This window comes from Dryobates pubescens, chromosome 17, assembly GCF_014839835.1.
Source record: "Dryobates pubescens isolate bDryPub1 chromosome 17, bDryPub1.pri, whole genome shotgun sequence".
In the NCBI taxonomy this organism is placed as follows: Eukaryota; Metazoa; Chordata; class Aves; order Piciformes; family Picidae; genus Dryobates; species Dryobates pubescens.
The window spans coordinates 3,548,759-3,619,627 of NC_071628.1; the positions used below are offsets into that span (position 1 = coordinate 3,548,759).

At 49.8% G+C, this 70,869-nt stretch overlaps 1 protein-coding gene across 1 annotated transcript; it reads right to left on the bottom strand.

Annotated features, from left to right (window-relative positions):
• Positions 1 to 11,248: 11,248 nt before the first annotated feature.
• On the bottom strand, positions 11,249 to 45,551 carry ST8SIA2 (ST8 alpha-N-acetyl-neuraminide alpha-2,8-sialyltransferase 2). Its single transcript, XM_054169177.1, has 6 exons — positions 45,396 to 45,551; positions 30,732 to 30,794; positions 28,094 to 28,222; positions 27,089 to 27,346; positions 23,551 to 23,844; positions 11,249 to 12,764 (listed from the first exon to the last, which is right to left on the bottom strand). Exons 1-6 carry the CDS (start codon positions 45,491 to 45,493, stop codon positions 12,479 to 12,481), a joined length of 1,128 nt encoding a protein of 375 aa, XP_054025152.1. The 5' UTR covers positions 45,494 to 45,551; the 3' UTR covers positions 11,249 to 12,478.
• Positions 45,552 to 70,869: the final 25,318 nt, after the last annotated feature.

Consider the following 70,869-nt stretch of genomic DNA (forward strand, 5'->3'; position numbering starts at 1 on the left):
AGAATTAACCAGGTTGGGAAAGACCTTTGAGATCATCCAGTCCAACCTATCACCCAGCACCATCTAATCAACTCAACCATGGCACCAAGTGCCTCATCCAGGCTCTTCCTAAACACCTCCAGTGATGGTGACTCCACCACCTCCCTGGGCAGCACATTCCAATGGCCAATCTCTCTGTCTGGGAAGAACTTCTTCCTAACATCCAGCCTAAACCTCCCCTGGCACAGCTTGAGACTGTGTCCTCTTGTTCTGGTGCTGCTTGCCTGGGGGAAGAGACCAACCTCCTCTTCTCCAGGATTACCCCAAGGAGATTTTCCTACCTGATTTCTAATGGTGAAGGTCCTGACCCAGGAACTGCAACCATGGAGGAGATGAAAGTGAGTTATGGCTGAGAGTGTGGTGTGAGTTCCAGGTGCAAGCTGAGCTTTGCAGGAATGCTGCATGGTGGTTTTGAAGTCACAGCTCTTGAACTTGAAATGATTTGAGGTGCCCAGCTCTCATCAATACAACAAAAGCTGCAGGTTTCTAGCCCCCATGGTTACAAGGACAAAGGCCCTGAGAACCAGCGAGACATCACCAAATTAACAATAGATGGCATCCAGAAAGATCCCCACAGGCATTACAAACACAGGAAAGCAAAATGAAGTGATCTGGGAGGAACTGAACTCTTGTGCTTCCTTTCCAGGAGAGAAAAGCATCCTGAAATGCCAGGAGTCTTTTGTGGATGTTTACCTCGTCCTCCCATCTCAGCCCAGCTCAGCCTTGGGCTGCCGTGACCCAGCCAGCGTGGAGGTGAGTGTCCCCAAGTCTGCTGCACACTCAGGTCTGGCAGAGGCTGGGCTGTGCCTGTCACATGCCTCTGTCCAGCAGCTGCTACCCAGAAAGGATCTTTTGATATGATAAAAGGAGCAGGCTAGAGGCCCAGGGGCCAGAGGATCCGGGGGCTTGTCCCTGCCCCTGCCACTAACTTGCTGCCTGATCTTCAGTGGGGCGCTGAGACCCAGCCTGTGATGCCCAAAACACCGTGTGTCAGCACTTGGCTCCATGGTTTGTGGAGACACAGGGCACTGCCTTCACTGAGCACCAAGCTGTGTTTCACAGTGCCTGCCTGTGGCTCTGGGGATGGTGGTAGCCCCCTCCATGCCTCTTTTTGCCTTATCTGTGGAGTGAGGCTAACAGCATCGGCTCATCATCACAAATCGCATTGAGGCCCTTGTCTGAGGCAGGGGTGGAGGTTTCTGCAAGATCCTCAGGCATTCAGCAGTGTGAGTCCCAGTGCAAATCAGTTTGAAATTAGTCTTAGATGGGTTTTGAAATTATTTTCTCCCTGTTATGTCCCCACTGGAGCAGGAGGGCTCATTTCTTGCACACAGCTACAGCTCTCACTCCAGAGCAGGAGCATTTGCTCGCAACGGGTTTCCCCAGCTCCCACCCAGCTGCTAAACAACTCTTTTTTCCCCAAGTCCTGGAGACCTGGGGCTGGACCCACATCTCATGGCTTCTCACGCCCTCATGGGAGCAACTTCTGGGCACTGCCAAGCGGCTTGTGGACGCTGCTGACTTCCCAGCCAGGAGCATCCCAAATCGCTGCTGCTCTCTGATTTCTCTCCCTTCATGGACCTGGATGAGCTCTTCGGGTGGCTTTTAAATGCCACCTCCTCTGGGACTTGTTAAAGTGCTTCATCAGTGCCCATCTTCCTCTGCAGGGATGACCTTTAACTCATCTCTGCTGTTGCTACCTGACTCGGATCACCTCCGAAGAAAGGTTGCCATGGCGATTTCATATTCAGCTCAGCCAAAAAAATCCAGCTGCTGTATCTTGTTAAATGCTCTCTTCCAAGGACCCTGGGCATGGAAAGCCAAGGCCAGGGGTTGTCTGCATTCGCTGCAGCCAGGAGTTTGGGCACTGGGAGTTTCTCTGCCAGCCAGCATGGCTGTTCCTTACCCTGTTGCCAAGCCCCAGGGGTGGTTTTGTCCTCCATGTTAGGGTAGAAGCTGGGGGGGTTAAAGCCATGAGCATGGCTGTGGGAACACTCCTCTGCAAAATGCCAGTCTGCCTTTTCAAGGGGATATTTCACCACTCTAATCTAAACTGTGCTGTCAAATGTCAGGAGAGGATGCTTAATGAGGATCAGTTGGAAGCCCTAATTGGATGGATATTCAATGGGCTACCTTTTTTTTTTCCCCAGCTGTTGTTTTATCCTGGGGACTCTGTTTTCACAGGCAGCCTTGTTAAATCTTAGAAGCTAACCTCTGTTTAAACTACCACCTCGAGGAACCCAGGTCCTCAGGGGCTGCTTGGAGCCAGGGCTGTTGTGGGCTTTCCTTGCATTCACCTGGAAGTAGAGAGAAAACTCATCCAGGAGGCTTCTGCAGGAGCTGCAAGGACCATTTGGGGGCTTAGGCAGTCCTTTTCTTGCCAGAAGGTAAGTGTGCAAAGGCTGAGGCACCAAGGTTGTGGGATGATGGAGAAAGAGCCAGGGAGTGCTGGGGTGGTTGGCCCAGGGTTCCCCTCTCTGCTGAGAGATGTGACCAGGCACAAGGAAGGTGCCCAGCTCACTGCATTTATCTCCAGACATACTGGGCACCCCCCAGCAGTAGGCAGCAAACCCCTCACCCCTTCCAAGGCCATGAACCACCCCAAACTCATCTAACCCTTTTAAACTCGGCAGAGATGATGCCTGCACACCCTGCAGCCATCTCTTCGGGCCTCATTAGCTCCCTTCCGCCACCCGCCAGCATTTCCCTGCTGTGGCCTCTGTCGGAGGCAACAAGTGCCACACGAAATGATTGTAGTGCCTCTGCCACCAAGCTCCAAATGCATCACACTGTGTCATCTCAGAGATCCCAGCTGAAACCCCTCTGAGCCATCCAAACATCGGCTCAGCCCGAATCCCAACACCCTCGCCATCTGACCTCCTGGCGCGCGGTCCTGCTCCTCAGCCTCTGGCAGGCAGTGTGCTTCTGGAAGCCAGCTGCATCCAAGGGGAAGCAGGCAGGCAGCAGATCCTCGTGATGGCACTGCACTTTATTGTCTTGTGCAGCACGTGCTTCCTAACAGGAAAACCTTCCCCAGAGGGCTTATTTCTCTGTGGGAACTCGCTGTCCCGAACGCTTTTATACCAAGAGTTGTCCTTTGATTTCCTTTCCCTCCCCTCCAAAACTATTTAGAGCAGATGATTTTAACAGCATTCTGCTTTCCTGTAGTCAGGATTTGATTGTGTTCCTAATTGAAACCTTGGGAAGAGCATAGAAGGCACATCACAGATGCAAGTGATTCCATGCCCGCTCCCAGAGGACCAGGCACCCCTAACAGCAGCTCCCCTCTGCCCCCTTTGCCCTGCGGCACACTCAGGCATCCTCCTTTTGAACAGGTCCTTTGGCTGGGAGCTGGCTCCCTTTCCAGCACACATGTAACACCTTCCCTCCATCCTTAATTGCCTTTCATTTAACACATGCAATTACCAAAAAGGCTCCTTCCAAAAATAAACCAGGGGATGTTCAGAGCTGCCTGGCTTCTCGGATGGTTTTCAGCCAAGAAATCTGTGCCCTCCTGGTCTCTCCTGGAAAGCCCAGGAGCAGGCTGGCTCATTTGTAAGCTTGCCTCCTCCATAAAACCCCAACAACAACCACAACACAAACCCAACCTGCTGTGAAGCCTGTGCTGGAGGCAGGTGAGACACACAGGTTACAAATCACACCAATCATGCCTCCCGCCCAGTCATTTCTAGGCATTTGTTATGGTGTCTTAAGTCAGCAACCTCAACAACTCCCCTGGTCTCCAGCCAGGAATAAAAGCGCTGAAGGAAATCAGGCCACAGTAATTTCCCCAAACCACAGAGCTAACATGCATGGTAATTAATTCTTTTAGTGAAGAGAGGGTTTGGTGTGGGGTTTTTTTCCTCTGCTCTGAGCTCTCCCAAGGGCTGCCGCTGTAGCTCATCTCCTTGGCGGTCATCCCGTGCCTTTAATCATGTGTCCCCCACACCATCCTGCAGGAGAAGCCAGTAGAATGTATTTATTTAGTTAGTTATTCATTCATTTTCAGCGTGGTGCCTTAAACACTGAGCTGCCAAAGTCCAGCCTTTGAAACAGAGATGTGACCCACCCGGAGCAGTGGATGAAACTGTGGTGCCACAGGACTCGGTGGAAGCTGCCTGCCTCTTGACTTCAGCAAGGTCAGGATGTGTCCCATCACGTGCTGGTTTCTTAATGTGAGGAACAACATTGCCTGTAAAGCCTTGGAGTCTTTTGGGGCTCATTATTTGCTTTCAAGAAAGGAAAACACTCAAGTTCAGGGCTTGTGATTAATATAGAGCTTGTGGGAGCAGTCTAGTTGAGGGTGCCCCTGTTTACTGCAGAAGGGGTTGGACTAGAGATGGTCTTGGGAGGTCCCTTCCAACCCAGACCATACTAGGACTCCAGGAGTCCATGTGTCTAGGACTCCAGGAGTCCATGTGTCTAGGAGGGAGTCTAGGATTCCATGTATCCAGGAGTCCATGTTTCTAGGGTTCTAGGATTCCACATTTCTCTGAGTCCAGGATTCCAGGATGCCATGTTCCTAGGAGTCTAGGAGTGAGCCTAGGAGCCCAGGATTCCAGGATGCCATGTTTCTAGGAGTCTAGGAGTGAGCCTAGGAGCCCAGGATTCCAGGATGCCATGTTTCTAGGAGTCTAGTTCAGTTTTCCTAGAGCTGTCTTCCTTGTGGAATAAGGAATTCCTTTCTCCATCTTCCTTGAATTTGTCACTGAAGGGTTCCTGAATTATGCTTGCAAGCCTCTGAATCTGATCACAGATGGAGCATAAATGTCATGTTATTGAAGCTGAAGGACACAGCTTACTTTCTGGGCAATAATACATTGCAGGCAGCTGATAGAGAATAGCTGGGAAGAGTTCTGTTTTGTTTCCCTTTCACCATGTTTCCTTCAAAGCTTCCACCCATAACACAACATCCACCCACCCCCATAACTAATTCATTATTTTCCAGCAAGTAAAATCAAACAGGAGACAAATGACTGTTGTTTAGTGCCATTAGTTTCAATGGCTTTACACAATATTTGAGTCATTGGCTCTCTTCTTGCTTTGGAGGAATCCCAAATCTGGATGAATCTATGCGCATTATAAACCATCCGTGGGGCCAGGCCAGGCCTGCCTAACAGATGGAGGTCCATATGCTTTGGCTCTGCACCCATATGGAACACTAATATGCAGTCCAGGAATAGAGCATGCCTCTTCTCCTCTCTCTCTCTCTCTCTTTTTTCCTTTTCTTTTTTCCTGAGCAATCTCAACTCCAAAGTCATTTTCAGACACAAGCTGAGTAAAGTGAGCTCATCTGGAACCTGTGCAGCAAGACGCTACGAGGCTGATGGTCCAAGCATAATATTTGCCTTGCTCTGTGGTTCCTGCTGAAGCCTAAATTGCAACATTTTCTAGAAAGCAGCGTGTCAGGCTTTCCAGAGTGCTAGTTAAGGAAAGCCATTACAGCCCTGTAATGTGCTTTAACCTTTGCTGCCTGGGTTGTGCAAGAACACGGAGTGCTCCCACGGCCCTCGCCGGAGGAATTTCTCCAGGCAACCAAACTGGCCAAGAGCTGAGGATATTTCACAACGCCTGGGAGGTTCTGTTTGCTGGAGGCACAGGATTAGTATCAGATGGCCTGCCACCATCTCAGCAGTGAGGGATTTAACTTTTATTGCTGGCCACACTCCGACAGCACAGGCAGGTTTGGTCTAGCCAGCAGCGTTGAGGGGGGGAACGACCTCCCCGGCTGCTTTTCAGCATTCAAGGACAGTGCTTGTTCTGCTGCTTAATCCTTACTCAAACTCTGTTTTTCTCATCAATACAACAGATACAGAATGCTTCAGTCCTGTTTTGAGCCTGAGAGCAATAAATTCAGTGCCTGCACCATGCTATCTCAAAGGAGGCTGGCATGGTCTTTAAGGTGGCATCTCCCCAGCCGTCCCTGTGCTGTGGTGGAGGCCCTCCTCCTACCTCATCCCATTTTCGGGGGGTTGGAGATAGCTGCTGGTAGCTGGGTGCTGAGAATCCCTGTGCTAACCAAGAGGGAGATACTTCCACCCATGCTGCTACTTCATGTTTATTCTCAGCTCATGCACAAGGTCGTGAGAGCATCGTGGTGGGAAGGGTTGGTGAGGGCTGCTTGTGATTCTTGTAGAAGCAGAAGTAGATTTGCTTGGAGATGATGATAGCATCCACAGGGAGGAGATGACCCAAGATGGAGCTTGGCCATGTGACAGTACTGGAGTTGCAGGGAAGACTTGCCAGCTCGTGGGTGCTCAGTTGTCTTCACAGGGCAGAATAAGATTAAGTAGAGCTCAAAAGAAGGAAAGCTAGAAAGCATTTGGATGTGGTCAAAAAGGGGACCCAAAGTGAAATTCAGCTCTCTGATGCCAAGGGCACAGAATAATGTTTAGGGATGTTAATAAACCATTCATAAATGTGAGAAAGCTGCTAAGGACAGCAACCAAAACACTGAAAGAGCTGAAAAATGTGTGGGTTTACAAAGCATTACACTGGAGAGCAAGGTTTTACTTCCTGGCATTGAGGGGCACTTCGGAGCAGGCCATTTCCCTGCTGTCCTCTGCGGCTTTCTCAGAGCTTTAAGCTTTAATTTCCATAGTTTCAAGCCAGTGTAGCATGAAATTGCATCCTTCCCATTTCTGAAAGGCGTGGTGGTCAGAACCCAACATCTTTATACCCAGAGCTGGAGAGGCTACAACATTTCTTTTGGGGAAGGGGGACACTGTCGTGCACAAAATGAAAACTGACTTCGTCTTGGAGTCAGCTGAAACCACTGCTGCCATTGGAGTCCCCAGTGCTCAGTGTTATTCCCAGGCACAAAACAACAAGGTAAACATGCAAACAATATTCATCACACCTTCAAAACAAAATGTTGTGTCTGTCTGCTTTGCAAGACTGGTGTCTCAAAAGGGAAACAAACAAACAAAAGAGAGAGAGAGATGATTCAGTTGATTCCTAGCACTAAAGCGAAACCCCAAACCCTCAGGCACCTTGAAAAAGAACACTGAAAAAAAAAGGTAATTTGATTCACAAAGACTGCTTGCACTTTGTTCACTAATTACCTGGGTTGTGACTGAAGGAGAGGATTGGTTATTGACCCTGCACCAAACCCTGGCTGGCGAAGCATTCAGGGGAAGGGGGTTGGCCCTCCTGCAGCCCTCTCCAGCAGCTGGGAGGGAAGCAGCGCCTCTGCCAGCCCTGCCCAGGCTGGGGACTGCGGGAGGCAGCTGAGATCATGCACCGAGATTCAGAGGAGCTACTGCAGCTCCCCCAGGTCAGCTGCAAAGAAGGCAGTGCAGGCATGAATTATAGAGGGCTTGGCAGCACAGAGCCTGCAGACTCTGAGGCTTGACCAGAGGAGCTGTGTTCTGTGCCAATGCAAGATCTGAGCAATACCTCCCCCAGGAGAGCTGCAGCCACATCACTATATGTGTATGTGGTGACAGGACACAGGGCAATGGCTTGGCACTAGAGAGGGTAGATTTAGATTAGACAACAGGAAGAAGTTCTTTACTATCAGGGTGGTAAGACACTAGACTGGCTTGCCCAGAGATGTTGTGAACACCTCATCCCTGGAAGTGTTTAAGACCAGGCTGGATGAGGCTTGGAGCAACCTGGTCTAGTGGGAGGTGTCCCTGCCCATGGCAGGGAAATTTGAACTAGATGATCTTTAAGGTCCCTTCCAACTGAAGCCTTTCTGAGATACAGACTTCTATAGGATGAGCAAAAGTGCTGTGCTGTTGCAGTCCTCCCGTGCATGGCTCTGCAGCTCACACTCAGAGCAACACGCATGGCGAGAGCTGAATTCAGCTTCTTGTCTGAAGGATCCTCTGTTCAGCCTGGTCAGGTCACTAATGACAGGTTTTGCTCACCATGAACCAAAAATCACTGGAGTCAGCAAGGGATGAGGGACCCAGGAGGGAGCACGTGCTTGCTGTGATGCCTAATGCATTGGAGGGTGCAGTGAGGTTTGGTGGCTGGGCTGGCAGTTAGCCTGGAGACACAAAGAACCATGTGGCAGATCAGAAGGCTGGGATGTAACCAAGTGAACCACAGTTAAAAAGAAAAGCAATGCAGGCAGCTGTGCTTCTGGCCACAGTGTGGCTGAGCAGGCAAAACGAGACCCTTGTCCCCAAGCTGTTGTAAGGGGACAATGCACCAGAGGCACATGGTGAGGAGAAGGATGCTGGGTTTGCCCAGTGACACCCTTTAAACTATTGCCCCCAAAACCCCACCCTGGGAAACAGCTCCAGACTCTGTGCTTAGCTGGGTGGAGATGAAAGCTTACCTCTATTTTACAAATTTGGGTCTCTTGCTACCATCTGAAGACCTTTTTGGCACAAATGTGCCTAATGCATGGGAGGGAGCCACCAGCAATGCCAGTTTGGGTTGGTCTCACTGTGGGAGAGAGCAGCAGGATGGAACAAAGAGCAAAGGGAGATGCTGCTGTCATTTAGGGCAGTTAAGTATATTAACAGTGCAACACATGCACCTGCATCCCTGCCTGAATAGCAGCAGTACTCTTTTGTTTCACTCTTGATGACAGCAGAGCCTTAATTGGGCATGAAAAAATTCATCAAGCAGCAGCCTGGTGCGGCCGCTGGGTCCCCATAGCATCTGGCAGCTGCTGTGCTGCAGCCCCCTGGCTGCTCAATGGCTGCTGGCTGCCCAGCATAGCCCAAATATCATCCACCCCCAAGGAAGAACCAGTGGGCCCTGTGGGGAGCAGAAGGTGAACCTGAAACTCTGCTTCCACTGTTGATGGGCTTCAAGGCTTGCTCAGATGCAGGGGCTGGGCGAAGCCAGATCCTAGCTCTTTGCTGGAAATGGAGAGGACAGTCTGCTCCCAACCCGCTCAGAGAAGCAGACCAGAGGGCTTGTCCCAGCCCACTAAAGCAAGAGGAAATTTCTAGATGCTTCTGTGCATATAAACTCAGGAGGGATCAACCTGCTTGGCAGCAAGGTGAAAGGGGAGCTCGGCCCCTGATTTCAATAGCCACAGGGTCTTGCTCTTTGTTTAATGTACTTTTACCACAGGGCTGAGCAGGACCCGTTCTGGGAATGGAAACATCACCAGCAATTTCATCCCCCTGAATAATTTGTCTGTAACTTGCCTGTGCTTTGATGCAGAAGCTGCTTCAAGGGCACCAGAAATCCCTTCTCCTACTTGCTTTTCACCCCCAACAGCACATCCCTGTTGTGCCGCTGTTAGGTCCAGCTCAATAATCTCTGTAGGCACAGTGAGGACATCCTGGTGGCTTTGAACATCCCCCTGCCAGAGCACTGACATCCATCCAGATGGGTGAATAAGCCCAGCCTTCTCCTCTCCTTCACTGGCCAAGGTTCCAGGGTGTCCCCATTCAATGGCATGGTGTTTATGGTCCTGCTCTGCTTCTCACCCTCCTAGTCCATGGAAACAAATGCAAAATGCAAAGAATAATAAATTAAAACAACCACCCTTGCACATTTACTTAATTTCTTGGATTTTTATTTAAAAAGAAGGTTTGCTAACAGCAGTCAGGGCCGTGGTGCAGGCCCCTCAATACAGCAGTTGGCTTTAGCAGCCCCTGTGGCTTCAGCCCTGCTCTGTCCCTCCGCCAGGCCAGGCCAAACCCAGGAATGACCCAGCTTCAACAGCTGCTCAGCCTGAACCACAGGAAGCTCCTTGGGATTGCAGACTACTTCCATCCTGCAGTTTCACCCTCTGTCTCCTCCAGTCTCAGCTTAAGCTGAGCTTCACAGCCAGGTTTACCTTTATTGTGCAACTAAACTCAAGGTGAAAGAGAATAACTGGGGGAAAAAGTAAGGAAAAAAAGCTAGGTTTGAAAAAAAGAAAAGCATAAAAGAAATCATTTTCTGGAGCTGGAAAGAAACATCCCCTCGGTGGCAGATTAGCCCACATTTATCCACTAGAATGTTGCTTATACCTTAATCTTAGGCATCTTCATCTGACACTAATTAGCAGGCTGGAGACTCCTATGGGTACAGTAGCTTCTGCGTCTCAGAACTTGAAAGTGAGCTCTTCCTTTTACTGCGTGAAGCACTCAGCTTTTAAAGACACAATGTCAAGTGCTTCAGCCCCAAACTGCGCATCTTTTAACTCAAAAAGCCACAGCAGCAGGAGGAGGAGGCACAAAGGTGATGATACCCAGCCAGGAAGGCACTGCAGTGCGTGTCCAAGGCTGGCCTGCTCGTTCCCCCACAAATGAAACCCAAACTGCACTCACTGAGCCCCAGACTCACCTGAATTCTAGCACTGAGGGACGATTTGGAGACCAACAAGGAAGGCCACGAGAGCAGAAAGTTAGACAGGCTAAGCAGATCAGTCCAGTTGCTTTCCTCAAAACCCCCAAGTTTTAGAGAAAAGCAAAGGGGGTTGTAAAAAGTTCTTTGCATTTTGGGTTCTCCCTGGGGGAAAAAAGAAAAAAAAAAGAAAAAAAAAAGAAAAACAAAGAAAAGAAAGAAAAAAGGAAAAAAAGAAAAGGGAAAAATGGAGTAAAGAAGATAAAGACAAAAAGAGGAAGATGAGAAGAGAAGAGAGAAGAGCAAAGAGAAGAATAGAGGAGAGAGAGGAGAAGAGAGAGAGGAGTGGAGAGAGGGGCGAGGAGGGAGAGGAGAGGGGGGAGAGGAGAAGGGGGAGAAAATAAAAGAAGAGAGAAGAGAAGAGAAGAGAAAGAAGAGAAAAGAGAAGAGAGAAGAGAAAAGAGAAAGAAGAGAAGAGAAGAGAGAAGAGCAAAGAAGAACAGAGGAGAGAGAGGAGCGGAGAGAGGGGAGAGGAGAGGGAGGAGAGGGGGGAGAGGAGAGGGGGGAGAAAAGAGAGAAGAGAAGAGAAGAGAAGAGAAGAGAAGAGAAGAGAAGAGAAGAGAAGAGAAGAGAAGAGAAGAGAAGAGAAGAGAAGAGAAGAGAAGAGAAGAGAAGAGAAGAGAAGAGAAGAGAAGAGAAGAGAAGAGAAGAGAAGAGAAGAGAAGAGAAGAGAAGAGAAGAGAAGAGAAGAGAAGAGAAGAGAAGAGAAGAGAAGAGAGAAGAGAAGAGAAGAGAAGAGAAGAGAAGAGAAGAGAAGAGAAGAGAAGAAGGAAAAACGAATAAAGACCAAAAGGGAAAAAGAAAAAGGAGAAAAAGGGAAAAAAAGAAAAAAAGGAAAATAAGGGGAAAAAATGAAAAGAAAAAAATTTAAAAAGAGGGGAGAAAGGGGGGAGAGAGAATTTCTTTGATGTTGATCACCAGGCAAGCCTCCCATCAAGATCCATGTGACATCCTATTTAACTGTTCAGAGTAAGCGCTCATCGGAGCTTGAAAGGAGGACAGAGCAGGAGTTCAGGACCTCAGGACTGTGTGCTGGCTCTTTGCTGGGGAAGTGAAAATAAATTATTTAGACTTGACAAAGTCCCTTGAAGTCCTGTGCTCTTTCTGCTTGGCTGGGTCTCGGGCCTATCACCAATATTTCAGCAGTTATCTTTGGAGGGGCAGAGGAGTCAGGCTGCTTAGCAGGTAGCATTTGGGAATTAAGGGCTAAATGTACTTATGGTTTTCAGGAGCCCTGACAGATGTTGAGTGCCTTCGACTGTGGCACAGTAAGACACTTAATCCTAATGGTGCCACTTTGCAGCAGCAATCCTCTTTCCTGCCACGTTCCAGCATCTTTGCTTCTTTCTGCATTGCTCCTTGGGAAAGGAAGAGAAAAACAGATGCTCAGCATCCTCCTCCCTGCCCGCCTGGCTCAACACCGGTGTGCCTGTCCTCTGGAGGCCCTCACATCCCCTCTCCCAGCACACGGCACCGGGATCAGCTTAGCACAGCTCCCCTCCACCACATCCTGGAGGTCAAGCTGCAGCCCAGAAGACTCCTCTGAAGGCTGGGCTCAGCCTGGCAGTCCGTGTTTTGGACGGCTCTGTGGGCTGGTTCCTGCTGGGCAGGAGACAGGTCCCGCTCGGCGCCACGGGCAGTCCCTCGGCCCCGAGAGCCACCAACAAACCTTCCCTGCCCACCCCGCTCCCTGCCCCTTCCCCTCCCCGCCACGAGCACAGGGCCAAGAACGTGCCTCGCTGCAGCATCCTTGGCCAAACTAACTACCAACCTTGGACCAGTCACGACACACGGCTTAACGTTTACCCATCACCTAACATACCCTCAAAAACCAAGGCCACCTTCACACCCTTCCCACGTAGGTCGAAAGCCTTTCCGAGCCCAGCAAGCCCACACCTGGGGGTCTTGCCCGGGCCAGTCACATCGGGATGCTCCTGCATCGCCTCCTGCCCCTTCCTTGGCGAACACCAAACAGTTATAATACTCAGGTCAATATATATAGGTACCACGTGTATATATTTGTGTCGCTGCTCTGCGCGTTAAGAAAGACAGCCAACCCCACCAGGCACCACTCGTCCGTTCCACCCCCTCCCCTTCCTCCCATAGCTGTGCAGGAACGTGGCCAGGGACCAGCCTACGTGGCCCCATCGCACTCCCCCACTGTCAGCTTCAAGGCTCCCTGCTGGTGCAGCGTCTTTAAGGCTTTGAACTCCAAGGGCATGGTGTGTGGGCTGGCCTGCGAGGTGTAGCCGTACTTCAGGCTGTCGTAGTAGTGGTACTTGACTGGGTTCTGGTTCTGGTCCAGGGGAAAGGGCCAGAAGCCATACAGATAGATCTGGTTGCAGAATCGAGTGGCCAAGGTGTACATGAGGAGGCCGGTGGTGGGTCGCTTGATGTGCACCTTGTTGGTTAGCCAGTACCTGCAAAGGGAGAGCAGAGGAAAGGGTTATTGCCCTCCACACTTGTGTCTTGCACGTTCTCCCTCTCCAGCCTGGTGTTACTGCCCTCCACACTTGTGTCTTGCACGTTCTCCCTCTCCAGCCTGGTGTTACTGCCCTCCACACTTGTGTCTTGCACGTTCTCCCTCTCCAGCCTGGTGTTACTGCCCTCCACACTTGTGTCTTGCACATTCTCCCTCTCCAGCCTGGTGTTACTACCCTCCACACTTGTGTCTTGCCCATTCTCCCTCTCCAGCCTGGTCTTACTGCCCTCCACACTTGTGTCTTGCCCATTCTCCCTCTCCAGCCTGGTCTTACTGCCCTCCACACTTGTGTCTTGCCCATTCTCCCTCTCCAGCCTCTGACTGAGATATGTTGGTAATTCAAAATGAGAGGTTTCTGACTAGCAGAAGAGTTCTCCATGCCAAGAAAAAGCCTCTCTACAGGTTGCTTCATGAATAAGCATCCCCCTGCTCTCTGTCTGGCAGTTGCTATGGCACTGAAGCATCTCATGCCTCGGCAATCCTTTATGAAAACCAAATTGCTTGCAATGGTGGCCTCCAGTACTTCAGCCTACAATTACCTTCCAATCAGCCTAGGAGATCAATACCACAGATCCAACCATCCATGTGTCAAGTAGAGTCCAACGACCCCTTGAACAAGGCACTCTCACACAACACAAGCTGATGAGTTTCATTGAGGACTGAAGATTTTTACTGTGACAATAACCACACCAGGGCTGTACAAATGTTTGCCTTAGAAGAAAGGGTCCCCAGGCTGGGAGAGGTATAACACACTGTGTCCTCATCACACCCAGTGAGTGCTGCTGTGACCTGCACCACATACATCACCATGCTCTGCAGTGTCATCAGATACACAGCCATGGAATGGTTTTGGTTGGGAAAGACCTCTGAGATCATAGAATCATAGAAAGGCTCAGGTTGGAAGTGACCTCAGAGGTCCTCTACTCCAACCTCCCCTCCATGGGCAGGAATGCTTCAGCTAGACTCAGCTGCTCGAGGCCTCATCCAGCCTGGCCTTGAACACACCCAGGGAGGAGGCAGCCACAGCCTCCCTGGGCAGTCTATTCCAGAGTCTCACCACCCTCATACTGAAGAACTTCTTCCTCAGATCCACTCTAACCCTACTCTCCCTCAGCTTCAAACCATTCCCCCTTGTCCTGCTCTGCAGCCTTCCTTCAGCATCGCTTCAGCTACTGGAAGGCAGCTCTGAGGTGCCCCTGGAGTCTTCTCATCTCCAGGTTGAACACCCCCAGCTCCCTCAGCCTATGCTCATAGCAGAGATTCTCCAGCCCTTGTATCATCTTTGTGGCCTCCTCTGGACTCACTCCAACAGCTCTGTGTCCTTCTTATGCTGGGGACACCAGAACTGGAGGCAGTCTTTGAGGTGGGGTCTCAGCAGAGCAGAGGCAAGGAGTCCTCTTGCCCTGCTGGCCACACTCCATCGACCAGGTCCAGCCATCAACCTGACAGCCCCATGCATGCTGCAATACATCTGTGTGAGGTGGAGGCCAGCTGCTGAAAAGTCTGTTTGTTTTTATGAGGAATGGCAAAAAGAGCAGGGCAAGGAGCTCCCCTGTAGTGATGCATGAGCAGAAGCAGGATCAGCAGCTGTATTTTGGGTTGACAACAAAAGTTACTGTAGTATCAACATCCTCTAAGAAGATGTTGCCAGCACCCAGTGTTCATTGCACAGGCACCTTACCTCAGCAGAGAAAACACGGGCAGAGGAGCAAAACCAGAAAGCAAAAGATTTGGAGGAGGGAGAAGATGTGCCCCCAGCGGTGCACTCCCTCCTTCCCCAGCACGTCTGATGCTGGTGGTGCCCCACAGCAGGCAGGGATGATGTGGGCAGCACATCCTGCTGTGCCACAGCTCCTCTAAGCCCTAGGATTATCTTTAATTGATGTTTCCAAGGGCCTGGGCTCAGGTCAGGGACTGGCAGCACTTCAGATAAAAGCATCAGGAAGCAGAGCAAAGCACGTGGCACTTCCGTGCCCTCAGCCGGAGGTTTGGGCTCCTCAGCTGGGTCCCAGTGTCACACATGGAGCGTCTTGCTCCTCATTCACACTTTCCACCAGGCTCCCAAGGGTCTGGCACTCAGACAGTGCAAACCCTTGGGAGATCTGAGCCTTAATCCTGCAATTAGCTTTTCACGAAAGCCATTCAAATTCAGCAGCCAGAGCTCAAAACCTACTTGCTTGTTTGCAGCCAGATAAGGGAAAAATTGACTTTCTGGTGAACACAATCCTGGAAGCACTGTGACTGCCTTGACCTGCACAGGAGGGCATGGCAGGTCCCACAGCTCAGTGCCTGTAGCTTTAGCATGGTGTTCTGGGGAGGTTCTCCTTGCCTGCCTTGGCGTCCAGCACACAAAAAAGAGCAAGAAACTGGGAGAAAACTGCTGAGAAGACTGCTGAGAGGCACCATATCAGCATTTGCTGGGCTGTCCTGGACATACAGGTTGTGCTATGGGGACACAGCAAAGCCTGCTGCAGTGCCAAGACAATCTGCTCCCACATCTGGCCATAAAGCAGCCTCCTCGATGAGGTTACAGGTAAGCACATTAGACCCCTGGCAGGCAGAGAGAAATGGGAGATGATCACAACTGTTTAACACTCTGAATTAAGGCATCCTCAAGCAGCAGGGATCCTACCTGGGAAGAATGTGAAGCCTATTAACCAGCTGGCTTTGGGCGCAGACAACTGCCTGGCTTTGTCCTGCAGCTGCTTGAGCCTTAAAGTTCCCCTTCCATCAAGCTACCAGCTGGAGCACAAAAAGATGCTGGTGACCTTATGCCTGCTCCAAATATTAACTTCCAGGTTTTGTTGAGAAGCTGTAAAAGCTCTGTGAATGTACAAAGACCTCCACAGCACAACGAAGTGACCCTTGCTCATAGGTACCACCTCTGACCACAAGTGCAGTAACAATGACAAAAATCATAGAATGGTTTGATTTGGAAGGGATCTTAAAGACCACCTTGTTCTAATCCCTCTGCCATGGGCAGGGACACCTTCTACCAGGCCAGGTTGCTCATGGCCTCATCCAGCCTGGCCTTGAGCACTTCCAAGGAGGGGGCATCCACAACTTCCCTGGGCAACCTGTTTCAGTGTCTCACTACCCTTACTGTAAAGAATTTCTGTAGAATAGAATAGAATAGACCAGACCAGACCAGACCAGACCAGGCTGGAAAAGACCTTTGAGATCATTGAGTCCAACCTATCACCCAACACCATCTAATCAACTAAACCATGGCACCAAGCACCCCATCCAGTCTCCTCCTAAACACCTCCAGTGATGGTGACTCCACCACCTCCCTGGGCAGCCCATATCCAGTCTCAATCTATACTCTTCTAGCTAAAAAAACCCATTACTCCTCATCCTATCACTACAAGCCCTTGTAGAAAGTTCCTTCCCATCACTCCTGAGGTCCCCTTCACAACCTGGGTCAAACAGAGTGGTGCCCTACAGAAGCCTGCTGTCCTCTGCAACCCAGCCAGCACAAACAACGTTCCTAAGACCAAATGTGGGCAATCAGCACCTAAAAACAGCCCTGCCAAACCCAAGCTGGTGTATCCCCCTCAGCACACACAGCTATCAAGCACTCAATAATATTGGGTATGGATCCAAGCTAGAGGAGGGTAGCTTTAGATTAGATGTTAGGAAGAAGCTCTTCCCCATGAGGGTGGTGAGACACTGGCACAGGTTGCCCATGGGGGTGGTGAAAGCCTCATCCCTGGAGGTTTTGAAGGCCAGGCTGGATGTGGCTCTGGGCAGCCTGCTGTAGTGTGAGGTGTCCCTGCCCATGGCAGGGGAGTTGGAACTGGATGATCCTCAGGGCCCCTTCCAACCCTGACAATTCTGTGAAGAAACAATGGCAATTCAGGTTCTGAAAATCAGAATGAACCCCCTGGCTCTTTTATCTGTATTTCCCTCTGTTGCAGGCATGGCCTTAGAAATATGAGAAGGAAAATAAACCTTGCTCCTGCAGCACCATAAATTCCACCTGCTGGCCGCAGCTTTGGGAGGGGGTGATGGACTCCAGGCTGTCCCAGTCCACCCACACAGATGACAATACATAATCTATACTGCTCAGATCACAGGCTATGCCACCCCTCTGGCAGTTTGTTTCCTGGAGAGTGAAGGTGGGAAATCCTCCGGTGAGGTCTGGGGAATACTTTTTAACGACCAGTTTGTGACGGGGGCGTGGGAGGTGTGCAAGACCTCCCTCTTACCTCTCCCACCACTGGCCAGCCGAGAGAGTGGCCACATTCTTGGTGCAGGAGAGAACAGCTGGGGATGGAAATAAAACCTAATTAATTCTGTAAATCCAAATGAGGTTGTCTGGGTGCACATGGGATGCTGTGTCAACAGCACACCTTTAATATGTGAGGTCCGGGATTTTAATTAGGAGGAAAGATAATCTTGAAGCAGGCAGTAATTATTTTTCAGATTGGCTACACCAATCACCATAACTATTAACTGCAACATGTTATGAAAAGAGACAGCAATTAAAGGAGAGGAGCAAAGAGCAGTCCTGAAACCCAATACCTCCTTTCTCAGAGCCATTCTCACAGCGTGGTCCTCCTTCAAAAGCTCCTGCTGTGTTGTTTCTGTAAATAAAGCCTCAGGGGTGGAAGGAGCTACAGAGACAGGCTGGTGCCTGAGTGGGATGCAGCTATGAGCAGGAGCTGTCAGGCAAAAATTGTCCGAGACAGCTCTTGTTTGGGATCATGATGGTGACAGATGGAAAATGCCAGCAGATCTTCAAGGCTGCCTTTTGTAAGGAGGCAGCCTACACACAAGCCCTAGCACCTATCTGAACTAATACCTCATGGCAGCCGGGCACAGAGGCTTCCAGAAAAGCAGCTCAGAGTGTCTCACCCCAGCTGGTGGTTCTGGCTGCTCCTCAGCAACATCAGCTTTTCCAAAAGGTTCCCCAGAAACCTGAGAAGTCTCCTAAAGGGACCTGCGGGGCGCTGCCTGACCGCCGGGGTGAGCCTCCCGCGCTGCGCTTGCACCGCAGCCACGGGGGAAGCGGCTGCTGCCTTTGGTCCTTACAGCCTGGTGGGTACCCTTCAGGAGACAAAACACTCTGGGACTGCCCCTAGGAAGCCACAGCTCCCACCCAAGCCAGAGAAGGTGGCAGCCTCCACGTCATACATCCGGAGCACACCCTCCCCACTGACAGTGCTCATCCTCCCCCAGCATCACCCGGCCCAGGGAGCAGATCCTGGCCTTGATTTGGGCTGCAATGCTGGGCAGGCAGTGTTTGAGGAGCACTAGTGAAGGCTCAGTGCTTACCCACCACCTCCTGAGATCTCTGAGCAAACCCTAAAGTAACTCCAGGCAAGGGTTAACGTGCAGGATAAAAGGAACAGAAAATCCATCGCCCTGATGAAATGAATAAAAACCTCAGGTCAATGAGGAAATCAGGTTTCAGCACTATCAGCTGCATTATTTAGTGATACAAATCAGAATGGCTGAAATAATGCAAGTTCAGACCTTTTTAAACCAGCTTCTTCCTGAAACTGTGACACAAACACAAGTTGTTGTGGAGGTGCCAGTCCTTGACTGTCAGAAGCATATTATTAGTCTGACACACACATCCAGCTCCAGCTAATACTGGTGAAAAACCAGCTACAAATAATCAGAGAGAGTGCCCCAGCAGTGTTCTTTGCTCATGTCAATGCAGGAGAGGACAGGACCTGCTGTGCTGGGCACACCATGTACCCCAGCTGCTGGGTGGATGGAGATGAAGCACTGGAGCCCATGGGGGCAAGTTCTATCCCCCACCCAGCTCTTCCCAGCCCTTTTCTGTCCACGTATCCAGTTTCCTCTGTCTCCTGCACTGAAATCATAGAATGATAGAATGGTCTGGGTTGGAAGAGATGTCCAAAGGTCACCTAGTCCAACCCCCTCTAGAGTCAGCAGGGACATCTTCAACTAGATCAGGTTGGCCAGAGCCCTGTCCAGCCTCACCGTGAATAATTCCAGGGAAGGGGCCCCAGCCACCTCCCTGGGCAACCTGGTTCTGGTGTTCCATTACCCTCATGGTAAAGAATCTGTTCCTAACAACCAATCTAAATCTGCTCTTCTCTGGTCTGAAGCCATTTCCCCTTGTCCTTTCACTGCAGGCCTTTGCAAACAGTCTCTCTCCATCCTTCTTGTAGCCCCCTTCAGGTACTGGCAGGCTGCTCTTAGGTCTCCCCAGAGCATTCTCTTCTCCAGGCTGAACAAGGCCAGCTCCCTCAGCCTATCCTCGTAACAGAGGTGCTCTAACCCCCTGCTCACTTTCATGGCCTCCTCCAAGGGCTGTGCACAGTGATGAGACCTGTGCTGGATGGGTAGGACTGGGCAGGTCCCCATTCAGATTCATGCTAACACGGACTCCAAAAGCTGGAGCTGGAGTCGGAATCGGGCAAAGCCTAAACACCAAATCAAGCTTCTGTATTCCAGACTGGGTCTGTAGAGTGTGGACTGAGCCTGGTGGACTCTTCTTTGCCTAGGAGGCCTCTCTGAATCTGGCAGGTTGCACTGGTGATGACACAGGGCAGAGCTGCGCTAAGCAAGCCTCAGACCCTGAGCAAGGCGACGAGAACTGTCACAGCTGTTTGGATGTTAAACTTAACAGGAGACCCGGCCAGGGAGCTGGGAGATATATTGATTATTTCTTATTTTCTTCTCCTTCTTTCAAGAAGCTCTTAACAAAATCTTACAGGATTAGAACTGGTTACTGCCAAGAGACCCTCCTGATGGACACCGTGAGAAATGCTGGACTAGATTAGACAAGGCAAACCGAACCGTGTCCATGAATCCTCTGTGAGGAGCGATAGCCAATCCCTCAGACACGATTATTTCCCCCCTGCTTCCTGCATTTCGTGTTGTTTCTCTCACAAAAGCTGCTTGGCAGTAGGGATTACAAGGCCTTTTGGAGACACTAACAGATGACTTGCAAGGGGCTTGCTCGCTGGCTTCCCAGCCAGGAGACGAACGCTCTGCTCGCCAGGATGAATTGCTCGGGAGACGCTTTGCAGAATTGCTCTCAAGTGAGTCACGCACCCCCGAAACACATGGCACCAGCCCTGGCCCCGTGAGCTGGCTCCCTGCCATGGCACAGCTCTCCTCCTCAGCCTTAGGTAGCAACTTGGCTTCCTTCTGAGCTCCTCCATAGAAAAAACTGATGGCTGTCTCACCTCCTGGTGTGAACGCCGTGAGTTTAAGAGTGCAAGAAGAGCCTCTGTCCTACTGCACAGATTACCCAGAACCATCAAAGCAAAAAGCTATCAGCAAACATTTAAGGCACCCTCACAGCTAGGAAGGTGATGTCTCAAATGATGCTGTTAAGGACAACAAACCCAAATGCTTTTTACTTATCTCGGCGACGCACACTCCATAAATGCCCCAAATGCACTGAAAATTATAGGGGGAAAAATAGACATAAATGCTCATTTGCCACTGGAATTCTGGTCTGGGGGAAAGCAGAGCAGGGCAATAAATACTGAGGTTCAAGGAGAAGTCAAGAATTCACAAACATACTTTGCTGGTAGTAAAGGAAGAAGAGAAAAGGCAAAGCTTTTGTAGCCAAACTAAGGCTGGCTGAGATGTTAGCCTTTGTGCAAAGTCTTATTCCTTGGGGAAAAAATATATATATGTATACACAAAGGAGTGACTTGGCTGAAAGACCTCCCCCATGTCTCTGTGATTTCCAAATCAACTTAGGATAAAGGGTATCTTTATCCAGCAAAGGAGAAGAGAGGATGTCTCTGCAACCGCAGCCCACTGAAGCCCAGCAGGATGTTCTGTGGGGCTTTGTGGATTATTGATTCTCTGCTGTATGCTGCACGTCACACAATGGATTTGCTTCCCAGATCTCAGATCTGCCAGGGAAAAGTGCAATGCCATGAACTGGCATCTTCTGCAGAGAGACCTGGGGAGACAGAGAAGGACGTTGGAGACCATGTCCCTGTAACAGCAAGGAGCTCTAAGCAAAAAATGTAGGATGGTGGCAGGGATAAGTATCACAGAAGGTGAAAAAGTAAACTCCTAGAGGTTCTGGTCAGTCTGACCTAAGGAAAGGCTCCCTCATCCCAAACTGCATCGTATCAGCTACCCTGAGCAGATGGTCAAGACAACTCCATGTGTACCTGAGACACCTCCTGTATAGACCCAAAAGCATCACAAGGATCACCTCAAGGATCATCTAGTTCCAACCCCCCTGCCATGGGCAGGGACACCTCACACTAGATCAGGCTGCTCAGAGCCCCATCCAGCTTGACCTTAAAAACCTCCAGGGATGGGGCTTCTACCACCTCCCTGGGCAACAGCACACCTCCTCTCCCTCAGCTGTGGCCAGTTCATTCAGTACTGCTGGAATCACTCTTAAATCCATCCCAGTCCAAGCCTGAGTAGGCTGCACCAGGGAAAGCTTGACATTGACTCCAGCCTTGCCACAGCACAGCCCTTTGCCTCCCAGCCTGCTTGGTCCCTTTGCAAGGCCACAATGCACTGGGAAGTGCTCCCATCAATTCTGGCTGTCTGAGGGGGCTGCAGTTTTAATTCTATTAATTGGTAATTAGTAGGCATCCTTGTTTTGCTGCTGCTAAGTGTGAGAGCAGGAGGGCAGGGCAGGTGGCAGCTCCCCTGAGGAAGATTAGCGCTGGCTTCTGCAGTGATAATTGAATGAGCGCTGCCTCCACGCAGCCGTGACTCACCTTCCTGCACTGCCCCACAGCACACTGACCAGCCCACAGGACAGCCCTGAGGTCTCAGCTGTAGCTCAGACTGGATGTTTAGAGCCTGTCATCAGCATTAGACAGTGCCCAGCCATGTGCTGGTACCATATCCATCCCAGGTGCCCACCAAGAGCGGCCACTTCACTCCCTTGCTGGTCTGACTGCTTGCATCCTTCTGAGCCCCAGCAGGTTTTCAGAAGCTCAAACCCATACTGCCTGCATGGGGCCCCATTAAAACTCACAGCAACACTAACAGGTGCCAAAGGATGATACCAGCCTATGGTGCATCACTTTGTGCACAGAAAGTGCTTGAACCACTGGGCATGTCCCCACAACCCTGCATCCCCAACAGCCAGACGTGACCTGCCAGCCACAGGTGGTGGCTCCAGCACTGCTCTGTGTGAGGTGCCTGGGGACAAGCAGAATGCCAGCCAGCCTGGCTGGACCACAGGGCTGCAGCACAGGAGGGCCAGGAAGGTGCCATGAGTTGGAAGATAAGCTCAGCAGCAGAGCTTATTGAGGCATCCTCCCCTTCTCCCATGGGGAAGTGATGCCTAGTGCTTGCCAATCCCTCTGCAAAGCTTCCTCTGGGAAGTTTTTGGCACTGGGAATGGTTGCCAGCACAGGATTAGCAGCCTGTTGATTTAAAGGGCTTATTACAGGAGCTTAATTCTATTTTGACAGATGAAAGTAAGTCAATTACAGCTAGAAATAGCTCAGAATTTGGGTTGTCTTTTTGGTTTTCTTCCTCTCCTCCCCTTCTGTGAGTTGTTGTATCATTTCCTTCCCTTCCTTTGCCTCAAAACCAGTTTTCATGACATCTCTGGCCCAGGGAAGCTTCAAACACAGGCACTTGGGGCAGACATGGTTCTTCTCACCCATTAATGCTGCCTGTGAAGTACCATGGCACCGGAGCCTCCACTCCTCCCAGCCTCCACTCCTCCCGGCCCACCAGTGCTCCTGCAGAGCTGCCTTCCACATCCCTCTCCTCAGAGCCCCCAAAATGTGTTTGGTGCCCACCTTCTGCAATGACACACAGCCTGACCTGGGACATGGACCAACAGGCTCTGAGGTCTGCAGGGAAAGAAGTGCTCAAAGCTATGAAGAAGCATTAATGCTGAGGCATAGGGATAGGAACACCAGCCACACAAGAGAATTCCCACTCTGGGAGACCAACAGGCTTCACTTGGAATCACAGAGGATAACTATTGCCACTAAGCCACCTCCAACATAAGCCTCCCCCATCCTCAAGCTATTCACAGGGAAGTTCTCCTTCTTTTAGGACCTCCTCATCCCCACCACACCTGCATCTCCCAGATACCTGAAGTTGCAAGGAGAGGGCAAAAAGACCTCTTTCTTCCCTCCTAGGAAGTCCATTCACCACCACCTGGCTCTATCTGATGAGCAGGACATGTCCATGCCAGTCCCCTCCTCCCTGCCTTTGCTGGTCATTTAAGATGAGCAGTGCAATTAGCACCACTACAGGACCATCCAGGCCACTCATGAACTGCCACTGCTGAGCTCAGCCAGGCTGCCATGAGCTCCCTGACTGGAGAGGCTGCGTGAGATCTCCATGTATCACTTAAGCACCAGGTGACAAACCTCATCCCTAGCTGGGCGCGTATGCATTTCTCCAAGGAAAGCCCTAAAGTGGAGGTTTATCATGGTGGTACCCAGGAAGGCACTGGAACATCTACACCTGCTATGTTGCATGGCTAAAAGCCCTCACACTCAAGGAGCAGAGCAGGGAGCTCCTGCTGAATGCCCTCACACTCAAGGAGCAGAGCAGGGAGCTCCTGCTGAATGCCCTCACACTCAAGGAGCAGAGCAGGGAGCTCCTGCTGAATGCCCTCACACTCAAGGAGCAGAGCAGGGAGCTCCTGCTTGCTGGGGTGTTCGTCACTTCTCATCTAGGGGCCAGCCACCACCCAGGGAGCCCTCCTCTCGGTCTGCAGGAAGGAACAGCTGGTGCTCCTGCAATGCCAGCTGCGAGCGCAGCAGCAGTGCTCTCACCCTCGGACGGCGTGCAGCAGGCGCAGGGAAGGGTAGGCAGTCCTGACGTTGATGTGGTGCTTCAGGATGAGCTCGTTCACCCACTCCACTCGCTCCTTGCCCCCCTTGGCCATGAACGCCGGGATCCAGAGGATGCTGCCGTTGAGGCTGTGCAGGCGCTGCAGCAGCTTCTCTCTCCAGGTCTCGTTCACCAGGTCCTCAAAGGCTCGCTGGATGACCGAGGGGTTCATAGTCACCAGGTCTGTCTTCATGCCCACATCCTGTGAGTACTCCTGGACAGGGGCCAGGTTGCACCTGTGAGGAGAAACACCGAACAGCCCTTTACAATGGGTGTGGGAGAGGGTGGTGACAAATGCAGGGGGTGCCTGATGCCAAAAGCTTGGGGCAGTGATCGATGTGCTCTCATTTTTGGGAGGAGGAGGAGGAGGAGGGAGAACGAGCCTCTGCAATAAATTAGAGAAGCTCTGATCTGGTAATGAGGAGCCATCCTAATATAAGGACATCACTCCTCAGCACACTGTGTGTGTGCCTATTCCTCTGGGGCAATGCTAATCACAGCCATAACTTTGGTGTCTGGTGGGTGGGCTGGGATGGCTCTCTGTCTCCTCTGGTGCGGTTCAAAAATAACATGCGGCAGCGAAGCTCCCATCTCTGCTGCCACAGCAGATTGCAAACCAGGCAGCCTTTCCCACGCAAGGAAAGCCTCTTAATTCCAGCCCTGCTGGGGTAACATTATCCCAAGTCCCTTCTCCCTTCCCGGCGAGTCTCTGCCAACAGCAGACCCAGCGGCACCAGCGGCGATAACGACAGCAGCGGGCACCGCATGCCAGGACACGGTCCCCGCAGGGTTTGGCTGTCTGGAGGCTCTGACCTTCAAACCTCCTCTCTTTCTGGGGTATTAATTGGTGCCTTCTCTCAGGCTGTGCACATGAATGTGGGCACACACGCTCCCTGGGGATCTCCCACGCCATGACCTCAGGCCAGGGATGAGGGCTGAGGGGCTGTGGAATAAACTGTCACCAAATCAGTGAGACACTGAGACAGGCTGCCCAGGGAGGTGGTGGAAGCCTCATCCCTGGAGGCTTTTAAGGCCAGGCTGGATGTGGCTCTGAGCAACCTGATCTAGCCCATGGCAGGGGTTTGGAACTGATCCTTGAGGTCCCTCCCAACCCTAGCAATTCTCTGATTCTATGATCAGCCCTGCTATGTGGTGGTTTCCTACAGCTCCTTGAGGGGAGGGGGGATCCACAGCTGTTAAGCCACGGCCTCGCTCTGCACGTGGCACTGGGTAAATGGCACCAGTGAGCAGCTGCTGGGGGGCATGCAGAGAGATGCTGCCCCAGTGGGATGAAAAGCAGAGGGTACCCACATGTCAGAACGCTGCGTGCTCTCCTGCGGCGGCTCACGGTGAACTGACAGTATTTAACGAGCAGGAATTGCATCCCAGCCATCTGCCTTGAGAAGCAGCCAGTACTATTCTTCTCCCTGCCTTACAGATGGGGAAGCTAAGGGAGTGGTGGAAAGAAAATCCAGCACGCAGGACCTTTCTGGTCCACTCACCACAGGAGTAAAATCGCTGAAAATAAACACTGGAGCTGCATCCTGGACACAAAGCTCACTGCTGGGCACTGCCAGCCCTGATGAAAAGGCTGCCTGGGTAGAGCCAACCTTCTCTAGGAAGATGGGGGGGAGGGGGCAGGGTTGGTCTCTTCTTCCAAGTGACAAGCACTAACACAAGAGGAAACAGCCTTAAGTTGCACTGGGGGTGGTTTAGATTGGCTATCAGGCTTTCTTCACTGAAAGGGCTGTGAGGCACTCAACAGGCTGCTTGGTGGAGTTATCATCCCTGGTGGTATTTCAAAGATGTGCAGATGTGGTGCTGAGGGACATGGTTTAGAGGTGGACTTGGCAATGCTGGGCTAACTGTTGGACCTGATGCTCTTAAAGGTCTCTTCCAAGACAAAAATCTTGATGATCCTATGATTGCAAAATGCAGATTCAAGTGGTGGCTCAGATAACCAGTGGTGGGAAGAGCATGTGTATGCCAGACCTGCACCAGCACAAGCCAGCTGCAGAGAAGTCATTCAAAATCCCAGTCCTTATACCCAGAAGTGCCCTCCTCCTCCAACTTCCCTGCTTGACACAAAGACCTCTCCCTAAACTTTGCCAGGACTCTGCAATAAGCCATTTTCCCCTTTGCTCGCTCTGGTTACACTTAAGGATGGACCTATAACCCCCTGCCCCCTGTAGACAGGATGGAGCTGCTAGCAGCCAGGCAGCCTGGAGCAGCCAGGCTTGAGCAGGGGGCAGAGGTGACATTATCCTTGGTCCCACATCACACTGGGGACCGCCTCTGTGAGCTGCTGATGGATTGGGCTGTCTTCATAATAGACTCACCAGAAAGCAAATGTCTGCACATACATAAATCATCAGCAGGCTCCTGCAGCCCCTCAGCTGACAGATGTACAGAGGTGTGGGGATGGGAGGGCAGGCCTGCTCCTCCTCTCCACTTCAAGCACCTTCTGTAATGAATTTGCTGTGTTCCACAGTGGGGGTCAGGATCTGCTGCTGCAGCTCCATGGGGCAGTGCCACTGACATCAGTGCTGGAGACAGAGCAGTCACAGGGGAGCATCAAACCCGGGTGTGCACCAGTGCAACGCCAGGGCATCGCGTGGGGCACCTCGTGCTCGAGGGCAGAAGTGCCTTGGGAAAGGACTGAGCTGTAGCCATGGGAGAGTGCAGGACAGGGTTTGTTTGCAAGAGGACAAGCATGTGGGAAAAGAGGAGGGAGTGGCACTGGGGTGCTGGGGGTTAATGGTGCCCTGTGTGGGTTAACAGTGCAGGCATGGGGTAAAAGAACATTGAGGGAGCACCTGGTGATTGGTAGAAGAGTTTGCAGCAGGAGGTTTGCATCAGGGCTTGCTTGGCATGCACATGTGGCTGCAAGGCTGTGCTGCACCATGCAGTCAGGACTCCAGCCCCTTTCACAGAATTACAGAATGTTAGGGGCTGGAAGGGACCTTGATAGATCATCCAGTCCAACCCCCCTGCCAGAGCAGGAGCACCTAGAGCAGATCACACAGGAAGGCATCCAGGTGGGTTTTCAATATCTCCAGAGAGGGAGACTCCACAACCCCCCTGGGCAGCCTGTTCCAGTGTTCTGTCATCCTCACAGGGAAATAATTCTTCCTCCTGTTTCCATGGAGCTTCCTATGCCTCAGCTTCCACCATTGCCCCTTGTGCTGGCATTGGGCATCCCCCAGCAGAGCCTGGCTCCAGCCTCTGGGCACTCACCCTGCACAGCTTTATCAACATGAATAAGGTCACCCTCAGTCTCCTCTTCTCCAAGCTAAAGAGCCCTCAGCTCCCTCAGCCTCTCCTCATAAGGGAGATGTTCCACTCCCTTAACTCTGCACTGGACTCTTTCAAGCAGTTCCCTGAGGTCCTTCTTGAACTGGGGGGCCCAGAACTGGACACAATATCCCCCTGCTCCAGACCCCCCTGAAGCCCCTCCAGCCCCAGCGTGCAGTCCCCTACCTTATCACGAAGCTGTGGGCGTCGATCTCGGGGCCGCAGCCGCTGCTGAGCAGGACCCCTGAGTTGCCCACGATGGCACAGGTGGGGAACTGCTTGCCCTTGAGGGGGGAGGTACGGGGTAGCAGCTCATACAGGTTCTGTGAGACGTTCATGGTGCTGTCCCTGTCAAAGACATAGTGGATGATGTCCCCCGGCTTCAGCGTCCCCTTCAGCACCGAAATGTCCTTCTCTGCATCCAGGAACTTCAAGATCTGTTTTCTGAGGACAGGGGAGAAAACAGCCCCATCAGGTGAGGTACACAGAGAGCTTGGATCACACACGAGATGAACTCTTCCTTCCTGGCTGCCCTCCCTCTGTGGCAAGTCCCAGATGTATGGCACTCTCCAGAAAGAGCGTACAAATGGATGCTGGGAAGAAGCTCTTCCCCGTGAGGGTGGTGAGACACTGGCACAGGTTGCCCAGGGAGGTGGTGGAAGCCTCACCCCTGGAGGTTTGTAAGGCCAGGCTGGATGTGGTTCTGGGCAACCTGCTCTTATGTGAGGTGTCCCTGCCCATGGCAGGGGGGTTGGAACTGGATGATCCTTGGGGTCCCTTCCAACCCTAACAATTCTGATTCCATGGTCTCTATTCTAACACCTGCTCCTTCTCCACCCGTCGCTCCAGGGGCAGGCTAGCATGGTCAGCCCACCATTAGCAAGGGGTCCCCATGTTTACCCTGGGGAGAGTGTCTCCTTTCCCCTTTTCTGACCCAGCACCAGCACACACTAATTCCACTTGGCCTGGAAAATGGGGGCTCAAGTGCTCCTCGCTTCATCGTCGCAAGGCCAGCTGGTTCAGCTGGGAATTCATTTCCAAGCGATCGCTTACAGATAGGAAGCCTAGCTCAGCGGGAGATAAGCCTTTTATTTCTTCCTCCACTTCTTTAGATGATATAGAGAGGCAATTTGCCAGCTTGCACTGGAGAGGACCAAATCTGTCTCTTGTCCTATAGGTAATTACCAGTACCTGATCTTCAAAGAGAGTGTCTGGTTGTGTCTCCATTTGGATGAGGCTGGTTTAATGTTGTGCTTAATGCTTTCATTACTTCTGTCAACAACAGCTGGAGACGAGGAGTCATTTATTATTACTTCAGCTCTGGAGCAAAGACAGGGAGAGGGAGACAGAATCCGTTAGCATCCTGATGGCATTTCTAATCACTGTCTTCAGCTCTGCCTGTTGGAATTCAAACTTCATCAGAAAAGCAAAACTGCAGTTATGAGCTTAAACAAGAATGGAAAGGCTGTTTGTATTCTGCTACGCTCAAGCAGACAGGCACCAATCCTTAAATACCTGCTTGCTCACACCAGCACAGATGTACAGCCCTTCAGGACACACAGCCCTGCACAGCCAGCATGCACACAGCACCACAAGCAGGCTCTGCAAAGACAGGCTGGCAGATGGACGCTTGTAGGTGAGACATCCCAGAGTCCTGGGGAGCCCCCAGATTCATCAAGACATTTCCTGTGTGGGCAGTTGAGGCTGCTGCCCTGCTGCCTCTTGGGCATGTGTGAGCACTCCAAAGTGGAGCCAGCTCACTCCTGGAGAGGGTTACAACTGAAGGACATTGAGGTGCTGAAGTGTGTCCAGAGAAGGGCACCCAAGCTGGTGAAGGGCCTGGAGAGAAGTCTTATGAGAGGTAGCTGAGAGAGCTGGGGTTATTTAGTCTGGAGAAGAGGAGGCTCAGGGGAGACCTTATCATTCTACAACCGCCTGAGAGGAGGTTGTAGAGAGGTTGGTCTCTTCTCCCAGGTAACTATTGGTAGCATGAGAGGCAATGGCTTACAAGTTGCATCCAGGGAAATTTAGATTGGATTTTAGGAAGAATTCTTTCACTTTAAGGGTTCTCAGGCATTGGACTAGGCTGTCCAGGAGTCCCCAACCCTGGAGTCGTTTAACAGCCTTGTGGATGTGGTGCTTAGGGATGTGGTTTAATCAAGGACTTGTCAGTGCTAGGCTAATGATTGGACTCAATGATCTTAAAGGGCTTTTCCAATCTATTTTTTTTTCCAATCTTTTCTGTGATTCTGTGAAAATCCTCATTAAACACAACCTTCACTTCACCCAGAGGAGAAATTAATTTAGCTGAGCCACTGGGTGCTGCCGGTGGGATTGGGCTAACGGCATCCCATACCGAAGCGGGAAGCTGGCTCACTGGGAGCTTTTTTCCCTCTGTGGAAGGCAGCACAGGGATTTCAGCATCTTTATTGCCTGATCCAGACCCAAAAACTAGCTGGGGGACAGGGAACAGCCAGATGCTGTGGTTTGGAGACGATCACTGGGAGACCTCACTTATTAAGACCTGCACTAAGAAGCAAATCAGCCCCAGCACTGCAGTGGCACTCACACCAAATGGCATGAATTAAGGGAGCCTCTGAATATTTGATTGCAGCCAGCCACCCTCCAAAGAGAATACCCAAGCACCTCATCAAGAAGCTGTGCATGTATCTGCAGCCTCGAAAAAACCTTCACACTTCAGAGTGCTCTGAAAAATACACAGCCAAAGCACCTGCTGCCAGCTAAAGGGAATCTCCCTCTCTGGTGCAAAGGGCTTTTTCCAGCTAGGGAAATGGTTTGTCAATAAATACATTTATAAAACCCACGTGAACCTCAAAGAGAGATGAGGCAGAGCTGGTGGCCCAGGCTTGTGGGTAACATCCAGCTCCCAGGAGCACTTCTCCAGCCCAGGGAAGGAGCTCCTGAGGACACACTGTGGCTCAGACTGTGTAGCATTTCAGCAAGGCAAGGAAGTGTTCATAAATGCTGGCTGCCAGTGTCTTTGTGTGTGTTTGTACTGCACCTCTCCAGAAGCTGCCAGGCAAGGCTGTTGGATTTGTGTCTTGCATTTTGCCCTATCACCTCCTGCCTTGCAAAGCTTACTCATAAGGTGTCAAAAATCCTGATCTAATTGGGGATATCTCTGCCTGCTGCATGGGGGTTGGACTACATGACCTTTAAAGGTCCCTTCCAGCGCAGCGCATTCTATGATTCTGTGAAAACTCATAAAGGAAACAGGGTAAAGAAACCTTGGCAACAAGAACAATTTTTATGGCTTTGCCCATTTCTCTGGGTTTGTTTGGGGTTTTTTGATCATCACAGAATGGCATCACTCTGTCTTCCTCACGTGGTGGCACTGAGCTTTGCTACTGTGCCATGTGGCAACACTGAAATCGTTGTAAGAATGACAGAGAGAGAGAGAGAGAGACTGAAGCTACGACGGCATGCAATGACTCTGCTCCTGAAGTGCAGGATGGTGAAACCCAGGGAAGTTCTGCTGCTGAAGCTGGTGGTGGCATGCAGAAAAGCTGTGAAAATGGCAACTCTATCACTGACTTATTTTCACAATAAGTAACTCTCTCTCTCTCTCTCTCTTGTTCCCTCAATCACTGCAACTTGCAGATCCTTGGTTATTTGCAAATGATTATTGCACTGAGCTGGGGGAAGGCAGGGTGGTGGTGGGGGGAAATGATTAAGAAAATGCAAAGCAGAAGTGAAAAGCAGCAGATACATTTGCTAACTAAGAACAGCACTATCCAGCCAAGAGGAGAAGCAGATTAATAGCTGCCTCACAGCAAAAACAAATGAACACAAAATCTAATTTACAAACCTATTAGATTTGCTATGTAAGCTGTTCACAGCTGATCTGATTGTACCTCTGCCTCCAGAACTCCTGCAAGACAAAGGAAATGCATTATTTATAAAGCCAGCTCCTCTCTGCCAAGCATTGTTCAACAGTCAAGAGATCCTGCTCTGGAGGGCTCTGAGCGGAGCTGCTGCTGTGCCGCTCGCATCCCACCCCATCCGGATGGGAGATGTCCTGATGCCTCTGAAGGGCTTTTCACATCCATCCTCAGCACTGCCCTGCTGTGTGACTGTAAAAGCATCCTGGCAAAAGGAAAAAAAAAACAACAAAAAACCCCCAAACTCCTAACCCACCCAATGAATAATACCTGTGCAATCTAAGCAGCCATCAAAGACATCTGCTCTCCGTCGTCAAAGCAGCGTGCAGCCTACTGGTTGCATTAAATACAGCTCTCCTTTCTGGTTTTTTTTTAACAAGTCAGGTGCTAGCAGTCCTCAAAGAAGGTTTCCTGCATCTCCAGGTTGCCAATGGACTTTCCCTGTCCTTTTCAGGGCGGGGACTGAGCTGAACGATCCGGACAGGGTTCCTGCTACTGTCTGCATCTTGGGTTTTCACTCGAAGCCACTCAACCTCTCCATTTTATTCGGACTCCTGGGTGACTTGTGTAGACCTCATCCTCACAGCGTGCCTCCTCCCAGCTCCCAGTGACCCAGCCCAGCCCCAAGGCTCAGTTACAGCCCCCTCCAATCCTGTGTCTCCCCTGAAGCCCCCCTTCTCCACCTTTGGTGTAACCTGGCTGAAGTTATAAGGCTAATTCACCACAGTCATTTACATGCTGGAGCTAAGACCCGAAGTGACAGCCTTGTCACTGCCAGGGTCTGACACCACTGCACAAGGACAGGTGCCAGACCTGCTGAGCAAGACCTGTGGTAATGGACAGTCAGAATGTGCAGCACCTATATGATGCTGTAGCGAAGAGCAGGTGGGACCAAGCCCTTTCACCAACCAACGCCACTCACACAAACTGTGAATCCTCACTTCAAGTAAATACACACAAGCATTGGTCTGCATCTAGCTGGCTGCAGAGCCTCTTGTTGCTTCAGTCTGCGATTTTCAAAGGGTCCTAAAGACCCAGTTGCCCACTCTGTGATGTTCAGCAGGAGCTGGGCTCCTAGTCAGACATTTTAACCTCCACACACTCCTTGCTGTTCCATTGTTTCTGTTGCACAGATAGCCAAATGAAGATGCTCATAAAGAGAACCAAATTATTATATAGAGGTCTTTTCAAACCTTAATCACAGAATCAACCAGGTTGGAAAAGACCTCAGAGATCATTGAGTCCAACCTATTACCTTGTACCTAACACCTCCTGACAACTAAACCATGGCTCCAAGTGCCACATCCAAGCCTTTTGTGAACACCTCTAGGGACAGTGACTCCACCACCTCTCTGGGCAGCACATTCCAATGGCAAATTCCTCTTTCTGGGAAGAATTTTCCCCTCACCTCGAGCCTAAAATTCCCCTGGCACAGCTTGAGACTGTGTCCTCTTGTTCTGGTGCTGGGTGCCTGGGAGAAGAGACCAACCCCCACCTGGCTACAACCTCCCTTCAGGTAGTTGCAGAGAGCAATGAGGTCTCCCTTGAGCCTCCTCTTCTCCAGGCTGCTCCTGCTGGCCACACTATTCCTGATGCAGGCCTGGATGCCACTGGCCTTCTTGGCCACCTGGGCACACTGCTGGCTCATGTCCAGCCTACTGTCAACCACTACCCCCAGGTCCCTTTCTGCCTGGCTCCTCTCCAGCCACTCCAACCCCAGCCTGTAGCGCTGCATGGGGTTGTTGTGGCCAAAGTGCAGCACTCAGCACCTGGACTTGTTAAAGGCCATCATTGTGACTCTGTGACACTGGACATCTTCCCTACAATCTCCTGTTGTACAGTCAAAGACAACACACACTAAGGATAGGATCCCACGGGGTGTATTGCTCACCTCCTGCTCACTTCAGCCCAGCAGTGGGTACCAGCCAGGCAAACCAGCTGCTGAAGACACCCATAGGTTCGCCACACCTGGTATTTTCCAAGGTCAGCCATACTTCATTACCAGCACAGACAAGCCAACAGTGCTGCACTGCTTCACTTCCCCCACCAGGGAAGATGAAGACACTAGGAAATTGGGGGCACTAATTAAGAAGCACGTGCCAAGAATAAAACCCAACCAACCAAACCCACAAAGCCTCAGCCCATTTTATGATACCTTGCTGACCTGGAGTTCCAAATCTCTTGGCTTCAGAAGGTGAAGACCAACCTCTATTAAAACTTCCCGGAGAGGCATTGATTCTGAAAAGCTTCCTGGCGCTCCTCCGTGTCCAGATTGGATTGCCTTATTAATCCAGTTGTTATCAGTTTGATTGGATAGCCAGCTCCACAAAGTACCAACTTGCTGCCTAATCCTATTATTTACAAAATGCTCTTCTTCTGACTTCTGTTGGGATGTTCCCCAGTGATAAGGCTCATCTCTGGGTGCTTAATGCCGTATTACTGCCTCATGCCAGCCTTTTGCTCTGAATTTCCACTATCTAAGATATTATATAGGTCAAATCATTCTGTGCTGAGATGTAAAGTGACACTGATTCATCTATCAGAGGATAAAAAAGAAGAAGAAAATTATATATATATATATATATAAATTGTCTTATGGTTCAGGTCCAGATTTTCCTGGATGAATAATTTCTGACAAATCAGACCTGGGAGGACTTTTCTATTCACCCACTATGAATAGGCTGTTTAGATGTTTAGGGTAGGGTTTTTTTTTAGGGGCTTTTGGTTGGGTTTGGGTTTTTTTGCTTCCCTTTTCATCATCTCCCACTTCTTAAATGATTCTCTTAATTGTTGCTAGGTAGGGTTTGGTCTTGCTTCGAGCAATTTCGACACGTGAAATCAAAGCTGCTTTGACTGAACAAGTAGGTCACACAGCCTCTTTGGGCGAGCAGATCGCTAAGAGCAGGCTCCATGCATCCAGATTCTCAGGGCTTACCAAGGAAAAGATGTGGTTTTGCATGGAGATTTTACCCTGCCCAGCGCCAAGTCCTGCTTCCCCCTCCCTCCCCCCGCCCAGCGTCCGTGGCAGGCAATACACACGGGAAGCAGGCATGAGAGGCATGAACCAGCTAGCGATTCCACCTGCACCCAACCACCCATCAGCCACATTTGGGGAGCACATTGCTGCTGGAACAAAACCTCTGCCTCTTTCTGACCTTGGGCAACACAAGTCCTCCTCTTCTCCCTCCTCCACATAAAAGAGGGAGAACAATCCCTTTGGAGGACTGCTGAGTAGAATTTATCCACCTGAATTCCTCAGACAGACTTCAGGGTGGCACAGTTTTTGCCCTGAGGGGTTCAAATCATGAGCACCTACAAAGGAAGTTTTCACCCCCTGTTTTTGTGTTGGGTGCATTTTAGGATCCTTGTTATACAGCTGGAGCACTGAGGGTGAGGTGGCTTGACCTGCAACACCAAAAATGAGTGTCAGAAGCCAGGACAGGAGCAGGCACTATAGGCTTACAGCAGACCTGTCCCCTTGAAAATGTTGCCCTTTACTTGCTGAGAGTGAGTACAGCTCTTGCTGCTGGCTGTGAGGGCAGGATGCTTACTGCCCAGCAGGCAGCTGTGTCCTGGGTTGCATCAAGCAGTGTGAGCAGCAGGATGAGAGAGGAGATTCTGCCTCTCTGCTCTGCTTTAGTGAGACACCACCCGGAGAACTGTGCCCAGTTCCAGGGTCCCCAGTGAAAGAGGGACATTGAGCTGCTGGAGCTGGTCCAGAGGAGGGCCATGAAGATTATCAGAGGGCTGGAGAACCTCCCTCACAGGGACAGGCTGAGAGAGTTGGGGCTGTTCAGCCTGGAGAAGAGAAGGCTCCAGGGAGACCTTATAGTGGCCTTCCAGTACCTGAAAGGGGCTACAAGAAAGCTGGGAAGGGCCTTTTTACAAGGGCTTGTTGTGATAGGATAAGAGACAATGGATTGAAACTTGAGGAGGGAAGACACAGACCAAGTATTAGGAAGAAATTCTTTACAGTGAGGGTGGTGAGACACTGGAACTGGTCATTCAGGGAGGTGTTCAAGGCCAGGCTGGATGAAGCCTTGAGCAACCTGGGCTAGTGGAAGGTGTCCCTGCCCATGGCAGGGAGATTGGAACCAGATATCGTTAAGCTCCCTTCCAATTTAAACCATTCTACAAATCTATGTCACCCAGAGGACCAAGGGAATCAATCTGACAAGGTCTCACTAGCCTGAGGAGCACATGCAGGCACTGGTCCCCTGACTTGGCTGGAGGCTGTAGCCATAAGGCAGAGAAAAAGAAAAATCACCAGCTGTATTTATTTTGCTTTTCAAGGGTTTCTGTGGGGCTCAGGTCAAAGCCCAGCCACAGCCATAAAATGCTCTGCTATCACAGGAGAGAAAAACAAGGAGAGGAAAGGCTTCACTCACTGCTGGTCAGCCCTACATGCAAACCAACTGGCAAATTGGAAACCAGGTGAGAAGTGATGGAATCAGAGATGCATTTCTGACCCTGGAGATCATACTCTTGAACACTACCTCATGCACTCTCCCTAACACTGGTCTCCCCCCAGTGCATCCAGGAATGCTGCTCTTGCAGGCCCATTTCTCATCTCACATCGTGTTTATAACACCCCAGGAGTAAACAGGAGACCTGACACTTCCAGACCCTTGCCTGTGACAATTCACCAGTTGCCTTTGAGGCTTTCATCCCAAGTAACTAGTGATGAAATGAGATTACATGGCCTCAAGTTGTGCCAGGGCAGGTTGAGATTGGACTCAGGAACAATTTCTTTGCTGCCTGAGTGGCCAAGCATTGGAACAGGGCTGCCCAGGGAGGTGGTGGAGTCACCCTCCCTGGAGGTACTCAAAAAACGTGCAGACTTTGCACTTTGTGACATAGTTTAGTGGACATGATGGTCTTGGACTTGCTGATCTCAGAGGTCTTTTGCAACCTTAATGATTCCATGATTGAGATTAAGAGAAGTGGTGGCCATTGGGCAGCCCTGCATACTCACGCTCCCCTGCTGAGCCAAGTCCCCTCTGATGGGATTCATTTGTCAAACATTTCTAAAGTGTTTGTCTGTTAGGACAAAAGATCCTGCAATCCATCTTGATGAGATGTTTGAAATTGCACTTCAATGTGTTTAAAATCTCACTTGTTCATATTGTCACAGCTTGGCAGCCTGAGTGCCAAAAACTTCCTCAATACCAGCTTCTATTTTTACTGCTCTAAGCTCCTTTCTTCCTATCAAGTCATAGGACCACATTTGGGAGAGCGGGTCCATATCATGGCTTGCAGGAAAACCACTTTGCCCTGCTGGGGTCCTGATGCAGCTCCAGACACAAGCTGCAGGGGCAGTGCTTGTGCAGCCAGGCTGGCAGAGCAGCATCCTCCAGCAAGCCAAGGAGAGCCGGTGTGAAAGTGCCAGCCAACAGCCTTCCTGTTGCTCGCAGCACTTGCTATTCTCTCCAAGGGACACCAGACCTGCCAATCTCATGCAAACCAGCCTTGCTAATTTGGTCACCTCCTTCCATGCCCCAGTCCCACCTCCATCACATCACCCACCCTGCAGGCTCCTTCCTGGGGACCACAGGGAGATGTAAGGTGGAAACCATGGCTCCACATCAGCTCCTGCACAAACAAGAGCACATTTGGCCCTGAGAATTCTGCCTGGCTGCAAAGCACTCTGTGTAGTTCCTGCAAGCTTGCACTGAGGATGCAGGAATTAAGGCACAAGAGTTTGCAAAGCAGAGACCCCTGTTGCTTCATAGCAATAAGTCAATCAGGCTGAAACGCTTAGGTGACAGAACTGGCGAAGAACCAGCAGGAACGGCACAGCTCTGATGACTAAAGGACAGGAGGGCACAGGAGGGATGTCTGTGGCAGCCTGCCACCAGGATGCTGCTTGGGGTTCACTCTGCACTGGGGTAATCAGAGCACCACAACCAAATCCCTGCTCCTGCCATCAGCAACCTGCCCTGAAGGACCCATGAGAAGCAAGAGGATGCTCAGAGCAGCCTGAGCGTTTCTGCTGCCAGCAAGAGAACCATGATCCAGGGCTTTCAGGCTCTGCCCTCAAACCAGAGGGCACTTCCTCTGTGCCAGAAAAGTCTCTCTCATACCTGTAGAGTGTCAGGTTTCACATCCACATGCACCCAGCACAACCTCCAGCACAACCTCAGCACAGCCTGACTCGATCACCCTGCAACGCTCTTGTTTTATCACTGCTCTAATGACAGGATGCTCAAGCACTTGGGGGCTCAGTTGTCACACACCTCACCTCTTCTCATCCTGCATACTGGCACCACCTTATTCCTTCCTTCACCTCAGGTCTTCCATCAGAAGTTTATTCAGTTGAGTTTCTTTGTTAATGAAACAACCAGCAAAGGAAAAAACATAATAAGACTGAAGCAGGCAAAAAAGGATCCAGTGAGGGGCTCGGGATGAGGGGGGTGGGGTGGTGTTTGTGTATGTAGCTTTCCCCTTCTGGGAGGAAGAAGGAAAAAATCCCCAAATCCCAGCAAAGATCTAGAAAGAGGCAGAGACAACAGCCTGACTGCTTAACAAGCATGTCTACACTACACATTTTTCCTGAGATGAATTTTTTCCAGCCAACAGAGCAGAGTGCCCAGGGAGCACAGACAGCAGAGCATCAGTCTTGCAGCAGATCCTGGCACCCTGAGAATTCGTGTCCCCAAAAGACTGAAATCCCAGAGGCTCCTGCAGCATCTTGAATGCCACAGACCTTGGGAAATGGGAATGGTGCAAGATGAAAAGATACTGTGCCTGAGGGGCTGTGGGTCCTGAGACTCATCCTCCCACACCCATTTCTTGCCACTGCTATGTGGAGCCCCTTGGAATAGTCAAGTTCATGGGGTTTCTTCTTTCACTGTTGAGGTGGATGCTGAGGACCTCTCCTGGGCAGTGACATCCTCTTGGAGTGGTTCTTCTGTATGAGCATCCTCAAAATAACATCTGGTGCCTACACAAAGAGGGCTGAGAGCTACACCCTGCAACCAGCCTGAGCTGTTTGCCCAGCATTGCAGGCAGTCACCAGCAACATAGCCTAGGACTTTCACAGGGACTTAATTGCCAGATGACAATGTCCAGATGCCAATATTGAAAAGCCAAGAGTGATTTCAGAGCTCAGCCTTGGCTCACAAAGTTACACCATGGAAATCAGACAGCAGTAAGGAGAAGTTTAATTACCAACTCAGCAGCTGCTGGTTGACTGTCAAGTGTGCTTCTGGGTATCTGAGAAGGCACTGGAGATGCCTTATGATGATGCTTAACCTGCACAGGGGAAGCATGTCCCCTGTTTTAGCCACTGGTTGAGACCTGAATGACATTCCTGAGGATGCTGATGAAGGCCAGGCTGGGAGGTGATGGGTCATGGTGGAAGAACTGTCCTTCGGTGCAGAGCTGCCAAACACATGGGTGGCACCTGGAGCCAACTGCAGTGCTGAGGGAGGCCTTGAGAGAGCACTTCAAAACTGTGTCACGGGGTGTGACAAGATGTGCTTTTAAAAGATGTGCTCCTGGAGAGCACTGGACAGGGAGGGACAGCGTGCTCAGCAAGCAGATGCCCAGCCTGGGGTAGGGGGAGTGTGTTTCTGATATTCCCAGGGGGTTTTTGTATGCATTAACAAGGACTTTGTTTGCTGTAGCAATAAGAAAGAGTCCAGCACTTAAATTTGGAAACAGCTGACCTGGTGCACAAGCAACCAGCTCAATGAATCAAACACTGTGCAAACAAGGAACCTCTGAAAGGTCAATAATGAGGCCAGCAGAGTTAGTGGTGTCAGGGCAATGAAGCTGCTGACTGCCTGGCAAAGGGGAGCATCCCTAAAGCCCATTTCTGTCTTGCAGTGTCACACCCAGGAGTGATGGTCACCTCTGGGCTCGTGCAAGGACTCCTGAGAAGGTTACTTGACTGCAGGTACCTGTCAGGATTCAGCACTTGGGCTGTAGCATCACTTGCTGCTTCAGGAAGACCACTTTGATCCCATCACCCACACCCCAAGCATCCTGACCACATGCTGCTCTCCTGGCTCATTCTCCTTCCTCACCCCACACCATTGCCACTATCCTGGCAAGGTTTGGCAGTGCTATGCCCATGTCCTTGGATCAGCCCTTTAGCTTCCCCACTGGAGCCAGCGCTGCTGCTGTTGATGAGGATGCATCTCACGAGGCCACCATTACCACTAGCAAGACTGCTACTCAGCCAGGACAAGAAGTTGTTTAGATTTACAGTGGGAAATCAAAGAAAAGGGAGCTGTAAAGATGCTTATTCTCTCTTTGTTTCTTTTTCTTCTTTTTTTTTCCTGTTGCATTGCAAGGGGCAGAGCTGCTGACACCAGCATGCTCTGCCCTGGTGTTTGCTGAAGTACACCTGAAACTCTGCTCCTAGGGTGAATTTAATGTGCCAGGGAACTCCCTTGTTTCCAGAGGCAACTGGGAACAGAAACCTGAGAAAGGGCAAACCAATTGTTGTTTTCTAATGTAGTTTGGGTTCATTTCTTGCTGCTGAGGATGACCCAGGCCTAGAGAAAACAACTGTTGGAGGCAATTAGAAGCCTGTCTTTGGAGCAGCTGTTTTTTTTATAGCAACTACAGCTGTATTTAAGTGGTGCTGGACTCAGGGATGAAAACCTAAAATACCTGTAGCCTGAAAGCCCAAGGAAAGGTAAGGGAGCCTCTGTTAAAGGCTTTCCTGGAAGATCAAAAGCACATCCTGGCATGCAGAAAGGCACCAATGAGTCGATGTCCAAGCAGAACAACCATGGTTGCTGCAAAGAATACAAGGGAAAACTGGCCCCTCCATCCATGCCTGGGAGAGGACAGGAGGGCTGATGGTGCCAGTGGGATCTGCTGTGTCACTGCTGGCCACGGTCCCAGGGCTTTGGTCTCTGCCCACAAGCACATCAGCAGCACAGCGGAGGGGGCACCGTACAGCTAATCACTGAAGCTCACTCTGAGCTGCTCAACAGGCCTGTGCTGACAACTCCTCATTCTCTGCAGGGAGAAAAAAGGCTTCCTTCCCTTTCCAGACTGGAATTGTGCATCTGCAGGGTTGGAGATGGGGAAAAAAAACCAAAAAGCCCTCCTGGGCAAAATGGAAACTTGAAGCCCTTGTGCAAGGTGCTTTGCTCTCCTCATTGCTCTGATCGCTGGGTGTGGGACAGCCCATGGCTTCAGCACCTCTGCACCCAAGAAGTACTGGCTGGTGATATGCATCCTTGTACCACAGCTACTGCTCTCCTCGCTGGCAAGCTTAGAAATTCTCTCCTTAGGGGTCCTGCAAGCTGCTGACAGTCAGACCACAGAGTAACTTCTCACCAACTGTAGCAGAAAGCCCTTTTAGGGACTGGTTATGCTCATGGTGCTGGGTTTCCCTTTTGTTCCACTGAATTGCTCAGGGGTCTGCTAGTGCTTCCCATCCTGCTGCTCCCATCCTGGCTCCTGCCAGACTCCAATAGCCTGCAGGTGCCACTGCTCCTGCCATTCCCTTGCAGATCAGCTTCAGGAAAGAAGCTGAGGGGACTCATCTCCTTCAACCTGCTCTAGGCAGGAGCACAGGTTTCAGATAGGTCTTTGTGGCAGACACCACACAGGGCAGCAGGAGATGAAGTGCAACACTGAAGCCAACCTGAAACTGGCTGCTTGAGCTCAAGTTAGAATAGAATAGAATAGAATAGAATAGAATAGAATAGAATAGAATAGAATAGAATAGAATAGAATAGAATAGAATAGACCAGACCAGGTTGGAAGAGACCTTTGAGATCATCAAGTCTAACCTATCATCCAACACTACCTAATCAACTAAACCATGGCACTGAGCACCCCATTCAAGTTATCATCAGAACAGTCAGAACCAAAGCCTCCACCAAGTATTTCCTTACTCAAATCAGTGCTGCAGCATTGCTTTTATTTTCCAGCTGGATGCACCAGGGCTTTTGTTAGAGCCCTGACATACCAAGGTCTCCCCAGTGGCTCCATTTACATGAATGGTTAGAGAATGCCTGTGAGCTTCTGTCCTGCAGAGAGGTATTACTCCTGCAGAGCAGCCTGGAGAATCGTTGGCTCGTGTGCACCCGCTGTGTGAGTGCACAGAGTCTGTGCTGGGAGAACACAGCACTTTATCAACTGAACTTTCTGGTGGAGATCAAGTCTTAGACTAACTCTGGGTCAGGCACAGCAAATCACAGCCCACAAGACTTAAGCTGGACATTTATACTCCACAGACCAACCTTAACAAGAAGTGTTATGACCACCACAGAGTGCAGAGCACTCGGAGCAAGCACGTCAGCCCCCACAAAGGGCACAAAATCTCCTCGTGGCGCTCCTGAGCCGTTGAAAGGCAGGCGTTAGGAAAGGGCACCTGAGGAAAAAGTGGCAATTTCCTGACAAGCTCCCAGGCAGGACAGCAGTGTTAGATACCCCAGTTCATCACTTCAAAAAGAGCAGAATAAATTCCTCTTGCAATCAGAACGGAGAGGTATGTGGTCCGAGCTAGCAGAAAAAAGGTTGACTCATATTAAGACCAGCCCATCACCCAGTGTCAAGTGCTCCCTAACATGGCTCATAGGCTAATTTGAGAAGTCACCTGGTGGCAGCGGGTCACCAGCTCCCTCTACAGACAATCAGGACACAGCCGGACCCCTGCGGAACCGCTACAGCAGAGGCGACAAAGAGTCCCTTTTAAACTGCTACCGAGGAGCAGAATTTTCCACCTTGTAGCCGGCAGCAATAATTCCATTCAATGCCAAGTCCTTTGTCTTCCTCTGTGGCAAGAGGTCTGGCCCGCCCCCCTATCCTGGGGCGGCTGAAGAGACGGCTGCGATCGCATCAGTGTCCCCCCAGACAGACGCGAACGTCTCTTTTGTTTCCTTCCGGGAAACAAAGAGCAGGAACCAGCGCGACGGAGAGAAACGTAGCTGCCACCGGGCTGCAGGAAAAGTTCAGCAGCCCGGAACCAGGCGGTTGTTGGGGAACAAAGTGCCAAGCCCATTCGCAACGGTGGCACCGCACGGCGGCACACGGCGCCGAACACGAGGAACGAGCCAAGGCGAGCGGGAGGAGCGCGGCCGGGCGGCCGCCGGCACCCCGCAGCAGCGCCGAGCCTGCGAGCCCGGCCGTGCGGCTATAGGTGATGCGTGCCTATGTCCACCCACATCAGCGGGGATGTAAGCGGGAGCAAAACCCGTGCGCAGGGCTGGCTGCAGAGTGGGAGGAACAGGCTAACGAGAGCGACATAGCGTCGGCAGCAAGGAACTGCTGAATTTTCATCCTTGCCCTGACACCTCTTTGTTTCAGCATCTCCCGGCTGCAGGAGGTGGTGTAAGAATATCCAGAGGAGCAAGATGGGACTGCTTAAGGAGGAAACATCTTTCTCAGAAGCCTCTGGCAGGCAGAGCATCTCCAGCCACCTTCCTTCAAGTGCGATGCTGGGAAGTTGCTGTCCAGGGAAACAGCATGACTTTCCTTTTTTTGTCCTTTTGCCAGAAATATTACATTCTTACTTTGTACCTAATGAACATTTTGGGGTTTTTTTTCCTACAATTTCTCACTAGTTGTAGGTGAGAGAAATATGTTCCCCCCCCCCGTTCCCACCCGTGTGAGGCATATTCTTCAAAAACAATCCAAATCGCAGGCAGGGGGCAGGGTATGTGTAAAAGTGGCCAAGCTGTTCGCTCCTCACAGTAATTAGAGAGTGTTTCCATGCCAAGGAAAAGAAGAAAAGAGTTGCACCTGCCTGCATTCCCCAGCCCCTTCCCCCCCCAGTGCTGTAAGCCTGCCAGGGGACACCTGGCCAGCTCTTTGCCTGCCTTATTGCTTGGGCTGTGCTGACCAAAGCCAAGGTGGTCTGCAGAAGATCTGGAGGAGGACGCTGATCCATCAGCCAAATATTCCTGAGCTGGGGGAAGAGCTGCACAAATACCCAGTATCTCCCCAGCCTCTAATGGAGGGGAGCTGTTCCCTTCCAGACACACAGAGAGTTCCTGGAAAACTTTGGAAGGGTCTCTTTCTCTATGCTGTTGTACACCTTTGCTGTCACAGTCCCCTTTACCTACAGGACCCGTTTGCAAAAGATGCTGCTATCAGGTGGCCCTCGAAGCCCCTTTATCATGCCCTCACCTGCTGCAGATCAGGTGCTCAGCTTTTCACATCTCCCCAACAACATTACTTCAGTCAGGTCGGAGCACTCTGCTGACCATTCCGGGTACCAAGGCAGCACAAGGCTGAAGTGGTTTTTATGTCAGGCTCCTGTGCTAAGTGCTTTGAGTGCAAGGTGAACGGTCCTTGGCTCCTTACTGTATTTGGGATGAAGGAACTCGTTTAGCCTGAATCACTTCAGAGATGCAATGGGGAAATACAGTGGGTGGGAGAAGGCAAACCCAGAGAAAGGGTCAGTTTGCCCTGCTTCATGATTACCTCCTAATGTAGCAGGGTCCCACCTTCACTCTGGACATCCCTTTATCAGCAGCACAGCTGATGTGGGAACTTGTCTACAAATGGTTGGGGACTGATACATATCAGAGGGCACTGGATGGCAGGACCACTCCCTCACTCCTTGGGGTGCAGGGTGCTCCCCTCCTTTCCTAGTTACCTCACAGACTACAGCTTCTGAAATGCCCTGTGAAACAAGCTGCTTGCTGCTTCTAACAATGCTCCTCTGACCCTGCTGCCGTCTCCCCTGCTGCACCCGCTTGGCAGTACTTCCTTGGTGGAACTACAGCAACAAACTCAGATGCCAGGGCTTGGAGATAAGCAGTCAGCGAACATCTAATTTCCATACAATGTAGAGAAAAGAGAGGAGGGAGAAAAAAAACCCCAAACCACAACAATGGGAATCCCTAATGAACCAGGGTGAAAGGCAGGAGAAGTAAGTAACAAAACAGAATAGATTTTCAATAAGGGCACAGCAAGTTCTAGGGGACAGATCTAGCAGATAGACAAGGAGAGAAGAAAGAAGGCAGGAAAGCAAGGGGATAAGAACAGCCTGCATGATGGGGAGGATGCTTTAGAAGCTTTTCATTTCCTTTATTATTATGTAGATAATGCCAGCTCATTGCAGAGCAACAATTCATCCAGCCTGGTAACCTACAGTCCACTGTTGGATGTTTCTGGACAAGGCTACTGACCTTTAAGCACTTCTTGCCTGTAGCACCCAATAGAACATAGCAATGAAACAATGACAGATGTCACTGCATTTAATTTATCATTTCAGCCAGGTGTTTGTTGGGATGTAACACAATGGATGATGCCACCTGGTCCCAACCAGAAAGATGGTGTGTCATTTGGGCCCTATGAGTGCAACCCACGCTACTAGGTTTACTGGATTTGTTTTCCCACACTGCTGTAGTGAGTTCCTCACGTTAATGCAAACCCTCCTCTCCATGCTTGCTCCTCTCACCCCCTAAGTTTCCAAGCAGCCCTCAGAGATAGGGTTTATGGGGCAGGTAGGGTGTTGCTTGTCTCCACAGACTTAGAGGCTGCTTTAGTTCCCACCATACAGACACCTGCAGATAAACACCCACCCTGGAAGGAATGGGGTAGGGGTGATCATGAAGCCCCTGATGCAGCCATGGGGGCAGATGAAGGAGTTGAGCTGTTCCACCTTGCTCCTCACCCTCACCCAGCTGGTCCTTGCTCAGTCTCTTCTACTCTGCAGACTGCTCCCTTATCCATCACCCTCACGGGCTGGCACTTTCTCTGTTACGCTCATCTGGATCAACACTGGTGCCCAAGCCTCCTGGGCTGCAACTTGCCCCACCATCCCTGGTCATCAGACTGCCTCCACCTGCTTAGAGACCTACACTATCAGTCCATCAACACCTGAGCACTGCCTTGCACACAAACCCCTCTCTCCAGACCAGTATCTGCTCCAATCAGATTGGTACCTGCTCCAGCATCCCTACCCAGACCTGTCCCTGATTGAGCATCCCTACCTAGACTGGTATCTCAGCATCTCTAAAAGGACTGGTACCTGCTCTAGCATTCTTACCTGGAGTAGTACCTCAGCATCTTTAATAGGACTGCTATCTGGTTCAGCATCCATACCCAGACTGGTACCTCAGCACCTCCAACAGGACTGGTACCTGCTCCACCGTTCCTCCATGGACCAGTACCTCAATGTTTTTAACGGGACTGATACCTGCTCCAGCATTCCTACCTAGACTGGTGCCTCAGTGTCTCTAACGGGACTGGTACCTGCCCCAGCATTCCTACCCACACCGGTAGCTCAGCATCTCTAACGGGATGGTACCTGTTCCAGCATCCCTAAGCGCGAAGGATGCCTCAGCGTCTCTACCACGAGCGGTACCACCTCCCGCACCCTTGCCCGGACCGGCGTGGCTGCCCCCCGTGCCCCGGCGCACCCTGCACTGCCCGGCAGCGAGGCGGTCCCGCCCGGGGCTGCCGCCGGCTCCGCGGCGCTGCGCGGGAGCGGAGCGAGCTCCCTTCCCACTTCGGCACAGCAAGAAACCGGGAGAGCCGGAGACAAAGAAACTGTCCGGGCGCCCGCCCACCCCCCCGCCCTCCGCCGCCTTCTCCTCCTCCTCTGCCTCCAGCACCCCTATCCTCCGCGCCCCTCCGCGCCCCTGCGCACTGGGGAAAGGGTTATTTACCCGCTCTCCTCCTCGATCTCGGAGATATCGGCGAAGATGAGGAAACCGACAAGCAGCGTGAGCAACGCCAGCGTCCAGCCCCGGCACGGCAGCGGCATGGCTCCCGGGCTGGGCTGGGTTGGGCTGGGCTGGGCAGGGCAGGGCCGGGCCGCTCCGCTCCGCACCGCTCCGCGGGGTGCGGAGCGCGGCGCCGCGCCGCGTCCCGCCTCAGCCCCGCCGCCGCCGCCGCTGCCGCCGCCGCCGCCACCCGGCGGGGCCGCTCCGCCCCTCGGCGCCCGCCGAGCGCCCGTCCCGCCCCGCCCGGCGCGGGGAGGGGGTGGGAGGGGAGGGGGCACACGGGGCGGGTTCTGCCCCCGCCGCCCCCCGCCGATAAAGTTTGCGGCGAGTCCCGGGAGCTGCGAGTAGCTCCTGGTTCTCGGCGAGGGGGCAGACAGCCACCAGCCGCCCACCCCGGAGGTGCCCCCTTCGCTTTTTGTTGTCGCTTGCCCTGCGCGGCCGTGGCATGTCTCCTCCCCTGCTCTGCGCTGCGCACCGGCGCCGTGTGGCAGGGTCAGTCCTGCCTGGGGTGGTGGTGAGGGTACGAGCAGGCGGGTGGCTTCTCCCCGAAAGGTCAAAAACTGTCATAAAATGAGACAAAGCAAAGCGGTGTATGCGGTGGCGTTGGCCGTACTTTGCGCTCCCTTGCAAGGTGCGTGTGACGAAGCGGATCTTTGGGGATGGCAAACACTTTGTTGGTAAAGATGATGAGTAATTAATGCCACCTATTACTATTAATTCCTATTTTAAGAAAGCTAATTCTTTCCGTTACTATAAATACTGACCCTCATCACCACTGTGCTCCTGCCCCTGCTCTTCAAATTTCGCTGGAGTTTGAACGGGCAGAATTTATTGAAAGCAGAAACTGCACAAGGGGCTCCGCTGCTGAGGCGCTTGGGTGCGTCTCTGCCACCATCCCCTGCCACCAGCCTCCTGCACCAGAGTGTGTTCTGGCGAGAAAAGACTGCAGGTTCTACCCAGAAAAGGAGATGGAAATGTACGCAAGTTGGCAAAGAGGAAAGAAGAGGGGCTGGCTGAAGCAAAGAACAGCCAAAAAAAGACCGAGAGGTCCTTTTCTTGTATCCCCGTTATCTGTTAGTCCAGCTCCTGGAGGGGAGAGGCTGACTGTGCCCGGGGTTAGGTGAGGCCAGCCTGGCAGAGCGTCTCCAAATCCAAGTGTAATTCTTTCGGACCGGAAAGTTGCTGAATATCAGAATATCTGGTGATATATGCACTGCCGAGCTGGAGAGGGACGCAGTAGATTTATAATGCAGCAGGCAGGAGAAGCACAGATGTGTTGAGAGAGAGAGATACTAATTGCTTACATATTTAAAACAGCATCTTTAGTCTGAATGGGAGGCACCATTAAGCAAAACAGAGCTATTAACTGGGGCCACTTGGAAAGCTGCCATTTTCCTTTCTGTGCGCAGCTTTTTGCATCAATAAAAGGTACCTTGCTCAGGGTGTGATGCTGCCAGTGTTGTGTGGGTGCTACCCAGGACAGTGGGGTGCTCTGCACGGGGGTAAGAGTGTCCCTGTGTACAGGGATGCGTGGCACCAATGTGGTGCACGGGAAGATGTTCTCAGCAGAAGACTTTTTTCCTTTGTCTGGGTTAAATGGTGGAAAGAATGTGTTAAGGCCAATGTGCTCTCCTGGGGATTCTGAAACTTTTCTAACAAGAGGAGACAAACAAATCACTGTAACATTTATAGGCAAAAAATTACAGCATAGGTGAGTCTGGCACAATTACACTGTAGTATATGTGGCAAATTTACAGTCCAGTATAAAGCTTCTCTAATAGAACATAGTCAGGCCCCTGGGGAGAAAGTGATTTTAGGTGGTGTAAGTAGCCCCATAATTTACCTTTTGCATAAATCTGAGGAAAATCTCATTTTCCTTCTGGTTTATCCTCCTTGAGTCTTTTTGCTCTCCCTATTTTGGGGAGTTTCACAGCACTGTGACCTGCCTGAGGATGAGGAAAGAGGCTTTGAGGTGACCTTGCTGGTGCAGGGAGTGACACTGGAGTTTCCTGAGATGCAGCAGGGCAGAGCACCAGACCCCTGTGATTCAGGAGCACCACTCTGCAGCTGGCTTCCCAGTTTACCAATCCTTGAGAATACAGATGGAGCTATCTGCTCCAGCATCTTTTTCAGCTCCATCCCAGGTGGTGTTTAAGCTTCTTTTGTCTGATCTTTTTGTTCCAATTGCCAATCACAGTGGCGATGTACAAGAACAGAAGCCTTGATGGAGGCTGAACGGTGAGTGGGGGAATCATTCAGTGCACGGTGGGAGTTGGCTTGCCTGGATGAGGACCCTCCCTGGGGCAGGGACATCCTATGTGCTAGGATGCTGCTTCTGCTGAAGAGTAGCTTGTCTTTTAAAAGACACGCTGGGATTTGACTCTGCTCCTGCATAAGTCAATGGAAATGCTGCTATTAACTGAAATGAAAAAATCCCTCTTTGCAGGGCGAGCTGAGAGTTAAGCTTGATGCCCTTCACTGGAGAGCTTCACTGCTAGGAGTTTGCACAAAGAGCTCTGTGAATCCTATGCTTGGTGTCATCTGTTGCTTTATTCCTCTGAAAGATGTAGGTCGGAGAGAAAGGTCGTTCCTCAGCTGATCAGGCTTCAAACAGGGGACCAGCACCTTGAAGTACAGCCGGTTTTGAGTGAGGAGGCAGCAGGCTATACAGAAGAAGCAGCAGCAGTGCAGCATGCTGAAATATTTTGTAATCAATTAGCAAGGTTGTACAACATCACCAAGTGTGACTCTGCAAGGAAAACCTAGAGGTCTTGTTGAGCTGCTGAGGAGTAAACGGTGCACGAGCAGGAGTCTTACTGAAGTGGCAGAAAGGAATGAGTAGAGTAGGTAGTGACTGTAGGAGAGGACATTTTACTCTGCCTTCACTCCAAGTCCATCCTTTAGAGCATCCTGGCCAGATTTGGGGGTGGGGGGGGTGGAGGAGATAATGCACCTTAGTTTCATGCGTTGTTCATTATCCTGAAGAACTGCAAACTGCTTTGGAACAATTGCTGTTAGTCCCTCAAGTGTCAAGAGTCGTTCTGCACATTCCATTCGCTGTGAACTCTCACATGATTCAGCTTAAGCAGGTGCATCAATGTTGCAGGACCGGGTCTGTAAGCATCCAGAGCCTCAATTTTATGTCTCATTTGTAAGATGAGTTGCAGGAAGATGAGAGCAAACTGTCGCAAATAGACTGTTGTGGTAGAGTAATATGTCTGAAACAGAATAAAAGGCTATTATGTCTTCTAGTTCCTAATAATTTGAGGAAATAATTCTGTATCCAGAACATTTGCAGTAAATATAATAAGGTGTACTTTCAAAAGGAAAAAAAAAAGGGGGGGGGGGGGAAGGGAAAAAGTCTTAGCATAATGGCAAAAGTAACTGCACCAGAACAATATTGCATGGTGCTGCTTTGAAGGGAGAAGAGAAAAGGAATGGCATTTTTACATTTCCCTTTGACCTTTGAGAAATATCAGGAATATGTAATAGCCACATTCACCAACAATAGCTCAGAGCATTCAGGGAATGAGAGTTAAACACCTGGGGACATTTACAAACAACTGGCAGAGAGGCAATGAATTTAAGATGTGAGTATGAAAGGCAGAGATACACAGAGTGCAGAAATAATACATATTTAAAGTGCTTTTAATCTATGTGAGAAGCATTGCTGAGGAAGGTAGCAGCTCCTGAACCAGCAAAGAAGGGACAGAGAAGATGACCCAGGAGGTCTTTGCCGTGCTATGACAAATGATAAGACCTGGTGCGGCGAGAGGTCTCAGGGGACCTTTCTCCATCAAATTCGTAATGCTGCAGAACACACATAACCTTTATCATATCTGTCAGCCAAAATGAACAAAGTTTACAGCCCATTTTATACAGCTAAACACTTCCCTGACGTGATGAACGGGTGTGACAAGCGGGAGCCTGGATTAATCAGGGCTGCGATGTTTCATTGCCTCATTAGGGGCAAAAAGGACCCCTGCCCCTAGGTGCTTTCTCCAGCCCCTCCCTCGGCTGGGGCTGGAGACCCTCGGCTCCTCCTGTGAAAGTCAAGCGACCCCCAAGGGGCATGCCGTGTGTTTAAACTCCCCAGTCAGTTCATCAGCAGGAAGGAAGGATGCTGACTCAGGAGGTTTGATGCCCTCCATCTTCTCCTGAATGTTCTGGCTGGTCTCTGTGCAGAGAGTGAGGGATTGAAGCTCCAGTTCATGGATGGAGAAACACTGGTGATAACCAAGCAGCTTCCAGAGCTATCAGTCTCCTCAGCTGGCTTTGTTTACCCTTGGGTGAATGTTTTCCAGCTGGATTCCAAAGTGGCTAAAGTGCATACACCTGCCTCCTGGAATGACTGAGGGCCTTGCTAAAGGGCTCCCAAATGCTGGAGAAATTATTTGTGATGGGCAGGAATGTGGTTCTTTTTCTTTGAGAAGCAGAGAGCACTGAGATGCAGCCCTCGCACAGGTGTTTAAACATGTCCTAATGCTGATGAATCTGATTTTAGCCACATCAGAGGAGTTCATAACTTTCTGTGGTCTGTCTCCTATTGAGCTGAGTGAAGGAGCATCCCTGCTCCTCACCTGTTGGGCTGGAAGGGAGAGCCCTTTACTTGTGTGAAGAAAAAGCCAAACCCTTCCTGACTTTCTCATTTTAGGGGTTTTTGCAATTAGGGGGAGGACTCCAAGCCTGTTACCTTCTTTACACTCATAGTGGTGCAGCAGCAACAAGCAAGTGAGAAGAAAATTAAACTGTATTAATTTCCAGCTCTGTTAGGGTTTTTTTCCCCCAAACAAAATCAATAAGAAAAGATGGACTCAGTAGGGAACGTGACCTTATTTTCTCGGTGTCTGAAGGGGAAGTGCACACAATAGAGAGACAAAAATACTCACATCTGCAAAACCAAATCGGTTTCTTTGATGTTGAAGAAGAGAAGTCAAAATACTTATGTAAACTGGCAGCACTTGACTGGCAATTAGCAGAAGCATCCTAAAGAGGGGGGGGGGGGGGGGGGGGGGGGAAGAGCAAACCAAAAGTAAACAAAGCAAGCCAACCTCATACCCCGCCCCCAAATCCCCCCAAACCCAACCCCATCCATCAGCCCTTTGTATTTCTCTCTCTCCTGCAGTAAATTGCAATAAAGGTGTGATCCATGCAACATTTCATCAACTATGACTCGCCATTGTCAGAGCAAAATGTTTGCTATAGAACAAGAAGGATCTTTCTTTCTTTTTGGTCAGGTTAGCTGGTTTGGATTAATAAAAATGCCACATTCACAATGATATTGATAATTTGCATGTGAAAAGCTTTCCACCCTGTAATGAAAACAATTTTTCAGTTTTGCCACCACTAGTCGCAAGAGATAAGGTCTCCTGTCCTCCCCCTCACAATTAACCACGCAGACACAAAGAGAGGGAAAAGGTGGAGGAAGGGGGAAAAGGTGGAACCTGTCTGACAATTGCAAATTGCCTTTTATCTGGACCTGATGCTGAGGTATTGATATTTCCCCTTGTGGCTGCCCCAGCTGGCACGGGGTTACAGCCTGGCTATGTGTGCGTGCCAAGCTGGGCACCTCCAGGTTGGGAAAGCAGAGCTGAGTGCTTGTATGAAGTTTTGGTACCATATTAATGGCATTTGGGGGAAAAAATCCCCAGCCTAACCCAGGTTTGCAGCCCCTCTCCCTATGTGGTTAGCGAGCCACAGGGTGGCAGTGCTGTGTGTGCACACGTGTGCCTATGCACACTGCGTGGGGGGGACTCCCTTTCGGGGGTATGTCTCAAATCTGGGTATGCTTTGCTCATCCCTGCTAAGCTGAAGGCCACCACAGTGCACAAGGCAGAGAGCAGGAGAAGAAAGGGCTGAAGGATGCTTCATTTTTGAACAGAACAGATGATTGCTACATTTCCATATTTCCACCAACCTCTGCAAAGCTCTGCACTTAGGATGAGTGAGTGCCCAGGGACTGACCCTTGGGCTGACCCAAGTCTGACCCAAGCTGTCCCAGCCTCACCTGCAAACCTGCACTTGCAGCATTTGTCCTGCATGGTCATGGGAGGAACAAAGAAGCCCCTTGCTGGTAGTCCTGAAGGCACGAGAAAGCCTCCCTGCTCTCTGCCTCTCCCCTAACCCATGTACCTCACCCTTGCTTTTCCTACCTCATAGAGAAATAAGTAACCCAGGACAGCTCCAGGTTCAGTGACTTGGGACGTGCACACGTGCTTGGTGCATGTGAAATAAGCACGCAGCCAGCAATTGTTTGAATGCAACACCACATCCCCCCGAGGTGATTCCAACTGATGAGTATTTCTCACTTCTAATGGCAGGTTTGAAGTGGCTGAGAAACAGATAGAGGATTCAGATGACAAACTGAGACCTCATCGGGTTTCAAATTTTGTCTCTTATCTCAGTTCAAAGCTGCTGAGACCATGGCATTTCTTTTAGGTCTATTTCTGCTGCACACCTTCATCACACTACCTATTTCTTCATTTCATGGCTTTTAAAGCACAGGTCATACCTGACTCTAGTTTTGGCCTGTTTCAGCTTGGCAGGTTTGATGAATTTTGGTGCCATACTTGACAGAAACCTAGTTACTCTCCACAGCTGTGGCAAGGAGGTAACTCCACCTAGTCTGGATAAACAGTTCCACATGGGGGATGAAGAAGGCTCTAGGGAGACCTAAACAATGACCTTCTAGTACTTCAAGAGGGCTACAAGAAGGGTGGAGACTGCTTACAAAGGCCTGCAGTGATAGGAAAAGAGACAATGGTTTCAAACCATCTGTTCAAAAAGAGCAGATTTAGATTGGATGTTAGGAACAAGTTCTGCACCATGAGGTTAGTGGAGCACTGCAACAGGTTGCCCAGAGAGGTGTTTGAGGCCCCATCCCTGGACATGTTCAACATGAGGTTGGACAGGGCTCTGAGCAGCCTGATCTAGTTGAGGATGTCCCTGCTGACTGCAGAGGGGGTTGGACTGGATGAGCTTTGGAGGTTCCTTCCAGTCCAAACCATTCTATGAGTCTGTGAAGAAATGAGCTTGATATGGACACCCGTAAGTAAGGGAGGAAGATTCTTGTAAGGTTATCTACAACTACCTAAAGGGAGGCTGGAGCAAGGAGGGGGCAGCCTCTTCTTCCTGATGACAAGTGACAGGACCAGAGGAAGTGGTTCCAAGCTGCACCAGGGGAGGTTCAGCCTGGATATTAGGAAGTATTTTATCACTGAAAGGGTTCTCAAACACTGGAAAGGTCTAGCAGGGCAGTGGTGGAGTCACCATCCCTGGGGGTGTTCAAGCAGCCTGTGGACCTGGTGCTTAAGGCCATGGTTTAGCGTTGACCCTTCAGTGCTGGGTCAAGGGTTGGACTGGAGTATCTCCAAGTTCTCTTCCTACCAGATGCATTTTGTGAATCTATGATTTCATTGTTCCTGCCTATGAGGAGTCAGAGCAAAGAAGAGGACTGTAGAAGATGACACAAGAATAAAGGAGGGAACCTTTATAACTCTTCTTTGGGGCCATCCAAGACAGTGCTGCTAACCACTTGGTGGGGAGAGCTCCTGAGAAAACCTACAAGGCAGCTGCCTTGCTTTTTCCCTCATCTTCATATGGCCCTTGGGAAAATGCTGATCTAAATCTTTGCAAAGTGTGCAGTGTAGAACAGCAGCTAAAACACCCAAAAGAAGAATCGAAATTCACATGCACACCTGGCCCTTTGCAGATGAGAACTTCTCTGCAAGGAACAGAGGAGATGCAAAAATAGGTTTCATTTAGCAAAAATGACAACATCTTAAGGTGCAATGTAAAGAATGTCACTTTTTTTTTGGGTCTTCTCTCTACCTCTTGCTAACAGCTGGAAAAGTGCTGTGCAAAAGGCCTTTAATGCTCCTTTCAGCTCTAGAAAGGCCTTTGGTTTCTGACTACAGGATCTGTCGTTTTGCCTCCCATCAATAATACATGCTTTTCCTCCTCTTTTATACTAATATTTCTCATCTTTCATGTCCTTTCTAATCCTCATCCACGGGCAGAGCTGCTGAGTGAATTGCCAAGGCTTCAGAACAAAGGGAATTTAAAGAGAGAAAAGTAGGGCACTGGGATTTCCCCCTAAGAGCTCTAGCCAGAAGCTACAGGGAGGTTGTGGACCCCTGGTTAGCTCCTTCTGCAGGAGCAAGAACAGAACTTCTTTGCATAGAACTCACCAAAAATCTTTGCCTCTTGGTGATCAGCACCAAGGAAAACCAAAACCAAACCTACCTACAACTGATTCACAAAGCTCTGAGAGCCCAGCAAACATCCCAATCACAGGAGGAGCAGCCAGGGATTAATCTTTTCAGTATCATATCCCCCCTACCGGGTCCTAAATCCAAGCTGTTGAATACACGTCCCTGGTTGTGCAGCACCACACACTTGAAAACCCACCTCTTTGGAAAGCTGATTTGTCAGTCCAGGGGACATGTTCCTCAGGAAGGAAATCTTCAGTGCAGCTTGTGCCAAAATGGGAGTTTTGCTCCGATGTTAGATCATTAGTGTCCTCTGTGGTGAGGAATGTGAATGATTGATTTGCTGCTGGAGTGCACCTAGCACGGCCAAGACACCAGCAGAAGAGGGAGACTGCACATAACACTGCTGGGAGGTTTAAGTGCATAGTACAAATCTGGAAGGAGTAAGGACACAGAAAAAGAGCCAGCCTGGGGGAGAGGCACCACATGCATGTAGCAGCCTTCCTGACCTGGTGATTTATTTCTGGCATTCCTAGAGGGGAAGAAGCCATGCAAAGATCACGAGGCTGCATGCTGCAGTAGGTGGCATGCCCAGATACATTCAGCAAGCAACAATACAAAGCACAAAATCTGCAGACAATGGGGAAATCCTTCTGCTCTGTGTGAGGTTATTGAGTGGTTAGAGTCAAGGAATCAGAGAGTTTTATTTGGAGGAAGAAGAAAGATTTGCCTTGCTTCTTTCTATAAATAAATCACAGGAAGATTTTTGGCTTTGCTTCTTTGAAAGGCAAGGTTTTTCCTCTCCCAGACCACGCTTTCTTCCTGCTCTGACCAGCTTATTCCAAGGAATGAGCTGCAAGGAATTTTTGGATACTGATAGCCTTCGCAGGTCTGTAAGGGAAAAGGCTCTGTTTGTACTCAGATGCCTGGGAAAGATATATCACAGCGAGCTGCTGTCTTCAATGTAGGTGAACAATGAGAGGAGTGCTGCAGACAATAGGCCTTCAGTATAGCACAAAAAAAGGCAGAATCTGTGTCAGTGGAAGCCAGTTGTGATGTTCATTGGCCTGATGAATACTTGCATTGGCAGATGGAAAGTTCAGAAAGCAGAGTCTTGCAAAAGGGAACTGCACAAAGATTAACTCTGCACTCACCCAAAGGCCTGATTCTGTGAGGTTCTGAGTCCCTGCAGCTCCTGTTGAAATGCCCTTGGCCACCATGAGAAGTTACTGAAGTGGTTCGCCTTTGGGCCTGAGCAAACTTTGGTTTCACCAGGTTGATGCAGTCAGCAGCAGAACCTGCAGCAGTGTAGCAAGAGGCTGCCCACGCTGAGGGGAGAGCAAGGGGAAGGTGGGATGTTCAGCAGCACTCATCAGACCTTTCACATCGCAAAACATTAAGCCCCAAACAAGGTCAAAGTCACGTTTTAGAGCTCTTGACTCTGTTGTCTCAATCAGACCTCATCATAAATAAGAAATTAGATCTTAACCCCAAGCCTGGACCACTCCATTATGGTTCTGAACTTGGGGACTTCAGCTTTGGGGGTTTCAAAATAGAGAAGCCTCTGTGGCCTTCAGGTCCTCGAGATCTGTGGGGACACAGAGCATCGAGTCTCCCAGCTTCCTCTCCAGCCCTGCAAAGCTGAGGGTCTGGTGACTTGAAGAAGGCTCAGGAAGACATGACTCGAGAAGCTGCATTTAATTACTGCAGGAGTGGACTTACTGCTTGGACTTGCATCTCAATCAAACTTGCCTGTCATTCATAGATCCCCAGGGGAAGCAAAAATAACCTCCACTTATACATGGGAATATAATAATCAATCAAGCTTTATCGCTCCTGTTTCCATTCTAGCAGCTTATAACCACATAATAAAAGCACATAATGAAAACATCATAAAAACACTCAGTAAAAAAACACATTCACCATGCAAGTATTGCCATCTTATCACATCCTGGATAGAAATGCTGAAGAGTTCTTGAGGCTTCTGGTCTGTACTAATAGCCTCTGGAACACTGCATCACACCTCCCCTTTCCACTTCAGCAGTGTTGTATATTTAAGTGGCAATGGCCATGGAAGGCACAGATGGATGTTTGGATTCAGCAAACCAGGGACACAGAAGGTCTCAAGAAGTGTTTTGCCTTCTTGGCTTTGCAAAGTTGGTCAGGAAAAATGTTGTGAGAAAAGCTTCTTCAGCTGCTTTAGCTGTAGCATTTTGTTGGGGAAGTCACAGGAGATGGGGGTTGCATTAACACTCTTCTTCCCTCTGGTTTAAATTGAGGTTCATCTTCACAGGCACTCTTGGCTTTATTTTTGAGGGATACAACTAGCTGGCTTTAGCCTCATTCCTCTGACCTTTTTTTCCATCTAACTTTGCTCTATCATTCTATGGTCCTGTTCTGGCAGGGAGGCTTGGACTCAATGATCTCCCGAGGTCCCTTTCAACCCCTAACATCCTGTGATCCCATGGTTTGCTCTCATTGTAGATGAATCAACACCCTGGAGCCGCAGTAGTACCTGGACTGAGGGGTGATCCTGCACCCTGACAAAGGATACTGGTCCATATTAACTCTGCTTTACAACCAGACTGGTTTGATCCACGTCAGATAACTCTCACTGCTGTTGTAAAGAGGTATCAGTAGCACCCTTGGACTTCTTCCCCTACCCTGCGTAGCAGTGACTCCTTCATGGGGCGGAAAGCTGTGAAGGCTGCCCTGTGGAGCTGGCCACTGAACCCATTGGTTTGTCCCTTCACACCACTTCCAAGTTTCTCACACAGTTGTTCCAGTGAGTAAATAAACCAGAAGCCAACCATCAATCCCTGCAGCAGCTTTATCCTTCGCTTCAGTAGTTACCTCTCGCTAATAAGAGCCTCTTGAGTTCTTTTCACTTTTCAAAGATTTTGTTTTGGGTTTCAAGCCAAAATTACAGTGGCACTGTGAGCTTTAATGGTTCAGCCACAGGTTGAATTTTGTACTTATTTGTTCAAGCCACAGATGTTAGCAGTAACATCCAAGATGACCGAACCTGGTTATCTTGGAGATTAAAGGCAATATTGTTCCCCATTTTTTTCCAGCTGGTTGTTTTGCTTCTTTGGGAAGCACTTTGTGCTCACATGGCTTTGCTTTTTTTCCTTCCATTACTTCTCTCTCCTTTGTTTGCTTGACACTTTCCTGCAGAGACAGGAGAGAAACATAAACTAGGCAAATGTGATTTGATCACAGAGCTGGTAGGGGGCAGGTACAGTCAATCACGCTGCCTTGAACTGTCTTGTGTGTGATCAGCTGGAGTTTGTTTGGAGAGAGTCCCCTGAAATTATGTAGCACAAAGATGCTGATACAAAGCCCACGGTCAAGAGATGCCTTTGCACGCACTCTGGATGGGTTGTAGCGAGCAAATATCCCACCATGTAATTTGCAGGTGTGGGAGAAGCTGGAGGGTAGTTTACCAAAACCTGTAGGTTGATTCAGCTGCAGAGAAGAAATTCCTTGCCCTGCTCCTTCGGTTGCTCTCTCGAAACACAAACCACCATCAGAGACATTTCCCCCCACCCCCGCCCGGTTCTCAGCCTTTTCAGAGACACACCAAATGGACCTGAACTCCCCTGGCTTCCCTTAATCTTCCCAAAATGCAAGATGCAAAGCAAAGCCCTTGTCAGCAAACACCGCGCAGGCGGCGGCGCTGCCCTCCTTACACCAGCTCTGAATTTGATCCCTGGGATTTTAACTGTTCCTTTATCTACTGAAAAGGAATGTTGAAAAGTTTAATTGGCATGTAATGAGATAACTGTAACAAGTTAATTAGTTCTCAATTAACTGGCGTTTACCATACATTCCGGATATGTTGTTGGCAATTAAGGACACCTAATGAACTTGCAGTAGCAACTGAGTTTACAGAGATAAGGAAAACAATAACAATAATAATAATGATGATAATAATAAAATGCTCACACACGGTCTCATACTGCATTAAGAGCCACAGATGACTTCATAATTATGTGGCTAAATCATCCTATCTGGGAGTCACTGGGAAATAGCCAGGAAAACTATTCTGGCACATCTAAGAGGGTCTGGGAGGAAAGGATTTGTTTTCAACGTGGATCATATTGGGAGAAAGCATTCCCCATGAGCTGTGGGAGAAAGGCAAAGGAGAAGGGAAAGGAAAGCTGTGAGATAAGGTTAATTATTCAGTTTAGACTTAAGCCTAACAAAGAACAAACGATTGGAATAAGGTGGAAACCCCAGAGGATGAAGGGAAAGAGTTAAATTCTTTTCCAAGATCCCTTAAGCAGGTGAGTATGTGGAGAGCAATTTGTCTCTGTGCTTCCAGTTAACCTCCCCTTAATGCTTTGTGCCATTAAAGTGCCACACTGAATAGGCATTAGAAGGGAAAAAAACCCCACCACCCTACAAACTAATTTACATTTTAATGAATTTTTAATTGAACCAAAATCTGTTGTTTCTGTTTAAAGATGCAGTGTTGACTTTGTGGTCTGTGCTGCTGCGAGCCAAGTGGGATCTTAATGTGATAAAAACAATGATAACGCTAAGCTTAATTAGGTTTGAAAGCCTGCCTGGTAAAGTGGTGTGGAATAAACCAGCAACTGTCCTGCATGGAAGCTGAGGAGCAGGGCTGGGCAAAGCCTGCACCACTCAGCTGTCCTGAGAGCCGTGAAGCAACAACCAGAGATGCTGCCGATTGCTAAGCTCGACTGATGGCACAAATGGGGTGGGAGAGAAAAATCTGATCTCATGTGCAACAGGATCACCCACAGTAACTTTGGCTTCATCCTCTGCTGCCCTTAGATCCAGCATTAATGATGGGCAGGACCCTACTGGGCTTTCCCTAATCACTTTTTTTCCCCCTTTGCAACAGGCTGTATTGAAATGCCAAAGCCTGGAAACTGTGCTTTCCAAGGCCAGGATTTGGAGGTGTGGGCTCTCATGCCCTTCTCCATCCTGGAGCATGCCTCCAGCAAAATACACACATCCTCCTCCTATGCCTCCAAGCTTAGCTGGAGCTAGGAGACAAGGGACAAGCTCTTGCATAGTGATTTCTGGCTAGCTAGGTTTGGATTGAATCAAAAATGCTCCCTAGTATGGAGGTGCACTCATTTGCTCTCTCTCTGGGGCACCTCAAATCCCATTCCAGACGTTTGAAGGCATTTTGTTGTGTTTTTAATAGCTTGTGCTGAGTCATTTGCCAAGCTGACCGTGGCACACCCCTCCCCCCCCCCCCAAGAAGCTCAATGAAATGGCAGCAAAGCAGATTTTTAACATGACTTTCTTGTATGTTCTCTTCTTTCATCCTGCTCCTGGCTGCCTCTGCCCCTGTGAGGATTGTTCTGTTTCCTAACACGCTCAGGGTTTCACCTAGTTAAACCTTGGGTTTATTAGTTATTATTTGTCAGGTTATTTGTTGGTTTGCTCCTGCAATGAGCAGGGAGCCTGAGTCCTTGACAGTCATAACAAGCCTAAATAAAATCACAGCTATGGCAGCAGGCTTCAAAACCTGTTAGAATCACTATGTGAGCTCCATCTTCAATGTCCTGCTGCTACCTACCAGGTCCTGCATTCTACAGCAATTTTCTCCACTATTGCTCTGTTACAACACCTGAATTTCGATTACAAATGAGTCACTAACCTTCCATGCTCAACCCTTCCATGCTCAACTCTGACCTTTGCATTATATTGCCACATTATTTTTGACTTTTCAAAGCAAGAGTTCCCCCAAACAAGGTGTTTCATGCCTCCTCCTGGTGGTAGTCATTTGGTTCCCTGTTAGCATGGGCTAGAAGTTTGTCACTGAAAGCATGCATAGGTGGGCACACAACAGCTAAGACAGAGACCTTCCACCTCATCACACGCCTGCAACTCCCCTTATTTCGAGGTGGTAGCAAGCAACCTTTCACTGCTCCATCAATTTTTCAGCTGCTGCTGATTTTGCCTTCAGAGGCATTAAACTCAAAACTCTCTTTGCCACTGTGTCTCAGCTGCTGCTCTCTAGAGTTAGATCATCCAAACAGAGCCAGCCACAGCTCTCCTTGCCTTGGCTTGGGGAATTATTCCTGCCTGCCCTGCCTTGCTTTGCAGCAGCAGGAGCTGTCAGTGAAGGCTACTGTTGCTGGGTGTGATAAGCAGAGCTGTCCAAGAATAGCTCTTGGTCCTGACAGGGCACAATCCCAGAATAGCTGGGACATTAGGAAGTTAATGGAGGGGAAAAGGAGTCACTGGGAATTCTGAATTTCAATCAGGGACATCAGGACCCCCAAAGCCACACATACTGAGTGAGGTAATGTGTTGAGCATAGGTTCTTGCCTTTGCTGAGGACAGCACAGTGGGGATCCACCTACCTGGAGCAGGTTATCAAGACCTCTCTGGGCTCTCCCAAGAGCAGACCTGGCAGGGGTTAGTCTGTTTCCAGTGTATTGTGGTCTCCCTAAACTCATTGTTTTGATTTGGCCATTGAGCACCAGCAGTCCCAGGGATGGAAGGCTGGCTGCAAATCCGGTCAGCAGGGCTGGGAAGCCCACAAAAGATGAACAGACTAAGGAGAGGCCTTTTTGCACGTCTTTGCACTGCACTTGTGTGGGAGCTTGTCACCTTCCTGCCCATAGGAGCAAGCTACCTTGAAATCCAGGAAACAGCTGCTAAACAGCAGAGACATCTTAGCATTTATAGGAGTGTGTGAACCCAGGCTCCTGCAGATGGACTCTAAATGTGGGTGGGTGCCACCTCACTTTGCTTCTTCCTTCAGAAAGGGTCTTTCAACAAATCATGCCCCTCCTCCCCTGCCTTTCTCTATTCTTTCTCCTCCTGTGCTGCTGCTGTCAAGTCAATTGAACAATTTTCCATTTTGTTCTGACAGTTGCAGGCATTTGAGGCCACCTGGAGCAGCTGTGGCACCAAGTGATGGAACAGACCAAAGGAGCACCATGTCCCTCTCTAAAGACCCTCAGCATTGTGGCTGGCAGGTCCAAATGAGCACCAACAGCAGAGATGTCTCTCTACCACAGAGATCACCTCATAGTCATCTTAGGACACTTCCTTGGATGGATTTGTAGCTGGGGGCTGTGGCTCTGAATTTAGCCTGATCTGGGTGATACAGGCTCTCAGATCCAGACAACATTCATTAGCATGCTTTCAGAAATAGACTGGTGAAATTCAGCCTGAATTCCAGGCAAAAGAAATGGCAAAGAGGTAAAAGCCTTCATTATTTACTGTTGAGGTCTTTGCTGCCTGCTGGGTCCAGCTGTGCCAGCATCTTCAAGATCAGACCTTGTGACAGAGCCCAGAGAGAGGCACTGGATGTGCTGCCACAGATAGCTTTTCCAGAGCAGGCTGAGGGGTTAGTGCACCCCAAGACGTGCCTTGGAGGTGTATCCACTGCTGGCATCTGCCTGCACACTGCTAGAGGGTGGCGTGTGGAGCTGGCTGTGCTTTTCACATGGAGTGGGCACAGCTGGTAGTTCCAGCCCAGCGAAAGCTGAATAGCCATTCCCAGGTGCTACCAGCCATGATTCACTCACCAAATACCTAGCACAAAGTTGCTTTCATGATGGGCTGAAAAAATTCCAGCAAAGAAATAGCTGGCTAGCTGCCTTTTTGCCTATTTAGGTGCTGGTGCTACAGAAAAGACACTTCTGAAGTGAAGGATCTCTTGGAAATGATTTCTTTCCATAGCTCTATGTAAAAAAATCTCTTCCTCCCTCACAGCTGAATCAGATCCATTGATCTTACACTGCAAGCCTTGCCTCTCCCTTTTCACCTGCTCCTGCCTCTGTTCTGCATGGTATGGTAATGAATTCAAACTACAAGAGCTCAGTGTCTCCTCATAATGATGCCACTTGTATCACAAAGCCTAATTTTGGGCACCTGGATGGAAAAATATTGTCAAAGTCCCATTTATGTAAATGCCTTTATTTCTGAAAGAAGAATGATTTTTTTGCAGTTCTGTTTAGGAAAATGAGGACAAAGGAGGGAATTTAGTGCAGGTGGGTCTACAAAGCATCTGGTCCACGTGCTGCAGGCCACAGGACACTTTCCATCTCTTTACCTAACAATGCCTACAGGAAAAAAAATAGGCCAGCCACGCATCGTGCTGCAGGAGGTCTCCCAGGGTCCTAGGTTAGTATTTTTGGGAGAGAAATGTACCTGAAAGATGGGTTTATTTGATAGTTGCTCCAGTGGTTTGAAGGCACTTCTTCCTCTAGGGGGAACAAGGACCTGGTCCTCAGCAGCACACAGGCAGGTTCTGGCATCCTCCTTCAAAGCCACCATCACCACATCACAAGACACACACCTGCGTGCAGAAGAGGCTGAGATGTTTTGCTGAGGGGAAGAGAAGCTTTGGCAGAGAGGCAGCAAAACAGCTGGAGGCTGTAATTTCTGAAGCTGTTGCAGCAGGAATTCATCTGCCAGCACTCTGGAACCAGGAGGGTCTAGCGAGCATCTTGCTGTACACCCATTTCCAACGAGGGTAAGGTCAGGTGTGATCATTTAGTCCCCCAGCTCTGTAATGGGGTTAGGCATAGAAAAGCTGTCTTTGGAAGTGATTTGATATAATTGACTCAAGCAGAGATCAAAAACTCCTAGGAGATTATGGGCATGGTCTTTGCATGCAGATAGCTCCTAGCACAACAGTGCCCTGACTTTGGTTAGGCTTACTGCAAAATAATAAAGGTAATAAATTATATAATGGAGGGAAGAATTCTGACAAAACACTTCTGCCCAAGAAGGTAGAAGTGATTTTATATATATATATATACACACACATTGTTTTTTTCAATGGCACACTTTTCAGGTTCCCATCCACCAGGCTTCAGCTCCTTTTGGAATAATGAAATAGATGAACAAGTGAAATACATTTGCTTAAACCACGATCCCGATTGAAACGCACTGTGGTCAAACAGGTCATGTTCTACACGAGATCAAGGTGATAAAGCAAGGAACGAGATGGACTCGTGCTTCAGAAGTGTTTAAAAGCCTTTCCTGCTCGGCAGGAGCAGCTCACATTTGTGAAACATTTATTCAAGCCTTAGTTGAAAAATAAATCCTTGAGTGTAGCTGTGCTACTGCCAGGTTGCGAAGTGGCAGTGGCCTCTTTAATCATTGTCCCATTCAAGCCCTAATCAGGGCAGCATATGCAGGAGCCAGTGGTAGGAGCCCAGAACTCGCTTCCCCAGCAGGGTGAGGTTTCGCCTGTCTCTTCTTTCTAATTAGAAGCTCTATTCAAATGTTAATCAGCAACACCGTGATTAAGGCGGATTAAAAGAGAACACTTGGACATCGCTTCACTGATGTGGCTAAAGAGGTTTTTACTTGTTGTTGTTTTCGGTCCTACATAAGGGTTTTTCTCCTGGAGGAAGTCAGTTTGTTTTCCAAGTGCTGGTTGGCTTCACCTTAGCAGTGATGATGCCACTCCTCCACCGCAGTGCTGAAACTGCGGAGGGCAGCTGTACATCCAAGACCTTCTGCCTTTTGTCACTCATCTGAGCCACTGGCCCTCGGTAAATGTTGCTGGTCTGCTGCAGCAGCAGTGAGGGACTCAACCACCACAGCCAAAAGGAACTCGGGAAGTACTGAAGACAAAGATGACCTGACAGAAGGCTACAGGAATAAGCTCCCTGCTCTTCCTGCTTTGAGCTCTCTCCTCAGCTATTCCAGTTTTTTAATGCCCTTCTTGTCCCATCCCTTCTCTGCCAGTATGGGCTCCTAAACTGCCCTGCTTGCATTTTAATTTCAAGAAGAGAAGAAAACCACTGGTGGGGTGAGATGGATTCAAATGAATCTGAGCTGAATGGGTGAAGTCAATGAAAGAATATTACAACAGAGGGAAATGGACATAACCCTGCAGCAGGGAAGGGACAAAACCTCTGGAAGATTATATCAGGATGACTCCAGATAGGATAAAGAAGGATAGAACCAGTGGACACTTCTGCATCCAGAATTTCTCAGCTCTCTTCTATATCCTCTATTTTAGGCTGGAGGTGAGGAGAAAGTTCTTCACAGAGAGACTTGTTAGCCATTGGAATGTGCTGCCCAGGGAGGTGGTGGAGTCACCGTCCCTGGAGGTGTTCAAGAAGGGATTGGATGTGGCTGGTTTAGTAGTCATGAGGTGTTGGGTGACAGGTTGGACTTGATGATCTTTGAGGTCTTTTCCAACCTTATTGATTCTAGGATTCTATTCAAGGGGAAAGGGTGCTACACAACCAGAGACCATGTCCTCCTCCAGTGCTCTCTCCCAAGGTGTCTGCATCACATGCCAGGCCTTGCTCAGCAATGCCACGTCATTCCCAGTGCCTTCCCCTGCCCCAGAATGAGGGCAAACAAAAAGCTCTGTGTTTCTTCTGAGAGATGAGCTCAGCTGGCATAAAATGAAACCATTTGTCTAATGGTCTAATATTTGGAAAAAGTCCTTTCCAAGAGAGTGTCCTGGAACTGGCTATTCCCCCAAATACATGCAATGATGTAATTAAAGGTGACAATTTAAACAGAACTTTTAGTAGATGGTGACCTCACTGTAAGCCTGCATTCCTCCCCTACAAAAAGCTAGCAGCAGGTGAGAGTGCCTGACTAAGACCCACACTGTAACAGAACCAAATTCCCAACACAGGAGCATTCCCCTGAACTCTGGGGCCAGGGAGAACTCCATTTGCATCTTTCAGAAAAGAAAAAAAGAAAAGAAAAGGAAACTAAAACTCAGAGCAATCAGTTAATTTCTGGTGGAGAATTTGGATGCTACCCCCTGCATCCATGCATAATCCTCAGCACGGCATTCATTAAGCTCTGATGATTCATGCCTGGCTTCTTCAGCTGAGTCACAGGATGGGTTCAGCCCTGAATTGCCCTCACTGTCTGGAGCCATTTAACTGTGGGGGTTTAAGAGGAGACTGGATGAGGCACTTGGTGCCATGGTTTAGTTGATTAGATGGTGTTGGGTGATAGGTTGGACTTGATCTTTTCCAACCTGGTTAATTCTATTCTATTCTACACACAGGTTGCTGTGGGTATTTTGGGGCTGACTGCTCTGCAAAGCTGTGTTGATTTCAGCTGATCTGCTGGCAAGCAGGGATCCAGCCCTGCACTATGTATTGTATATGATTGCATGTGGCAAAAAAACCAACCCCAAACCAAACTACCACTGTCTTTAGTTCTTCTTGATAGTGTGCATGGGGGGGAAATGGTGGCAATGACAGGCTGTGTGCTTGCAGAGTACTTCCAGGCTGGATTAACATTTAAAGTCAGATAAAGGTTAGCAGAGAGTTGTCAGGGATTTCTGAAAATTATGGGTTTTCAAAGTGTACAATTCCCACTTTGAGATGCTCTTAGCAGTCAATATCTAGTCCAAATCTTTAAATATCAGCTGGGTCCTTTGGCTTACCTTCATGTCACACTAATAGGCATTCACACCTCAGCCATCACCACTAGGAGAGTAACTCTGATCTGGAGTCCTGTCCTGTCTAATGGAGACAGGCTGTAATCTTTGGGGGGCATATCTATGCCAGATTTGATGTTTCCAGCACAGGCAACAATGATAATGGGTCACAGGATGTTAGGGGATGGAAGGGACCTCAAGAGATCATTGAGTCCAACCCTCCTGACAGAGCAGGGCCATAGAATCTAGCACAGGTTGCACAGGAACACATCCATATGGGTCTTAAAAGTCTCCAGAGGAGACTCCACAAGCCCTCTGGGCAGCCTGTTCCAGGGCTCTGTGACCCTCACAGTGAAGAAGTTCCTCTTCATGTTGAGGTGGAACCTCCTGTGCTGGAGTTTATATCTGTTGCCCCTTGTCCTACCACAGGGTGCAGCTGAGCAGAGGCAGTGCCCTCCTTTTTGACACCCAGCCCTCAGATACTTGTAGACATTTGTTACATCCCCTCTCAGGCTTCTCCAGACTAAAAAGCCCCAGGTCTCTCGGTGGCAGCCTGATGGAACAGCCAATTGTGTAACCTATACCAAATGCTTGATCTACTGACCCATGGCAACACCTTCATCTCCCCCCACTGTCACTGCTACACGGGGTAGATTAGGTGTGGCTAGATCATTCTGCCCACATGACAGTACAGCTACACAGAAAAAACCCCCAACCCAACCAAAAAAAAACCCTAAGAAACAACCAGGGAAGAACTGAGAACTGGAACTGCAACAAGCTGTGCCACAGGGAAGGTAAGAAACAATTATTCACTGTTCTTGCAGCAGAAGAACAAGGGATCATCAAATGAAATTCTCAAATTGCAGGCTGAGGCAAAGACAGAACAAGTATTGCTGCACACACACTTAAACAGGGGAATATGTTGCCACAGGATGATGTGGAGGCCAAAAATATTCATGGTCAGAAAGCGCTGTCGAGAGGCATTAAAAGGAAAGGCTGAAACGTTGCCCTAAGTAATGCGTACTCCACTGCTGCCCAGAGGGGAAAGGACACACACAGAGGTTTCCTCTCTCCCTGTACTGAAAGGTTCTGCTGATGATCACTGCTACAGAACAACAGGGACCTCTGGAGATCATCTAGTCCAAGAGAAGAGGTAGAAGCCAGTGTAAGTCCAAGATACAAATAGAAGGCAGAGCAAGGCTTGGTTCAGCTGAGTACAACCATTCTAACATCTTTAGAAACAACAACAAAACGCTCTTGTCAGGGATTTGCCCTTACTGGGGAAGTTCAGGATCTCCAGTTAGCATGTTGACAATTTTGGGTATCTAATCTAACAGTCAAATATGCCTTTGACTGATGCTGGACAGGAACCATCTTGCTGGCTTATTGCAATGATCCCCAAGAGTCCTTAATGGATTATTCCCATGACTCCTAAAAATCCTCTGCAAACACAGAGCACTGCCAGGACAGAGGAACCCCACGTTAGCAATGCCAGCCATGTCCTTATGCAGTCAGAACAGTGTTGCATGCTCCTCCTTGCACTCAGGGTCTCAGTCCCTCTGTCCCTGAGCGAGAGCCAGCAGACTGAGAGGAGCCTGTCTCAGCTGCGTAGCTGCCCAGGTCTCTAACATTTCACTGCTGTCACCATGGCTGTGTCTATACAGCATAATTCAGTGCTCTGCAAAGCTCTATCAGCCAGCTCTGAGTCAGGTAGCATCTGTACTATTGGCACCTGAGCTGCACACTCTACTGAGCTCCCTGGAAGTTAACCTATACTATTTCTCCCCCACAGGGCTACTTTGGTGTCTCTGGCACCTCTGCACCACAGAGACACACCTTGGTTTCGTTTCAGGAACGTGGGGATGAAGCCTGCCACCCCCTTTGCTCAGCACTGGAAGAGCAAAGACAAAAAACTGCAAAGAGCAACCATGTTGGGCTGTGCCATCTCGACACAGCTCCCTGCCAGCTTTGAGGGGGTGAGGAGAAAGACTGGCAGGAGAAACAATGCACCAGAAGTACAGACTTACAGCTTCAGTTGTAAGCAGAGCTCCATCAAACTCAGGAGTGAAGCTTGGCAGGGCAGGCAGCACATCTCTCATGGTTTCTCAAAGCACAGGCACCTCCTCAGCAGCCTTCAAGAGTCCTGAGAGCCTGCCTGGTGCTGTGCAGGTCCCAGGTGGTCCAGCAGGCACTTTCTAGCCCCATCAGAAGCCCATACTTGGAGACACTTTGTCTGCAGCATAGCTGAGTCATGTCTTGAGGCAGCCTCAGGTCTCTCCTCATGTTCATTGTGGTGTTGCCATTTCAAGAGCTTGAGGTCTTGTGGACAAGGGTGAAATGCTCTCACTAATGAGCTGTTCTTAGCTACATTGTGGTCAGCTGGTGCCATTTAGCCAGGAGCATCCAGTAGGTACCGCTGCACTGACCCTCTCCTTGAGAGCCTAGGAGAAAGCCTGGGAAAGGAGGAATTCCCTGTCTCCACATCTTTTGCTTTAAGCAAAAGGTGGCTTTGCATCAGACCCTTTCCTAGTGCTTAATTATGGGGCACTTCCATCTGGCAATAAAGTTCCCTTGAAGCATTTAAAATTAAGAAAAACCCCCAACAGTTAAACTAAAATCAAAGAGCTACAAAATGCTGAGGGTTTGATCCAAAATCATTACCCTTCCCATGTGCTTAGAAACAGATTAATATCCTTCTTGTTTGCTTCTTTCAGCTAACAGTATCTCCAGAGCAGTTCTTCCAACCTCACCTCTTTCTTGGCTTGTGAAGAGGTAAAACTCTTGATTGATGATGGCAGGCAGATGTGATGAATGCAGCCCAAGCAGAGGTACACCACCGTTGCCTGGCTAATGGCTTTCCCACCCTCATGGGATGCAGCACGCATCAAGTACTGAGTTTGCTCTCATAGCAGGCAAAATTCTGCACCATCAGATCTACATCAAAGTTCACTTTGTAGGGCAAGAAAGCAAATAGACAAACACAAAGTACCTCCTCACCCCTGTCTGGATACTAGCATGACCTACTGCTGCAGTAGGTCGTTTGTTTTAAGATGGTATTTGGCTCGACAGGGAGTCTAGACAGGAGAGTGCTCTGCTGGTCTGACAGGTTCCCTTTGCTCTTCCATCCATCCAGCAAATCTTGCATGAGCTGCTGCCTCCAAGGCATAGCTCAGTCCTGCAGGGAGGCTGGTAGGGACCTTACAGCAGAGCACCCTGGAGGAAGGGTCCTGGCTGACCAAGTCAGGTCTCCTCTGGAAGCAGAAGAGGAAGATATTCACCTTCCTCTGAAGCAGGGCTGAGACATTCCACAGTGCCATGACCACAGAAGCATTTATCCACATCATGAGTGAAAGGAGTGGTGGACAAGCTGCCAAGGTCAGTGTGAACAAGCAGATAGGTTTCTTTGTGGGGCAGCAAGACTTTGCTTAGCAAACAGTGTAAAGAATAATTCTGTGCAAGGCACTGGGTCCTACCTCAGCCTGAGCCTTGGTGGGAATCGAGCTGGATCCCTTTGCTGCTTGAAAAAGGCTTCAGTAACTGGAAACTGCATCTTATTGATCCAAGATGCTGTAATCCTCACCCCCAGGCTGTTCTTTGCCACCCAAAGGCACCCTCTTTGCATTTCTTCAGTGCATATAGATAACCTCTGCCATAAAGAGGGGACTACAAGTCTCTGCTTTCTTGTGACACCATCCATTGCCATAGTTCCAGACAGCCTCTGAACAGAGACTAGCCAGCATAAAACCTTTTAGGAGCCACCAGGAGTTGTACACCCCCATTCTGCATGCATGCTTGAAAAACAGGCAGCTGCTTCAATGCCAGGCTCCTGATACTGATTCAGTACTTCTTAGAGCAGCAATAATCAGCCACAGAAGTAGGGGCAGGCCAGGTTCATGTCACATAAGGTAACCATGAAGAAATGACAGTGTGACAGACAACTGCACGAGGAAGAACCCTCTCCACAGTCAAGGCTCTGCTGATAAAATGATGCAATTTCCAAGCAAGAGCTGCTCAGTGAGCTCCACAGCCTCAGCTGCTGGAGTTTCTCAGCTGACACCTTCCAGGTGGGGCTGAGGAGAAGGAGAGAGGGAATGAAAGTTAAGAGATGTGACTATTTTGGGATAGAGAGCTGGAAGTAGGGATGAACATGCCCGTGGCACTGCACAGTCTGCTCTGGGTTTGTGTTTTGCTTTGTTCCAAGATGCTGAGTGCTCTCTCAGTGAGGTCAGGAAGCCAGCATTCATCTACAATCATCCACCCCAGTTGTCCCCACTGTGCATACACAGCCACAAAATCATCATCAAGCTGCCAAAACCTGCTTCTGAGGGCCAATATTAATCCAAAGCCCTGGATGCTGCCCAGGGCAGTTGGTGCACCAACTTTTCTCCAGCTGCTGCAACCAAAGAGGAGCCTGCAACAACTGCTGTGTGCTGAGTCAGGCCTGATGCTGGCTGAGGAGTCCACACCTCTTCCCAGAGATGCTCCTGGCCCTGCCTTTGTTGTGTGGTGTCCAAGAGCTGGTGCACACTGCTGCACACCTGCACCCCAGAGTTTGACACGAGCAGAAGGGACTGAGGAGGCAGCTCCAGATAAAGATTTTTGGCTGCAGCCCCTGAACGCTTCTCTGCCCATGAAATATTTATGATGACATGTTGCCTAGCAATGACCAGATTGCCCTGAACAGGCAGGAGATAAAATATACTATGGGATGTGGGAACCAGAGAGAGAGATTGTGAAGAGGAGGGGGGGACAAAAAAAGAAATCAAAGAAAACCCAACTGCAAATGGTCACTGCTTTTGCTGGGCTCAGAATGTTTTGTTAGCAAGAGATGGAAGCCAGATTTTGCTCAGTGAAGTGTTGGACCGGTCAGACTAATTTCACCAGCTAGGTAGAAGCTTACAGGGATGAAAGCAGGCAGCACTTAGCTGTTATGTAGCAAAAAATGGTTTATTTTTGTCCCTGCTTGTCGCTGTGTGCCTGGACAGGGCTGTTCCGTGGTGTTTTCTTCCCTCTCGCTGTCGATGTGCCAGAGCTAATTAAAGTGAGCTGGGTCTATCTGTGAAATGGGATTTACTGAAACAAACTAATCAGGAAGGCAAAAATAGCTTTTTTTGTTGTTGTTTTGGCCATTTGGAGGGATTTGTTTGGCTCAGAAAGAGGATGGAGGGAAGAGCTGACACCGGGGGTTGTCTCTTTTGCCATCTGATGCTCCTCATTCATCCAGGTGTGCATTCAGAGCACTTGCAGGCTGGTTTTGCCTTGTTTTTCACCTGCTAGGTTTAAGTCCGTTTCCAGCAAGCTGAAGAGCCAACAGGTGAAGGAGCTTGCATTTCTGAGAAACAAACCACCTAAGCAAGCTGCTGCTACGTTTGCTTTATGATGGACCTGGGTATAAAGGAGCAGGGAAAGGGGAAGAGAGAAGTTCTTTTGTCTGTGAAAAGAGATCATCTCCTGACTTCATTTGCAGCATGTGTTTGCTGGAGCCTTTGCAGAGGGCAGCTGTTGAAGGGGGGGCTGCAGGAGCCTTCTCATTCAATTTATCACCAATCTTGCACAAAATGATTCTGCTGCTTTCACAGGGGCAGAGTCAATCTAAGTGCCTCACATATCTGGAGAGGGCCCAATTGCTTTAGCATTCATTGCCTGGCAGTCTTTATTCTCTTCATAATCCCGTGTGCAAGGGATGGCTGCTACCTCCATTTTGCAGAACCACAGAGTAGTGCTTCAGGCCAGAGGGGAAATCTGCATCATCCAGCTTAACACAGTCTGCAACATTTCATTGCTTACCTCGATTCTTTGTGCACGGCCAACGTCCTCCTTCCACATCCCACCA

Coding starts and splice junctions, on each gene's coding strand:
- ST8SIA2 (XM_054169177.1), bottom strand. CDS start 45,493: ATGCCGCTGCCGTGCCGGGGCTGGACGCTGGCGTTGCTCACGCTGCTT. Junction 30,795..45,395: donor GAGATCGAGGAGGAGAGCGG/GTAAATAACCCT, acceptor TTTGTCTTGCAG/GAGTTCTGGAGGCAGAGGTA. Junction 27,347..28,093: donor ACACTCTCTTTGAAGATCAG/GTACTGGTAATT, acceptor CCCTGTCCTCAG/AAAACAGATCTTGAAGTTCC.